Here is a 72,089-nt window from a genome sequence, read left to right as displayed (position 1 = left end):
ATCCAGTTAATGCTAGTAAGATGACTCAGAGTCAAAAGGCTCAGCCTAAGAAAACTGTGAGTCCCAAACAGAATAAGAAGAAGAACACCCAGGGAGTGTCACCTAAGTTTATCAGTAAGGGCCGAATAGATGAATCATGTCCTAAGGTAGAACAATCACCAACAGAGTTCCAAATCTGAGAATGTGTCCAAGTATGTTCCGCCTGGTCGTCGACAGACTGTTAAGCAACAAGTCTCGTCATCCCCTACGACTAGACAACATACTGAACCACCTAGAAGACAGTTTTCACCAATTAGACGCAAAGTGTTTAATTCTCATGATTTTGATAATGTTAACTGCTTTAATTGTGGGAGGTTGGGACACAGGGCTATGAATTGCAGACCCATTCGACAGACACCAAGAAGGAAGGTTGATCTTAGTCCAAATAGGTTCTCTAATAGGAGATCACCGTCACCGGTGTTTAATTCTTTTTCAGTGCAAACAAATGATAAAAAGGTTTTTCAAACTAATGATTATTATAGAAAACCATTACCGAATAACACAGTTTGGAAACCTAAATCAGAAGTTAAAAGTGTTCAGCATCCTGAAGGTCCTTCTGGATCTAAAGGACAATGGGTGGAGTTTCCAGTTGTTGGTGTTGATGGGAAACCCACTGCCATTAGGGCATGGGTGGCCCTTTCTAACTAATTTTAACACCCCGCCAAATTACCATCTGACGGCGCGTTAATCAAGGTCCCACAGTTAACAGTTACGCCCTCTATATGAGACGTTTAAAGCAATCGCATTTAATTTTATTAAAAATTGACTTCAAAACATAAGTCGATAAACTCCAAAATAGAAACACTGTTGTGATCGTAACCACAAGCCAACAATATTTAAACAGTTACAAAAGTTTTAAATGTGAAAGTAATTAATGTTATTTAAATAATATGCTGACTCCACGGCCAGACCATGCAGCAAACACAGCGGAAGTCTACCTTTTAAGGACCTGAGAATAAAACACGCAAAAATAGGTCAACAAATAATGTTGGTGAATCTACAGGTTTAAAGTAATGTAACAGTATCTGAAAAACAGTTATCAGAAAAATAGTTTAAGATCCTTGACCACGAGATTCTACAAGTACAACTCCAAGTTGCGAAACGTTTGCATAATCTATGAGCACCTGAATACTAGCAATGACCCGAGTATAGAATCCACTATACCCGCCTTTACCTCATAAAATGTTATACACTTGTTCGAGTGTCTTAATGTTCAAAGTAAATGCACCACAGTTTTTATAGCGGGTGAGGTTGTCAACCTAACGGATCCGTCCATCTAAATTGTGCCTACACCGATGGTATTTAAAGTATTCAAGCTAGAGGCTTTGTGTACAAACTCAATATGCAGATATAGTACTCGTGTCAATACAAAAAGCATTTGTAAAAATGTAAGTATAACAGCGTGTATTCTCATCCCTGACAATATGTAAAAAGCGGGACTGTAGACTCACCTTGAATAAAGCTCGGATTGAAAAGTGGACAAATAACTTGTATGGTTTAGTGCCGAGTAATGCAACCTAAGTATACGTATTCAGGTTGGTCAACATATATGTCTTAAGCAAATGTGGTTTCATAGTGTAAGTTGTCTTATTGCTCGACTCGACGCTTTTCAAAGTAAAAGTCAACATATAGTCAACTAGATCATGCAAGTCAAACAAAGTCAACCAAAGTCAATCCAAAAGTCAAACTTGGTCAAAGTAGTCAACTAAGGTCAACATCAGTAGGTTCATGTCAAATGTTGGTCAACATGTCAAACCTAAGTCAAACAACACATTTTAGGTCATACATGGTCAATTTCACAATTTCAGTTTATCGTTGTGCACAAAGTTCATGTACATGTAGCAAACTTAGCATATTATCTCATAGTACAAAATTCATGCAAACATGGAAAACTCCAGATCATAAGTATACTCAAAATCGATTCCAAAAAGTCTAGCCAGGGTCTCATACGATAATTAAAAGTCAGGAATCAGAAGGGATATATTTATGGTTTGCCAAGTCAGTTTCTGACAGCGCACTGATTTCGTTTTGGCTATAACTGGAGCTAGGGACATGCAATTGATACAAGACCAGTGGCCATGGTTCAAGAACAAGTTAAACTAACACATATCAAAAATCGAGCAATTTTTGTTTAGCCAATTTGTACCGACTAACCGATCTTTACTGATCTATCAGTTTTGGACAGAACTATACATGTCAACTTATCAAACTTATAACTCATGGAAATTAACGTTTTCAGATGTTAACATGCAAATGAAATATGTCAAGGAACATATTAAATAACATAATCCAGAAGATCAAAGCCTCAATCAATTTCTAGTCCACTCTAGGTAATTATTTCTAGCATTAAAACAGTTTCGGTACACTTTAACGTATGAATCTTCGTTTAAACATATCGGGAGCATTACAAAAGCTTTTGATGCAATTCTTAAGTCTAACATGCATGATTTTTCACAAGGATTACACTAGTACACTTTTCATTAGCTAATTCAATAAACACATATCTCAGAGAATTCGGATTTCAATTATAAACTAGTCAAAACTTCGATTTAGCATATCTTAAGCATACGGTAATGAAATCAAGTGAAATCAAAGCCTAAAGTTAATAGTTTTTCGAAAGCTAAACATCTAAACATTGTAAATGATCAGATCAAAAGTCAACTCTCATCAGATCCTTGAAATACAATTCGTTTTTCATGTAAACAATATCAATTGATCAAATTAACGACTAACAACGAGTAATAACACAATCAATTGAGCACTAGACTTGACTACACTATGTAATTGAATAAAATTAGATTTAATTGAATTGGGATCAGTGTAATTATACCTCAAAACACAATTTGTGTATACTAGCGCGTAGAGAACGACGATCGGAGCAAGATTGATCAACGAGTAAGAGCAAACAAGCAAGTTTGATGGTTGATTTGTGTGTGTGTGTTTGAAGTGAAGAAGAAGAGAGGGAGGAGGAATGAGCTGCACTCTTATGGATGTATGATAGAATGAGAGTATAATAATTGTCTAGACAATTATCTAGTTAGTCATTTAGTGCTTAAAACTAAAAGTCAACAAACATGAGCTTAAAACTAATAGTCAACATGCATGGGCCTAAAACTAATAGTCAACATGCATGGGCTACTCATGAGATCAATGATGATGATGTATGAGGTCATGGCCATGTGGCCTCGGGCTCGGGTCTCGGCTCGTTTTGCGTAAAAGCTTGTACTCGTGGTCCGTTTCAAGTGCCGTTTAGTCGTACCGAAGGCCCGGAACGCTAAACCGATCGTTAAAACGTAACCAAACGTTTAATTTATTAAAAACCCAATAAATTAAATATAAAAAAAAAAGTTAATAATTAATAAATTAATTATTAAAATAAACCCGAGCGTTGCGTTGCTCGAAAAGCAGTTATCAAAACCGTATCGTTTTTATCGTATTTCTTTATCTGAAATGTTTATTCGCATTAATATCAACCCATATTAATTATTGTAACCCTCCAAGGATCAAGTATGTATTTATTACACATAAACGCATAAAATTCAAGTAATCGTCGTTAAATTAATTAACAGAAAGTTAACGGAAGTGACGGAAAAAGCAGGGTTGTTACATTACCCACCTGTTATTGAAAATTTCGTCCCGAAATTTTAGTGATCGTCCACTGAAGTAGTTTCCTCGGGAAACAGTTGCGGGTATTTTAGTCTCATCTGATCTTCACGCTCCCACGTGAACTCTGGTCCTCTTCTCGCGTTCCACCGAACTTTAACGATAGGAATTCTGCTTTGCTTCAACTGTTTGACCTCACGGCCCAAGATTTCGACAGGCTCTTCAATGAAATGAAGTTTGTCGTCGATACGCAGTTCCTCTAATGGAATAATCAAATTCTCGTCAGCTAAACACTTCTTCAAGTTGGATACGTGAAAAACGTCGTGTATACCACTTAGTGCTTGTGGCAGTTCCAACCTGTAAGCTACCGGTCCAACTCTTTCGGTTATCTCGAATGGTCCAACATATCTAGGACTTAATTTACCTCGTTTTCCAAACCGTACGACACCCTTCCAAGGTGATACTTTAAGCATAACTTTGTCACCAACTTGGAATTCTATGTCATTCCGTCTAACATCGACGTAACTCTTTTGACGACTCCGAGCCGTTCTCAATCTTTCCTGAATCTGTAGAACTTTCTCAGTTGTCTCCTGAATAATCTCAGGACCTGTCAACTGACTATCCCCCAATTCACTCCAACAAACGGGAGATCTACATTTCCTTCCGTACAACGCTTCAAAAGGTGCAGCTTTTATGCTCGCATGGTAGCTGTTATTGTATGAGAACTCAGCTAGTGGTAAGTACTTATCCCATCCATTTCCAAAATCGATGACACATGCTCGCAACATATCCTCAAAAGTTTGAATAGTTCGTTCGCTTTGGCCATCTGTCTGGGGGTGATATGCTGTACTCATATCTAAACGGGTCCCCATTGCTTTCTGTAATGACTGCCAAAACCTTGAAGTGAATCTGCTGTCGCGATCAGATATAATAGATATAGGAACTCCATGCCTAGAGACGACTTCCTTAATGTAAACCTGAGCCAACTTCTCCATTTTATCAGTTTCTCTTATTGGTAAGAAGTGTGCAGACTTAGTGAGACGATCCACGATAACCCAAATAGTATCGTATCCTCCCGCCGTTCTAGGCAATTTCGTGATGAAGTCCATGGTAATACCTTCCCACTTCCACTGGGGAATCTCTGGTTGAGTTAATAACCCTGATGGCTTCTGATGTTCAGCCTTGACTTTAGCGCAAGTCAAGCACTTTCCGACATAGGTAGCAATATCAGCTTTCAAATTTGGCCACCAATAAAACGTCTTCAAATCTTGGTACATTTTATCTGATCCCGGATGAATTGAGTACCTTGACTTGTGTGCTTCTTCCAACACTAGTTCTCTCAATCCACCAAACTTTGGTACCCAGATTCGATTAGCAAAGTACCGTGTTCCGTCCTCCTTGATGTCAAATTTCTTATCCATTCCTCTTAGAAATTCAACATCGACATTTTCTTGCTTCATGGCTTCTCGTTGTGCTTCCCGGATCTGTGATGTGAGATTTGTACGGACAACTATATTAAGAGCTTTAACCCTGAGGGGTTTCTCTCGCTCCTTTCTGCTTAAAGCATCCGCCACAACATTCGCTTTGCCCGGATGGTATTGAAGTTCACAGTTATAATCGTTAAGTAGTTCCATCCAACGTCGTTGTCTCATGTTAAGCTGTTTCTGATCGAATATGTGCTGTAAACTCTTATGGTCAGTGAAGATAGTAAATTTGGTTCCATACAGGTAGTGTCTCCACATTTTAAGTGCAAAGACAACGGCTCCTAATTCAAGGTCGTGCGTAGTGTAGTTCTGCTCATGAATCTTTAACTGTCGCGATCCATAAGCAATAACCTTATTTCGTTGCATGAGTACGCAACCCATTCCTTGACGTGAAGCATCACAATAAACAACAAAATCTTCACTTCCCTCGGGTAGAGACAATATCGGTGCAGTTGTTAACTTCTCCTTCAACAACTGAAATGCAGTTTCTTGGGGTTCTGACCACTCATACTTCTTGCCCTTATGAGTCAACGCGGTTAATGGTCGGGCAATCTTAGAGAATCCCTCGATGAATCTCCTATAGTAACCAGCTAAACCCAAAAATTGTCGGATCTGAGTTGGCGTCTTTGGAGTTTCCCAATTCTTAACCGACTCAATCTTTGCTGGATCGACCTGTATTCCATTGACCCCTACAACATGGCCAAGAAATTGTACCTCTGGTAACCAAAAGTCACACTTAGAGAACTTTGCATACAACTGCTCTTTTCTAAGCATGGTTAATATCGATCGTAGATGCTGTTCATGCTCTTCCTTGTTCTTGGAGTACACCAATATATCATCAATAAACACAATGACAAATTTATCTAGGTATGGCTTACACACACGGTTCATGAGGTCCATGAACACTGCTGGTGCGTTCGTCAAACCAAACGGCATCACTGTAAACTCATAATGTCCATAGCGTGTTCTAAACGCCGTCTTCGGGACATCAGCTTCTTTGACTCTCATTTGGTGATACCCGGATCTTAAATCAATCTTCGAATAACAACTCGATCCTTGTAGTTGATCAAATAAGTCATCAATCCTCGGTAGCGGATACCGATTCTTGATTGTCAACTTGTTCAATTCTCTGTAGTCGATACACAACCTCATCGATCCATCTTTCTTTTTAACAAACAAAACCGGAGCTCCCCAAGGTGAAGAACTCGGTCGGATGAATCCCTTGTCTAACAACTCTTGCAATTGACTAGATAACTCTTGAAGCTCTGGGGGTGCAAGTCTGTACGGTGCGCGAGCCACCGGTGCCGCTCCTGGCACTAAATCTATTTGAAACTCAACTTCTCGATGCGGTGGGAGACCAGGTAATTCCTCCGGAAAAACTTCAAGAAATTCCTTAACTATAGGAACGTCTTCGGGTCTCCTTTCATCAGGTACAATTTGGTTTACATTAGCCATAAACGCGATACATCCCTTTCTCACATATCTCTGAACTTTCAAGCAGTTAATGAGATGCAATTGTGAGCCATTCTTTTCTCCATAAATCATCATAGGTTCACCGTTAGCAATAGGAATACGAATAGCCTTTAGGTCACAGACCACCTCGGCTTTGTTATCAGCTAACCAGTCCATTCCAACCACAAGGTCAAAACTTCCCAGTTTAATAGGTATTACATCAATGCTAAAAGGCTTACCCTCTAATGTCAAAGTACAACCGCGATAAATCTTATCAGCTCTCATCAAGCTACCATTCCCTAGTTCTATGGAATACACGTTATCTAGGGGAGAAACGGGATTTTTAACATTGTGACAGACATCCTTAGATATAAAACTTCTATCAGCACCAGAGTCAAACAAAACATAAACAGGTTGATCATTGAGTGAAAACGTACCCGTGACTAGTTTCAGATCATCACGAGCTTCCGCAGAATTGATGTTGAATGCCCTGCCTCGAGCATTCCCATTGTTGTTGTTCTTAGGACAGTCTTTCTTGAAATGACCTGGTTGTCCGCAACCAAAACAGTTCTTACCATTACCAGCATTGTTCGCATTGTTTGTAGCGTTGTTGTTGTTAGTGTTGCCGTTGAGCTTAACCTTACAATCTTTCGCCAAATGGCCAAACTTCTTGCACCGGTCACAAATTAGAATAGCACAGTTTCCGGTGTGATGCTTGCCACACTTTTGACATTGTGGATTTTTGCCCTTATAACCGGAGTTAGTTCCGGCGACCCCAGTGTCGTTGCGGTAAGTATCTTGCTTCTTGAATGGCTGTTGGTTAAAATTCTTATCTTGACCACCATTCCACTTCCTCTTACCATCATTGGACTTATTCTCATTCACTGTAGTACCCTTCCCTCTTTGGGCAATCTGGTCCAATAACAAACTAGCCATGTCAATAGCTTCTTGCACATTTGCGGGTTTAGAAGTAGTGACCCCGCCTTGAATATTCTCACTTAGACCTTCTATGTATAGTTCAACCTTTCGCTTCTCAGGAGTAACCATTTCAGGACACATCAGTGCCAGCTCAAAGAACCTCTTGTTATAGGCGGTGAGATTATTGCCTACTAACTTCAATTCTCAGAATTCGCGTTCCATTTTCTTAATCTCGTTCCGTGAACAATACTCCTCTATCATTCTTTGCTTCAAAGTTTCCCAAGCTAGGGCATAAGCTTGATCATGACCCAGGGATTGAGCATAGTTGTTCCACCAGGTGAGCGCACTATCCGACAGTGTGCCCGTAGCAAAACCTACCCGGTCATTATCATTACACCCGCTGATGCGGAAAACCGACTCAAGCTTTTCAAACCAACGAGTGAGACCAACTGGTCCCTCAGTTCCGTTAAAAGGATGCGGGTTACAACTAGTGAATGTCTTGTAAGAACATCCATTACGGCCTTGAGTGCCGTTCCCATTGGTGTTGCTCGAACCACCGCGATCATTGCTGTTGCGGCCATTGTTGAATTCTCTCAGTAGTTCAGCTCTCTCAGCCGCAATACCTTCAGCGACCAATCTCCTGATCTGAGCAGCGGTTGATTCCTTCGGAGGCATCTTCAACACAGAAAACATACTAGGTCAGTGTCAAAACAACGCTATATGAAAATATACTAGCAACGGGTGTTGAAGACTAGTAAATAATAATAGTACGAAAAGATTCGTAAGTAGTGTAAATAGTATTAGTAGTGGTAGTAGTGATAGTAGTGATAGTAGTTACACTAGTGGTAATAGTAGTGGCACAAGTGTTATGTAGTGATAGCAATGGTAGTAGCACTAAGTAGTAACAATGAAATCATGGCAGTATCACAAAACACAAGTATTATAATCATACAATGTTACTAAATACAGAATATTACCGTAAGCAATAAAAGATAATAATCGTTAATAGCATAATCCACCATTATTATTATTACAATCCAAAAAGTAATAAACCAAATCCCAAAAGTAATAAAACCAAACAATAATCATAATGTGCTAGTAGCCCGGTTTAAAGCACCCGGTAAGTCTTATATAATCAAATAAAGAAAGGATGGTGGATGAAAAAGAAAAGAAAGCTCATGGTCGAATGACCCTTCACTTCCTCTTCTGACGGGTACGGGAGGCAGGTCCATCATTCCTCGGCCTATCACGTTCTGCCTCCAACGCAGCAATCCTGGCAGTCAAGGCTGTTATCAATCGCTCCATGTCGAAGAACCTTGCTTCGGTCTCGTACATATAAGTGTGTATGGACGTAACCCTTGAGTCCAACCTGTCGAGATCATCAGGATGGGGGTATGTCCTCGCAACATCACTCAAAGCATTAACACGATCAATTACATTCCTGTTTCGATTAGTATGAATCAGATCCAACTCATAAAGATTAACGGGATAGTTAGGCATCTGGTGTGGAGCAGGTGCGGGTGCATGAGCAGGTGCATTGGCATCAGCCACACTTGAATTGCTGCTATTTCCAGAATTCTGTGACATCTATCTCACAAGACAAGAACACATATAACGCAGGTTAGCCAAACAAATAACGTTAGTCATAAAGTACTCATGTAATGACTAAGTCCCGGTCGTAGTCTAGACTCACTAAAGTGTCCTAATGACCAAATCAGACACACTAATGCAAGTCTTAGTTTCCCTACGAACCGTTAGCTCTGATACCATCTTTAACACCCCGCCAAATTACCATCTGACGGCGCGTTAATCAAGGTCCCACAGTTAACAGTTACGCCCTCTATATGAGACGTTTAAAGCAATCGCATTTAATTTTATTAAAAATTGACTTCAAAACATAAGTCGATAAACTCCAAAATAGAAACACTGTTGTGATCGTAACCACAAGCCAACAATATTTAAACAGTTACAAAAGTTTTAAATGTGAAAGTAATTAATGTTATTTAAATAATATGCTGACTCCACGGCCAGACCATGCAGCAAACACAGCGGAAGTCTACCTTTTAAGGACCTGAGAATAAAACACGCAAAAATAGGTCAACAAATAATGTTGGTGAATCTACAGGTTTAAAGTAATGTAACAGTATCTGAAAAACAGTTATCAGAAAAATAGTTTAAGATCCTTGACCACGAGATTCTACAAGTACAACTCCAAGTTGCGAAACGTTTGCATAATCTATGAGCACCTGAATACTAGCAATGACCCGAGTATAGAATCCACTATACCCGCCTTTACCTCATAAAATGTTATACACTTGTTCGAGTGTCTTAATGTTCAAAGTAAATGCACCACAGTTTTTATAGCGGGTGAGGTTGTCAACCTAACGGATCCGTCCATCTAAATTGTGCCTACACCGATGGTATTTAAAGTATTCAAGCTAGAGGCTTTGTGTACAAACTCAATATGCAGATATAGTACTCGTGTCAATACAAAAAGCATTTGTAAAAATGTAAGTATAACAGCGTGTATTCTCATCCCTGACAATATGTAAAAAGCGGGACTGTAGACTCACCTTGAATAAAGCTCGGATTGAAAAGTGGACAAATAACTTGTATGGTTTAGTGCCGAGTAATGCAACCTAAGTATACGTATTCAGGTTGGTCAACATATATGTCTTAAGCAAATGTGGTTTCATAGTGTAAGTTGTCTTATTGCTCGACTCGACGCTTTTCAAAGTAAAAGTCAACATATAGTCAACTAGATCATGCAAGTCAAACAAAGTCAACCAAAGTCAATCCAAAAGTCAAACTTGGTCAAAGTAGTCAACTAAGGTCAACATCAGTAGGTTCATGTCAAATGTTGGTCAACATGTCAAACCTAAGTCAAACAACACATTTTAGGTCATACATGGTCAATTTCACAATTTCAGTTTATCGTTGTGCACAAAGTTCATGTACATGTAGCAAACTTAGCATATTATCTCATAGTACAAAATTCATGCAAACATGGAAAACTCCAGATCATAAGTATACTCAAAATCGATTCCAAAAAGTCTAGCCAGGGTCTCATACGATAATTAAAAGTCAGGAATCAGAAGGGATATATTTATGGTTTGCCAAGTCAGTTTCTGACAGCGCACTGATTTCGTTTTGGCTATAACTGGAGCTAGGGACATGCAATTGATACAAGACCAGTGGCCATGGTTCAAGAACAAGTTAAACTAACACATATCAAAAATCGAGCAATTTTTGTTTAGCCAATTTGTACCGACTAACCGATCTTTACTGATCTATCAGTTTTGGACAGAACTATACATGTCAACTTATCAAACTTATAACTCATGGAAATTAACGTTTTCAGATGTTAACATGCAAATGAAATATGTCAAGGAACATATTAAATAACATAATCCAGAAGATCAAAGCCTCAATCAATTTCTAGTCCACTCTAGGTAATTATTTCTAGCATTAAAACAGTTTCGGTACACTTTAACGTATGAATCTTCGTTTAAACATATCGGGAGCATTACAAAAGCTTTTGATGCAATTCTTAAGTCTAACATGCATGATTTTTCACAAGGATTACACTAGTACACTTTTCATTAGCTAATTCAATAAACACATATCTCAGAGAATTCGGATTTCAATTATAAACTAGTCAAAACTTCGATTTAGCATATCTTAAGCATACGGTAATGAAATCAAGTGAAATCAAAGCCTAAAGTTAATAGTTTTTCGAAAGCTAAACATCTAAACATTGTAAATGATCAGATCAAAAGTCAACTCTCATCAGATCCTTGAAATACAATTCGTTTTTCATGTAAACAATATCAATTGATCAAATTAACGACTAACAACGAGTAATAACACAATCAATTGAGCACTAGACTTGACTACACTATGTAATTGAATAAAATTAGATTTAATTGAATTGGGATCAGTGTAATTATACCTCAAAACACAATTTGTGTATACTAGCGCGTAGAGAACGACGATCGGAGCAAGATTGATCAACGAGTAAGAGCAAACAAGCAAGTTTGATGGTTGATTTGTGTGTGTGTGTTTGAAGTGAAGAAGAAGAGAGGGAGGAGGAATGAGCTGCACTCTTATGGATGTATGATAGAATGAGAGTATAATAATTGTCTAGACAATTATCTAGTTAGTCATTTAGTGCTTAAAACTAAAAGTCAACAAACATGAGCTTAAAACTAATAGTCAACATGCATGGGCCTAAAACTAATAGTCAACATGCATGGGCTACTCATGAGATCAATGATGATGATGTATGAGGTCATGGCCATGTGGCCTCGGGCTCGGGTCTCGGCTCGTTTTGCGTAAAAGCTTGTACTCGTGGTCCGTTTCAAGTGCCGTTTAGTCGTACCGAAGGCCCGGAACGCTAAACCGATCGTTAAAACGCAACCAAACGTTTAATTTATTAAAAACCCAATAAATTAAATATAAAAAAAAAAGTTAATAATTAATAAATTAATTATTAAAATAAACCCGAGCGTTGCGTTGCTCGAAAAGCAGTTATCAAAACCGTATCGTTTTTATCGTATTTCTTTATCTGAAATGTTTATTCGCATTAATATCAACCCATATTAATTATTGTAACCCTCCAAGGATCAAGTATGTATTTATTACACATAAACGCATAAAATTCAAGTAATCGTCGTTAAATTAATTAACAGAAAGTTAACGGAAGTGACGGAAAAAGCAGGGTTGTTACACTAATCCTCTTACTTTAATGTGCAGGTCGCCTACAATCCACGCTGCAGTACTTGTATTGTTGATAGTGGGGCGTCCAGGCACATGACAGGGAACTTGTCGTTGCTGTCTAATGTGAAAACAGTAGATGGAGGACCAGTTTCTTTTGCAGGTAGTGAAGGAAGATTTATTACTGCTCAGGGTGTTATTGCTAATGAGAATGTCAGCTTTGATAAAGTTAACTATGTAGAGCAGATGTCGAACAATCTGCTTTCTATTTCACAAGTTGCTGATAAGAAATATACTGTTGCTTTTGATAATAAGTTTTGTTATATATTAAGAAAAGAGTTCGTAATTCCGGAGGACATGATTCTGATGACTGCTCCAAGGTGCAAGGATCTCTATATCCTTGATATGCGTAAGGCTCATGTTAAGGCAGCTACAGGCCATCAGGCTTTTGTCTCTAAAGCTACTGAACAGGAGTCGATTCTTTGGCACAAGCGTATGGGTCATCTGAGTCTGAGGAAGATGAATAATCTAGTCCACAATGGATTAGTTAATGGTGTGAATGTTAAAAGTTTTCATATTCCTGAGGTTTGTCTTCCGTGTAAACAGGAGAAGCAGACTAGAAAGTCACATACTACCAAAAAGCATCATTCTGTCAATATTCCTTTGGAGCTGTTACACATGGATCTCTTTGGTCCAGTTAATTGTAAAACTCTCACTGGAGAATCATATTGCTTGGTAGTTACAGATGAGTATTCCCGGTTTTCGTGGGTTGTGATGTTGAAACTCAAGTCAGACACATTTGAGCATATTAAAGTGTTGATTCTGAAGCTCGAAAGTCTGTATAACTTGAAGGTAAGGAAGATTCGTACTGATAATGGTACAGAATTTAAGAACATTCAGATGCAGCTGTTTTGTAATGAGGAAGGGATACAACAACAGTTCAGTCTGGCTTATACACCTCAATCAAACGGTGTTGCTGAATGAAAGAATATGACTCTAATCGAAACCGCAAGAACTATGCTAGCTGATTCATGTCTTCCAATTGTTTTCTGGGGAGAAGCCGTGAGTACTGCGTGTTATGTGATGAACCGAGTTCTGGTGGTAAAGAGACATGGTAAAACGTGTTATGAGCTGTTGCACAAGAGAAAGCCTAATATCAAACATTTCGAACCTTTTGGTGCTCCTTGTACTATTCTGGTACGAGACGCTGGAGGGAAATTCAATTCAAAGGTGATCTCTGGTATCTTCTTGGGATATGGGAATCCAAACAAACGAGTATATAACATTGAGTCTAGGCGTGTGGAGGAACGTTATGAGGTGGATATTCAGCGCAATGCTCCACCTCGTGTCAGTAAAGGGTTCGCTTGGCAATTTGAATATGGTAAATTATTTGATTCCTTCAATCTTCCACCCGATGCTACAGAGGAGGAGATTTTAACTCAGGTTTTGTTTGATTCTCAAAACTCAACTGAGAATGTTGTTACTATTCCATCGCAGATTCAGAATCCGGTTTCTAGCTTGCAACCTAGTCCACAGAGAGTGACAGATGCTTTTGATTCAAATGCGGACGGGGTAGTATATACAGATGACGATAGTGATCTTGAAGATGATGAGGAAGTTAACCGATCACGATTGACAAAGGAACATCTTAATCCTCTATATAATCAACCACCAACTGTGACAGTGCCTGAACGGCCAACTGAAGCAGGAGGGGTGAGAAGATCCAATCGTGTTATTTTACCGCCTAAACGTCTACAGGATTATTATGTAGACGCACGTGGAATTCCTCATATTAATATTCCCCAGAGTACGATAACAGAGGCATCAACTTCTGAGGTTTCAACCACATCAGAGGTCCCGGTGATTAACAATAGTTCAACAGCAGCAGATGATGTTCAGACTGAAAGTGCGAATGTGGTTACAGCATTTTATTCTTCGCTGAATAAGACAGGTAGGATATTTGTGCATGCTCACTCATGCTATGTATGTCAAATTGAACCGAAAGATGCGTATGAGGCACTGAAGTATGATGAGTGGGTTAGTGCAATGCAAGAGGAGCTGTTACAGTTTAAACATTTGAAGGTTTAGAAACTAGTCAATCCACCGCATGGTTGTGTGCCCTATAGTCTTCGATGGGTTTTAAAGAATAAGAAGGATGAACAGGGTATAGTTATCATAAACAATTCTAGATTGGTGGTAAAGGGATATCAACAAATCCCTGAAGTTGACTATGATGAGGTTTTTGCTCCGGTTGCACGACTGGAAGCAATCAGGATTTTCTTGGCATTTGCATCCTCCATGGGATTTAAAGTTTTTCAGATGGATGTGAAAAGCGCATTTTTGTACGGAGAGATCAATGAAAGGGTGTTTGTTGAATAACCACCCGGTTTCGAAGACCCTCATTTCCCAGAAAAGGTTTATAGACTTGAAAAGGCACTTTATGATCTTCACCAAGCTCCTCGAGCATGGTATGCAACGTTGTCCAATTACATGATTGAAAACGGTTTTTGGAGAGGTGTCATTGATCAGACACTTTTCATCAAAACGAAGGGATAACATCTTATGTTAGTGCAGGTTTATGTTGATGATATTATATTCGGGTCAACAGATCAGGGTATGGTTGATGAGTTTGAGAAGGTCATGCAGCAGAAGTTCAAGATGAGTTCAATGGGAACGATTAAGTTTTTCTTGGGTCTACAAGTAGCTCAGACAGATAAAGGCATCTTCTTGCATCAAACCAAGTATGTTGCTGATATTCTGAAGAGGTTTCAAATGGAAGCAGAAAGACCGGCTAAAACTCCGTTGTCTGTGAACCATGGTATTTCACCTGAGTGTGAGGGTGCCGCAGTGGACCAAACGTTGTACAGGGCTATCATAGGTTCTCTAATGTATCTTACAGCTTCTCGACCAGATATCATGTTTGCGGTTTGTCTGTGTGCTCGTTATCAGGCAAATCCTAATGTTCATCATATGTTAGTGGTTAAGAAGATTATGAGGTATTTGAAAGATACACCGAGTTTAGGGTTATGGTATCCATGTGAGGATGGGTTTGATCTCACAGCTTACAGTGATTCTGACTATGGAGGATGCAAGAAGGATTTTAAGTCAACATCAGGAGGTTGTCAGTTCCTTGGCAGCAAACTAGTTACATGGCAGTGTAAGAAGCAGACTTCAGTAGCTCAGTCCACTTGCGAAGCAGAGTACATTGCCGCGGCCAGCTGTACATCACAGGTCATCTGGATTCAACAGCAACTACGTGACTACGGTTTGCAAATTTCTAACACTCCTATTTATGTTGATAATACTGCTGCCATAGCTGTCACTAAAAATCCTGTAAATCATTCTAAAACGAAACACATAGGGATTAAATACCATTTCATTAGAGACTGCTATGAGAAAAATTTGATAGATGTTGTGCAGATAGACACTATGTTCCAAAGGGCTGATCTTTTCACAAAAGCTTTTGATAAACAACGTTTTAATTACTTATTAAATGAAATAGGTATTAAATTGCTTTCAGATGTGGTTCCTGAAAATGAGGTTCCTGACACAGAGGAACCTACACCTGAGACTGAGTTGTGATTTGTTAAGAAACTGCTTGTAGAGTATGTATAGTTTTGCATGATAGTTTGTAGATTATTTGCATGTTTACTTTTCATTTGCATGATAGATTCGTTTTTCCTGATATTTCTGCATGTTTGCTTATGTTTTTAGATAAATCTATACTATTGTACAGAGAAAATAGAAAAGCCGTAAAAATCAGAAAAACCAGAAAAACCAATAAAAATTGAAAAATGAAAAATCTATAAAAATTGAAAAGCCTGAAAATGAGTTGCTTATTATATTTGTGGGGAAGTGACTGCAATACTGAACCGACATGTAAGTTGTATAAAACAAGTAATACAGGATGATTGATAATGTGTTAGTAGACTTTATTGACCTAACTCTAGATAGAGGTGATCACGCGAATAAAGCGTAAATATCATGATAAGGAAATCATGGAAAGGTTTACAGCGGTTGAGGGTAGTCACCTACTTATCACTGAATATGTACTGAGAAATGGTTGTTCAGAAACTCAACAGACGATTGAGGTCTCCCCTACTACGGTTTATACTCGGTAGCAAAAGGATAATTTTGTGAGTCCCCAAGGTGAGCATACTTTGTCTAGGACGCATACTTGTTTCTATTTACCTTTATTACTTGGACCGAAATCCAACAACGTACATATCGGATACCCAAAGGGAGGTGTTTTATCTTGAAGGGTTGAGAAGTGCAGTCTTGTATCACAGACATAGAATGATGTGTATATTGCAATGTCATCGGGTTCTAGATTTCAATATCAGAAGATTGGTTTTCCGTGAAGTTACTACTAACGTTAAAGACTGTAGTGCATCATCATCATGTATAGTTGTATTTACTTACTTATTTTGTTTGTTTTATTTATGGAGAAAAGGAAACATCAGAAAATCCAAAAAAAAAAATAAAAAAATTATGGTTTGTTTGTGGTTGTTCATTTATGTTGTAAATAATTTGATGCACCACCAAGCTGCACGAGAATCATGGATCAAGAATTGAACATAGCTTCAGAGATTCCTCGATTATCTAAGTCTGAGACAACATATATTCCAATCAGAGACTTTTTGAACGATTTAGTTATCTATATCCGAGGGGGAGAATTTATCAGATCATCAGATATAGAGAACTTAAATCATTCAGTTCACATCTCAATTAGTGAACTTTAAATCGTTTATCTGTGATATGGGATTGTGCATGTTGACCTGGATAGAGAGAATATCTTCTGGAAGATATCTTAGCGTTCCATCACTCAAATATATTTATCACTTCCATCCATCAAACATCATACATCATACGATTTCCGTTTAAGTATGGGGTTTATAGCGGCCGGTATGCGCCTTAACAAAGTATGCAATAAATTTGAGATTCACAAAGTTATCTGAAACGAAAAGTGTAAGTTTAAGGTAGAAGCTCATGGCTGACAGGGTTGCTAGAAACATCGTGAGATGGTTCTGTTCAATCAGATTGAAAGTACATTGATGTGATAAGAGGACAGCGTCAACATGTTGTGCTCAATTGTTCTACCTGAAACATCGTGCGATCTCAAGTGAGGACTGACTTCGTGATTAAAATCTAACATTGTAAAATGTTAAAGTAATTAATCAACGTGATCATCGAAGTCTAGTGTGAAAGTTGGTAAATGTTTATTGATATGTTTGAAAGTTGTTTTGTATATGCTTTATCAAGTACTTTATGAATGAAGCGTGAAATTACATGTCAAATTTAGATCAGTTCTGATCCCCAAATCATAAGATTAAATCAGTGTGATATGTTAACTCACAAATACATGTGTTATGCTTTTCGTACTGGGCTTCATGATAAGTTGTATTATTTATTCTTACGCTGATAACCTCATTTATCTGCTAATCATGATATGCTGGATCTTGTACAGTAGTTTGCTTTATGAATTTGCATATGCTTTCCTATCTGAAAAGTCCATATTTGATTACTTGAATTAGATTAGCTGTATTTGCATCTTTGTTTAGTGTATTATGTCAAGCAACTCAGTTCTCGGAAAGGTTTATTGTGAAAGGAATTCTTTATTTTTAGTTAATTAAACCAAGCTGTTTGGAACATAAAGGTACAAAGCGTGTTAAATATATACTGTGGAGATCAGTCACAGGGGGAGTGGAATAGGAAAGGGTTTGTGAAATTGAAATCGAAATTTCCTAAGTTGTAAACCCTAAAGACAGACGACCGATTGAGGCTACACACTCGACCGAGTAAGTGTACACACACTGTAGTGACCCGAACTTTTCCATGTTTATATATATTAATTGAGATTGATATTTACATGATTAAATGTTTCCAACATGTTAAGCAATCAAACTTGTTAAGACTTGATTAATTGAAATATGTTTCATATAGACAATTGACCACCCAAGTTGATCGGTGATTCACGAACGTTAAAACTTGTAAAAACTATATGATGACATATATATGGATATATATATAGTTAAAATGATACTATGATAAGAAAACATATCATAAAGTATATTAACAATGAACTACATATGTAAAAACAAGACTACTAACTTAATGATTTTTAAACGAGACATATATGTAACGATTATCGTTGTAAAGACATTTAATGTATATATATCATATTAAGAGATATTCATACATGATAATATCATGATAATATAATAATTTAAAATCTCATTTGATATTATAAACATTGGGTTAACAACATTTAACAAGATCGTTAACCTAAAGGTTTCAAAACAACACTTACATGTAACGACTAACGATGACTTAACGACTCAGTTAAAATGTATATACATGTAGTGTTTTAATATGTATTTATACACTTTTTAAAGACTTCAATACACTTATCAAAATACTTCTACTTAACAAAAATGCTTACAATTACATCCTCGTTCAGTTTCATCAACAATTCTACTCGTATGCACCCGTATTCGTACTCGTACAATACACAGCTTTTAGATGTATGTACTATTGGTATATACACTCCAATGATCAGCTCTTAGCAGCCCATGTGAGTCACCTAACACAAGTGGGAACCATCATTTGGCAACTAGCATGAAATATCTCATAAAATTACAAAAATATGAGTAATCATTCATGACTTATTTACATGAAAACAAAATTACATATCCTTTATATCTAATCCATACACCAACGACCAAAAACACCTACAAACACTTTCATTCTTCAATTTTCTTCATCTAATTGATCTCTCTCAAGTTCTATCTTCAAGTTCTAAGTGTTCTTCATATATTCTACAAGTTCTAGTTATATAAAATCAAGAATACTTTCAAGTTTGCTAGCTCACTTCCAATCTTGTAAGGTGATCATCCAACCTCAAGAAATCTTTGTTTCTTACAGTAGGTTATCATTCTAATACAAGGTAATAATCATATTCAAACTTTGGTTCAATTTCTATAACTATAACAATCTTATTTCAAGTGATGATCTTACTTGAACTTGTTTTCGTGTCATGATTCTGCTTCAAGAACTTCGAGCCATCCAAGGATCCGTTGAAGCTAGATCCATTTTTCTCTTTTCCAGTAGGTTTATCCAAGGAAATTAAGGTAGTAATGATATTCATAACATCATTCGATTCATACATATAAAGCTATCTTATTCGAAGGTTTAAACTTGTAATCACTAGAACATAGTTTAGTTAATTCTAAACTTGTTCGCAAACAAAAGTTAATCCTTCTAACTTGACTTTTAAAATCAACTAAACACATGTTCTATATCTATATGATATGCTAACTTAATGATTTAAAACTTGGAGACACGAAAAACACCGTAAAACCGGATTTACGCCGTCGTAGTAACACCGCGGGCTGTTTTGGGTTAGTTAATTAAAAACTATGATAAACTTTGATTTAAAAGTTGTTATTCTGAGAAAATGATTTTTATTATGAACATGAAACTATATCCAAAAATTATGGTTAAACTCAAAGTGGAAGTATGTTTTCTAAAATGGTCATCTAGACGTCGTTCTTTCGACTGAAATGACTACCTTTACAAAAACGACTTGTAACTTATTTTTCAGACTATAAACCTATACTTTTTATGTTTAGATTCATAAAATAGAGTTCAATATGAAACCATATCAATTTGATTCACTCAAAACGGATTTAAAATGAAGAAGTTATGGGTAAAACAAGATTGGATAATTTTTCTCATTTTAGCTACGTGAAAATTGGTAACAAATCTATTCCAACCATAACTTAATCAACATGTATTGTATATTATGTAATCTTGAGATACCATAGACACGTATACAATGTTTCGACCTATCATGTCGACACATCTATATATATTTCGGAACAACCATAGACACTCTATATGTGAATGTTGGAGTTAGCTATACAGGGTTGAGGTTGATTCCAAAATATATATAGTTTGAGTTGTGATCAATACTGAGATACGTATACACTGGGTCGTGGATTGATTCAAGATAATATTTATCGATTTATTTCTGTACATCTAACTGTGGACAACTAGTTGTAGGTTACTAACGAGGACAGCTGACTTAATAAACTTAAAACATCAAAATATATTAAAAGTGTTGTAAATATATTTTGAACATACTTTGATATATATGTATATATTGTTATAGGTTCGTGAATCAACCAGTGGCCAAGTCTTACTTCTCGACGAAGTAAAAATCTGTGAAAGTGAGTTATAGTCCCACTTTTAAAATCTAATATTTTTGGGATGAGAATACATGCAGGTTTTATAAATGATTTACAAAATAGACACAAGTACGTGAAACTACATTCTATGGTTGAATTATCGAAATCGAATATGCCCCTTTTTATTAAGTCTGGTAATCTAAGAATTAGGGAACAGACACCCTAATTGACACGAATCCTAAAGATAGATCTATTGGGCCTAACAAACCCCATCCAAAGTACCGGATGCTTTAGTACTTCGAAATTTATATCATATCCGAAGGGTGTCCCGGAATGATGGGGATATTCTTATATATGCATCTTGTTAATGTCGGTTACCAGGTGTTCACCATATGAATGATTTTTATCTCTATGTATGGGATGTGTATTGAAATATGAAATCTTGTGGTCTATTATTATGATTTGATATATATAGGTTAAACCTATAACTCACCAACATTTTTGTTGACGTTTTAAGCATGTTTATTCTCAGGTGATTATTAAGAGCTTTCGCTATCGCATACTTAAATAAGGACGAGATTTGGAGTCCATGCTTGTATGATATTGTGTAAAAACTGCATTCAAGAAACTTATTTTGTTGTAACATATTTGTATTGTAAACCATTATGTAATGGTCGTGTGTAAACAAGATATTTTAGATTATCATTATTTGATAATCTACGTAAAGCTTTTTAAACCTTTATTGATGAAATAAAGGTTATGGTTTGTTTTAAAATGAATGCAGTCTTTGAAAAATGTCTCATATAGAGGTCAAAACCTCGCAACGAAATCAATTAATATGGAACGTTTTTAATCAATAAGAATGGGACATTTCAGTTGGTATCCGAGCGTTGGTCTTAGAGAACCAGAATTTTGCATTAGTGTGTCTTATCGAGTTTGTTAGGATGCATTAGTGAGTCTGGACTTCGACCGTGTTTACTTGAAAAATGATTGCTTAACAAATTTTGTTGGAAACTATATATTTTTAACATGTGAATATTATGTGATATATTAATCTCTTAACGCGTTTGATATTATGTGATAGATGTCTACCTCTAAAACAAGTCCCATTGACTCACCTAATAATAATGAAGAGTCAAATGTAAATTGGAATGATTCGTGGACTGATTCACAAGTTCCTGAAGAGGAACCGGAAGAAGAGTCGGAACCGGAAGAAGAATCGGAACCGGAAGAAGAATCGGAACCGGATGAAGAAGTAGAACCGGTGGGGGAAATAATAAAACGGTTAAGTAAAAGAAAATACTCAACCAACCGACCAAGGTTAATTATGGTCAATGGTGTTTCCGCCAAGGAAGCAAAATATTGGGAGGATTACCAATTCTCCGATGAATCGGATTTCGACGAGAATTCCGATGATGTTATAGAAATTACCCCAACTGAATTTAAAAAGGCAAAAGAAAATAATAAGGGAAAGGGCATAAAAATAGAGAAATCTAATTCCAACCCCGATGAACTTTATATGTATCGTCAACCCCCGAAGTCCTTAAGTTGTAACAATGACCCGGGAACCTCTAAACCACCAGGTTTTTCTAAACCGTTGTGGAAAACGACAGTTAGTATTAGGAGAACATCATATATCCCTAGAAACTTGGCAAAACGAACCAAAACCAAAGAAGAAGAAACGAGCGAGTCGGAATAAGATAGTTGTATTCGTGTGGTGTAATATATGTAATATAGTGTTCTTATGCTTTATGATATATGTAAAAATTGCTTGTATTAATAAGTATTTTTTTTATGAATCTAACTCTTGTCTATTTTACAGTTTAAAAAAAACACAAAATGGATAGACAACCCAATATTTTAAGAGACCTACCCGGAGACATGATTGATGAAATCGTGTCTAGAGTCGGCCAGAATTCCTCGGCACAACTATTTAAGGCGAGATCAGTTTGTAAGACATTCGAAGAACGTTCCAAGAATGTCTTGGTTTATAAGAGACTTTCGTTTGAAAGATGGGGGATATCACATTGGGAAACCCATAAGTTACGATGTGTTTACTTTGACACATATATTGCGGGGAACCCAAATGCTATTTTACGCAACGGGTTAAGAAATTATTTTGACTCAATATATCCGAATATTGGACTTCGTGATTTAGAAAAAGCGGCTAACATGCAACATAAAGAAGCATGTTATGCTTACGGATTAGTAATGTTCGCTTCTCACCAAAGTGAGAACAAGAACATCGGGCTACAACTATTAAACAAAACGTTTCCACAAGTGACGGAGTCGGTAATTGGGGTAAGAAATGAGGTTTTTAGATTATTACGGGACTGTTGGACATTACGTAACCCTCGTCCCTTTGATGACGTTACAACACGCTGTCTTATCAACGGCCATAACGGTTATGTTCCACAAGACCAAGGATGGGAAGTAGTCCTAGTAAAACCAGAATGCATGACTTGTTTCTGGACGTATGAATTACGTGTCTTTATTGCCTTTGCTGAACGACTTGTGTACTAGCTAGAATTATCTTCACAACTATCTTGTATCAAAGTTATTGTGTGCTATATTTCATGCTTTATGTAAAATAAGCGGTATTGTAAGTTTGTAAAATATTGTATAAAAGTTTGAACGCGAAATATTATTATAATCAGTTTTTCATATAGAATTGTAGTAGTTGAATTGTATATTAGCTACTAAGTATGAACTTAACGGGTAGGTACTACCCGAATTTAAACTTATAAAACGCTAATATGAAGAAAAAGCTTTTATAAATGAGTTCATATTATGCTACGAAATACTATTAACTACTCTTAATATTCTGTATGATTAACTTGTTCCATTTGACTATTTTGAAGGAAATGGCACCGACTACTCGACACACCGTGAATATGAATGAAGAGGAATTCCGTACTTTTCTAGCTTCAAACATAGCCGAAGTACAGGCTGCGCTACATACCAATAATAACCTTGGATCTAGCAGTACAGGAAATCGTGTAGGATGCACCTACAAAGAATTCACTGCCTGCAAACCTTTGGAATTTGATGGAACCGAAGGACCGATCGGATTGAAATGGTGGACCGAGAAGGTCGAATCGGTGTTTTCCATAAGTAAGTGTACTGAAGAGGACAAAGTGAAGTATGCTACGCATACCTTCACAGGTTCTGCGTTAACATGGTGGAATACCTATCTAGAGCAAGTGGGACAAGATGATGCGTACGCACTACCGTGGTCAGCATTCAAGCACTTGATGAACGAGAAGTACCGTCCCAGAACCGAGGTCAATAAGCTCAAGACAGAACTTAGATGGTTACGAACCCAAGGATTTGATTTTACCACGTACGAAATACGATTCACAGAATTGTGCCTATTGTGTCCGGGAGCATTCGAAGATGAGGAAGAGAAGATCGACGCGTTTGTGAAAGGATTACCGGAAAGAATCCAAGAAGATATAAGTTCACACGAGCCCGCCTCCATACAACAGGCATGTAGAATGGCTCACAAACTAGTGAACCAGATTGAAGAAAGAATTAAAGAACAGACTGCTGAAAAGACCAATGTGAAGCAAGTCAAAAGAAAGTGGGAGGAAAACGGTGATAAGAATCACCAATACAACAACAACAGCAATTACAACAATAATCGCAACATCAATCGCAACTACAACAAACGGCCCAACAACAACAACAACAACAGCAACTACAACAATCATCTCAACAACAATAATAACCGCAACAACAACAACAATCAGAAGCAGCTATGCCAAAGGTGTGAAAAGTATCACTCGGGGTTCTGCACCAAATTTTGCAACAAGTGTAAAAGAAATGATCATAGCGCGGTGAAGTGTGAGGTCTACGGACCAGGGGTTAATAGAACGAAAGGAACAAATGGTGTCGGAACGAGTAATGGCGGAGCAAGTAGTGTCGGAGCAAGTTATGCCAATGTAGTTTGTTATAAATGTGGAAAACCGGGCCACATTATTAGAAATTGCCCGAACCAGGAGAACACGAATGGACAAGGCCGCGGAAGAGTTTTCAATATTAATGCGGCAGAGGCACAAGAAGACCCGGAGCTTGTTACGGGTACGTTTCTTATTGACAATAAATCTGCTTACGTTTTATTTGATTCGGGTGCGGATAGAAGCTATATGAGTAGAGATTTTTGTGCTAAATTAAGTTGTCCATTGACGCCTTTGGATAGTAAATTTTTACTCGAATTAGCAAATGGTAAATTAATTTCAGCAGATAATATATGTCGGAATCGAGAAATTAAACTGGTTAGCGAAACATTTAAGATTGATTTGATACCAGTAGAGTTAGGGAGTTTTGATGTGATAATCGGTATGGACTGGTTGAAAGAAGTGAAAGCAGAGATCGTTTGTTACAAAAATGCAATTCGCATTATACGAAAAAAAGGAAAACCCTTAATGGTGTATGGAGAAAAGGGCAACACGAAGCTACATCTTATTAGTAATTTGAAGGCAAAAAAACTAATAAGAAAAGGTTGCTATGCTGTTCTAGCACACGTCGAGAAAGTACAAACTGAAGAAAAGAGCATCAATGATGTTCCCATTGCAAAAGAATTTCCCGATGTATTTCTGAAAGAATTACCGGGATTACCCCCACATCGATCCGTTGAATTTCAAATAGATCTTGTACCAGGAGCTGCACCAATAGCTCGTGCTCCTTACAGACTCGCACCCAGCGAGATGAAAGAACTGCAAAGCCAATTACAAGAACTTTTAGAGCGTGGTTTCATTCGACCAAGCACATCACCGTGGGGAGCTCCTGTTTTGTTTGTCAAGAAGAAAGATGGTACATTCAGGTTGTGTATCGACTATCGAGAGTTGAACAAACTTACCATCAAGAACCGCTACCCACTACCGAGAATCGATGACTTATTTGATCAACTACAAGGCTCGTCTGTTTATTCAAAGATTGACTTACGTTCCGGGTATCATCAAATGCGGGTGAAAGAAGATGATATTCCAAAGACTGCTTTCAGAACACGTTATGGTCATTACGAGTTTATGGTCATGCCGTTTGGTTTAACTAATGCACCAGCTGTGTTCATGGACCTTATGAACCGAGTGTGTGGACCATACCTTGACAAGTTTGTCATTGTTTTCATTGATGACATACTTATTTACTCAAAGAATGACCAAGAACACGGTGAACATTTGAGAAAGGTGTTAGAAATATTGAGGAAGGAAGAATTGTACGCTAAGTTTTCAAAGTGTGCATTTTGGTTGGAAGAAGTTCAATTCCTCGGTCACATAGTGAACAAAGAAGGTATTAAGGTGGATCCGGCAAAGATAGAAACTGTTGAAAAGTGGGAAACCCCGAAAACTCCGAAACACATACGCCAGTTTTTAGGACTAGCTGATTACTACAGAAGGTTCATCCAAGACTTTTCCAGAATAGCAAAACCCTTGACTGCATTAACGCATAAAGGAAAGAAATTTGAATGGAATGATGAACAAGAGAAAACGTTTCAGTTATTGAAGAAAAAGCTAACTACGGCACCTATATTGTCATTGCCTGAAGGGAATGATGATTTTGTGATTTATTGTGATGCATCAAAGCAAGGTCTCGGTTGTGTATTAATGCAACGAACGAAGGTGATTGCTTATGCGTCTAGACAATTGAAGATTCACGAACAAAATTATACGACGCATGATTTGGAATTAGGCGCGGTTGTTTTTGCATTAAAGACTTGGAGGCACTACTTATATGGGGTCAAAAGTATTATATATACCGACCACAAAAGTCTTCAACACATATTTAATCAGAAACAACTGAATATGAGGCAGCGTAGGTGGATAGAATTGTTGAATGATTACGACTTTGAGATTCGTTACCACCCGGGGAAGGCAAATGTGGTAGCCGATGCCTTGAGCAGGAAGGACAGAGAACCCATTCGAGTAAAATCTATGAATATAATGATTCATAATAACCTTACTACTCAAATAAAGGAGGCGCAACAAGGAGTTTTAAAAGAGGGAAATTTAAAGGATGAAATACCCAAAGGATCGGAGAAGCATCTTAATATTCGGGAAGACGGAACCCGGTATAGGGCTGAAAGGATTTGGGTACCAAAATTTGGAGATATGAGAGAAATGGTACTTAGAGAAGCTCATAAAACCAGATACTCAATACATCCTGGAACGGGGAAGATGTACAAGGATCTCAAGAAACATTTTTGGTGGCCGGGTATGAAAGCCGATGTTGCTAAATACGTAGGAGAATGTTTGACGTGTTCTAAGGTTAAAGCTGAGCATCAGAAACCATCAGGTCTACTTCAACAACCCGAAATCCCGGAATGGAAATGGGAAAACATTACCATGGATTTCATCACTAAATTGCCAAGGACTGCAAGTGGTTTTGATACTATTTGGGTAATAGTTGATCGTCTCACCAAATCAGCACACTTCCTACCAATAAAAGAAGATGACAAGATGGAGAAGTTAGCACGACTGTATTTGAAGGAAGTCATCTCCAGACATGGAATACCAATCTCTATTATCTCTGATAGGGATGGCAGATTTATTTCAAGATTCTGGCAGACATTACAGCAAGCATTAGGAACTCGTCTAGACATGAATACTGCCTATCATCCACAAACTGATGGGCAGAGCAAAAGGACGATACAAATGCTTGAAGACATACTACGAGCATGTGTTATTGATTTCGGAAACAGTTGGGATCGACATCTACCGTTAGCAGAATTTTCCTACAACAACAGCTACCATTCAAGCATTGAGATGGCGCCATTTGAAGCACTTTATGGTAGAAAGTGCAGGTCTCCGATTTGTTGGAGTGAAGTGGGGGATAGACAGATTACGGGTCCGGAGATTATACAAGAAACTACCGAGAAGATCATCCAAATTCAACAACGGTTGAAAACCGCCCAAAGTCGACAAAAGAGCTACGCTGACATTAAAAGAAAAGATATAGAATTTGAAATTGGAGAGATGGTCATGCTTAAAGTTGCACCTTGGAAAGGCGTTGTTCGATTTGGTAAACGAGGGAAATTAAATCCAAGGTATATTGGACCATTCAAGATTATTGATCGTGTCGGACCAGTAGCTTACCGACTTGAGTTACCTCAACAACTCGCGGCTGTACATAACACTTTCCACGTCTCGAATTTGAAGAAATGTTTTACTAAAGAAGATCTCACTATTCCATTAGATGAAATCCAAATCAAAGAAAAACTTCAATTCATCGAAGAACCCGTCGAAATAATGGATCGTGAGGTTAAAAGACTTAAGCAAAACAAGATACCAATTGTTAAGGTTCGATGGAATGCTCGTAGAGGACCCGAGTTCACCTGGGAGCGTGAAGATCAGATGAAGAAGAAATACCCGCATCTATTTCTAGAAGATTCGTCAACACCTTCAACAGCTTAAAATTTCGGGACGAAATTTATTTAACGGGTAGGTACTGTAGTGACCCGAACTTTTCCATGTTTATATATATTAATTGAGATTGATATTTACATGATTAAATGTTTCCAACATGTTAAGCAATCAAACTTGTTAAGACTTGATTAATTGAAATATGTTTCATATAGACAATTGACCACCCAAGTTGATCGGTGATTCACGAACGTTAAAACTTGTAAAAACTATATGATGACATATATATGGATATATATATAGTTAACATGATACTATGATAAGAAAACATATTATAAAGTATATTAACAATGAACTACATATGTTAAAACAAGACTACTAACTTAATGATTTTTAAACGAGACATATATGTAACGATTATCGTTGTAAAGACATTTAATGTATATATATCATATTAAGAGATATTCATACATGATAATATCATGATAATATAATAATTTAAAATCTCATTTGATATTATAAACATTGGGTTAACAACATTTAACAAGATCGTTAACCTAAAGGTTTCAAAACAACACTTACATGTAACGACTAACGATGACTTAACGACTCAGTTAAAATGTATATACATGTAGTGTTTTAATATGTATTTATACACTTTTGAAAGACTTCAATACACTTATCAAAATACTTCTACTTAACAAAAATGCTTACAATTACATCCTCGTTCAGTTTCATCAACAATTCTACTCGTATGCACCCGTATTCGTACTCGTACAATACACAGCTTTTAGATGTATGTACTATTGGTATATACACTCCAATGATCAGATCTTAGCAGCCCATGTGAGTCACCTAACACATGTGGGAACCATCATTTGGCAACTAGCATGAAATATCTCATAAAATTACAAAAATATGAGTAATCATTCATGACTTATTTACATGAAAACAAAATTACATATCCTTTATATCTAATCCATACACCAACGACCAAAAACACCTACAAACACTTTCATTCTTCAATTTTCTTCATCTAATTGATCTCTCTCAAGTTCTATCTTCAAGTTCTAAGTGTTCTTCATATATTCTACAAGTTCTAGTTATATAAAATCAAGAATACTTTCAAGTTTGCTAGCTCACTTCCAATCTTGTAAGGTGATCATCCAACCTCAAGAAATCTTTGTTTCTTACAGTAAGTTATCATTCTAATACAAGGTAATAATCATATTCAAACTTTGGTTCAATTTCTATAACTATAACAATCTTATTTCAAGTGATGATCTTACTTGAACTTGTTTTCGTGTCATGATTCTGCTTCAAGAACTTCGAGCCATCCAAGGATCCGTTGAAGCTAGATCCATTTTTCTATTTTCCAGTAGGTTTATCCAAGGAAATTAAGGTAGTAATGATGTTCATAACATCATTCGATTCATACATATAAAGCTATCTTATTCGAAGGTTTAAACTTGTAATCACTAGAACATAGTTTAGTTAATTCTAAACTTGTTCGCAAACAAAAGTTAATCCTTCTAACTTGACTTTTAAAATCAACTAAACACATGTTCTATATCTATATGATATGCTAACTTAATGATTTAAAACCTGGAGACACGAAAAACACCGTAAAACCGGATTTACGCCGTCGTAGTAACACCGCGGGCTGTTTTGGGTTAGTTAATTAAAAACTATGATAAACTTTGATTTAAAAGTTGTTATTCTGAGAAAATGATTTTTATTATGAACATGAAACTATATCCAAAAATTATGGTTAAACTCAAAGTGGAAGTATGTTTTCTAAAATGGTCATCTAGACGTCGTTCTTTCGACTGAAATGACTACCTTTACAAAAACGACTTGTAACTTATTTTTTCGACTATAAACCTATACTTTTTCTGTTTAGATTCATAAAATAGAGTTCAATATGAAACCATATCAATTTGATTCACTCAAAACGGATTTAAAATGAAGAAGTTATGGGTAAAACAAGATTGGATAATTTTTCTCATTTTAGCTACGTGAAAATTGGTAACAAATCTATTCCAACCATAACTTAATCAACTTGTATTTTATATTATGTAATCTTGAGATACCATAGACACGTATACAATGTTTCGACCTATCATGTCGACACATCTATATATATTTCGGAACAACCATAGACACTCTATATGTGAATGTTGGAGTTAGCTATACAGGGTTGAGGTTGATTCCAAAATATATATAGTTTGAGTTGTGATCAATACTGAGATACGTATACACTGGGTCGTGGATTGATTCAAGATAATATTTATCGATTTATTTCTGTACATCTAACTGTGGACAACTAGTTGTAGGTTACTAACGAGGACAGCTGACTTAATAAACTTAAAACATCAAAATATATTAAAAGTGTTGTAAATATATTTTGAACATACTTTGATATATATGTATATATTGTTATAGGTTCGTGAATCAACCAGTGGCCAAGTCTTACTTCCTGACGAAGTAAAAATCTGTGAAAGTGAGTTATAGTCCCACTTTTAAAATCTAATATTTTTGGGATGAGAATACATGCAGGTTTTATAAATGATTTACAAAATAGACACAAGTACGTGAAACTACATTCTATGGTTGAATTATCGAAATCGAATATGCCCCTTTTTATTAAGTCTGGTAATCTAAGAATTAGGGAACAGACACCCTAATTGACGCGAATCCTAAAGATAGATCTATTGGGCCTAACAAACCCCATCCAAAGTACCGGATGCTTTAGTACTTCGAAATTTATATCATATCCGAAGGGTGTCCCGGAATGATGGGGATATTCTTATATATGCATCTTGTTAATGTCGGTTACCAGGTGTTCACCATATGAATGATTTTTATCTCTATGTATGGGATGTGTATTGAAATATGAAATCTTGTGGTCTATTATTATGATTTGATATATATAGGTTAAACCTATAACTCACCAACATTTTTGTTGACGTTTTAAGCATGTTTATTCTCAGGTGATTATTAAGAGCTTCCGCTATCGCATACTTAAATAAGGACGAGATTTGGAGTCCATGCTTGTATGATATTGTGTAAAAACTGCATTCAAGAAACTTATTTTGTTGTAACATATTTGTATTGTAAACCATTATGTAATGGTCGTGTGTAAACAAGATATTTTAGATTATCATTATTTGATAATCTACGTAAAGCTTTTTAAACCTTTATTGATGAAATAAAGGTTATGGTTTGTTTTAAAATGAATGCAGTCTTTGAAAAACGTCTCATATAGAGGTCAAAACCTAGCAACGAACTCAATTAATATGGAACGTTTTTAATCAATAAGAACGGGACATTTCACACACGACCGTGTGTGTCAATCATTCGACCGATCAAGTTTTAAATAATGTGTTGTGTTCATAACACACTCGACCGAGTATATATACTCGAACGGCCGAGTGAGAGACACACTCGACCGAGTGTGTCTGTGAGTATAAATAGGCTGAGGTCTCGAACGGCTTAGAACACTTTGTTATTTTTGAGCGGATTTTACCTAGATTTTTTGAAGCTAAGGAAGGAGTTTTTGATCGTGCTTTTTACCTACATCTTTTTCTTGTGATCACAGCGCCACTAACTAGGTATTCTAACTCGTTTTAATTTGTTCGTAATCTTTGATTTTATATTCGAAGTGCTAAACTCAAATCGAACGATGTTAAGACTTAATCTGTTATAATTGATGCTATGAACTTGTTAGTCGGCCTGTTTAGATGTTATTGTGACCAGATCTTGAAGTAAAATCAACGGATTTGATTGATTTGAAAAGTTAGAGGTCTCAGATCTGATGAACATGATCGACCGAGTGTGCAACACACTCGACCGAGTGAGTTCACACATTCGACCGTTCCAAAACACACACGACCGTGTGTGTATTCACACTCGACCGAGTGTATAGAAACCCTAATTTTTAAGATTTTGCTATTTTTGATTGTTTTGTTATGATATCATGTTTAAACTGAATATGTTGCATAGTTTTGCTTTTAGAATGTCAGGTCCAAGTAGTAGGTTAAGTGGAACATGGAAGTATGACCTGGAATGTAGGAAAGCATTGGCCGAACATAGGCCTATCCTTGTAGAGACCAAAGTTGTTGCATCCCAGTTCACGAAGGATCGGTGGAAAGGTTTAGATTGCTTGACGTTTCTTCAGATTGGGAATCATTACTGTCCTAAGCTAATCCAAGAGTTCTATTCTAGTGTGACCATAGAGAAGAATTATGTTCAGGCTAATTTCTTTGGTGTTGACTATAAGTGGACCATAGATGACTTTGCAGATAACCTTCTATTGAATTACTGGGGAGCCAAGATTTACTATTCTAGTAAAGATCTTAGGAAGATTTCTAGCAAGTTTGATGCCGGTGGGGTAGCTTCTCACATCACTAAGCCAGGATATGTAATTGGTTCTAACAGTATTGAGGTCAGAGAGAGCGATGTTAGGGATGACTTGATGCTTAACATGAGAATTATCAAAAGAAATGTGGTGTTTAGAGATCCTCATGATGATATACTATCTGGTACTGAGGCTGTTCTATTGTACTGTCTTATGGAACGTATCAAGGTGAATCTTGGGCAGATAGTCGTTAATGTCATGAAAGATGCTTTGGATGATGAGGAAAAACCATTTCCTTATGCAGTTCTTTTAAATCATTTGTTTGATGATATTGATCTGGATGAGGACACGAATTATGAATGGAATCAGGTTCCAGAGGAAGTTATTGAAGGATAGTTCTCATGCTTATGATTTCATGTGCTTATGTTTATTTATGGTTGTTTTGTAATTTGATCAGGCTAGCTTGTTAGCCCTTATACTATGGTGTGTAATAAACAATAACTTGTGGATGACGTAACTGTGTGATTTATTTAATGTGTTTGTTATGTTTGTTAATTCATTGATTCATATAATTCATTAGATACCCCATGATACATGGAGGTAACTGCTTATTCGTTATGTTGTTTTGAGTGTTTTTCAGCTATTCACTATGTCTCAAGAACAACAGCAGATGTCTGATGAAGAACGTGAACCACGAATCCCATTATCTTCTGAGTTACCTGGTCTGATTGGTCGAGAAGATACAAACGTACTTGCGTGTGTTGATGAAAAGGGTTCAGAGGCCCAAAGAGGAGGTTTTGGTCCGATCATTGCTTTCTTGAAATGTTCCAGGATCTTTAAAGCTATTACTGCTGAATGCACTCCGTATTATTCTCATCAGAGAAAATTCTGGGAGGTTGACCAAGTTGTTACTGAAGATAACAAGAAGGTGATATTGAGTTCTGTCAACAACACGATTGTTCGTATTTCTGCACAGACTATCAGGGAAGATTTAGGGTTTCTGGACGATGATAATATGCCAACTGATTTGCTGATTCTGAAAGTTAGAAGGTGTTTAAAGAGATGTGGTTATACTGGTGACATAACCAAAGCTGTTAAATGTACGAAACTTCCAAGGCAGTATCGATACTTTACATACGTTCTTCTTAGATGTTTGAGCCCGATGCAAGGAGGTTTTGATGAGATGACTGCGAAATACAGCTCTATGTTTGTTGTGTTGGTTTTGAACGCTGAGTTTAACTTTTCACAGGTGATATTTGATGCAATGGTTCTAAACGTGAAGAGGAAAGTTCATCTGGTGTTCCCAAGGTTTCTTCAGATTATGTTAGAGAAGCAGGTTCAAGGGTTGGTAAAGATACCTGAGGATGAACTAAAGCAGAATCATTTAAATGATCAATCTTTCAACAGGTTTTTGCAGAGCCGAGTGGAAGTACCAGAGAAAGGGCTGATTGGTCATCTGATTAATGAGAACTATGTGTGTCCAGAAGTCTTGAGTTGCCGACATGAAAACAGTAATTCAGGGGATGAGACTGATATTACTATTGCAGGTGAAGAAGAGGTGAATCAACCTCCACCAAAATCAACTGGTCCTCGATTGGTTGATGAAGATGATGTAACAGCGCTTGATGATAGTCAAATGGATTTAGTGAAGCGAAAGTTAGCTGAAGCTCCCAAGGTGTCAACAAGAGGGAGACAGAAACGTTTGAAGATTTTGGTTAAAGATGGAAGTTCGTCTTCCACAACAAAGTCCCAGCCGAAGGTTGCTCAGAATGGTCCAGCTACTGGTGGATCTACTCAAGCTGCACCCACTCAACTACAACAAACTACATCTTCTCAGCAAGTTCAAATTTCTCAACTTTCTGAGACTACTGCAGGTGATATGACAGGAATTGTTAACCGAAAATTGATTCAGTTGTCTGCGGATTTTGCTAAGTTTCAAAAGGCAGTTGATGAAGATAAGAAAAAGACAACATCTGAAATGTCTGCATTGAGGTTGAAGATTGGTGAGCTGGAGAAAAATATGGAAAGTCAGGCTGGAGAAATTTTATCTCTTCAGACACAAAACCGAGATCTGACGGATAGATTGAACGAATGGGAGAAGAGGATTGTGGTTGAAGAAGAGGATGATGAACCAGATCCATTTGGTACTTTTGGTGAGGAAGAAGAGGACAGAGCTGTTGAAGTTGCTAAAGGGTACACGGAGGATAACCCGCTGTATGTAACTCCTCTTCAAGTTTTAACAGTTTCTGAATTTTTAGCTATGCAGGATCGTCTTAATCATACAACTGTTTACACTGATTTAGAAGAAGGGGAGATCCCTCCGGATCTGACCGAAACTGAGCAGGAATTGATGGAGCGTCTAGAGCGAGAAGCTAAGGAATCTGCTGACGCTACATCAAAAGCTGCAACTGAGGATTCGACATCAGGAGCTCAGAATTTTGAAGATGAAATGAGTGATACTGATGTTTTTGATGAAAGTGATAACAGTTTTGATGAGATTGTTATTGAGGATGAGCCAACTGAGCCTTATCCTCGTTATGAAGGCGTTGGTGATGATCTTCTAACTTTTGCTGATTATTTTGAGATGAATGATGAGCTTTTGAACAGAAAATGTAAGGAAAAGGAACAGAAGGAACAAGAAAGTGTGTTACCAGAAGGTTTCTTGCCGGTGAAGATCAACAAAGAAAAGATTGAAGTGTTGGAAGAAGAATGGAAGATTCAGATGCGGATTAGGAAGTATGTGATGAAACCTGAAGTAGCGCCGCAGTTTTTGAAGTTTATCGAGCACTGTGAGAGTTTACGTGTTAAGGGAAAGATCATAGCCTGGGCCTATATTAAAGAATTCGATATGTATGCGATCAAGAAAGAATATGGAGTGGATTATATCAAATCTCCATTTGAATTCAAAACGTTACCTTATTTTGAGTTTATGCAGGTGGCCAGGCTTAAGATGTTATATCAGGATTACAGTGGAATTCCTGATGTTTTGGTTCGTAAGATAAGGAGATCGTATCAGTCACCTAATTTCATAGGTTTTCGTCCTCAGTTTCCGAAGATTTCTTATCGAAGGAACAAGAAAACAGGGGTTAGAAGGAAGATAGTAAAATATCGACCTGTGAAGTATATGCGGAAGGTTCCTTTGAGAAAGATGTCGCAGCACTTCAGTCCTCGTTTTCGTTGGTGGTATTATGATGAACGCTCAGAGGAAGCAGTTATTGTGTTAGACAAGGATGGTGGAGATGAAAATGATTCTATAAGGGTTCTAGATCCAGTTTGGTTGCGAAACTGCTGTGAGGAAGATATGTTTACCCTTTACTACAATCGGATGCTGTATCGCCCAGAAAATCGTGTGCAGGCTGAACAGTACTGCAGGGTTGTGAAACTTTGCTATTTGAAGAACTGGGTGACAGATCCGTTTACTGATTGATAATCGAATTTTTATTTCTGTTCTAGGTCTTAGGGGGAGTTTGTTGGTGCATGAATCCCCAGTCGTAGTTTATTCTTACGTTTAGTACATTCGGTTATGTAATAATGTTATTTACTAGTGACTATTGATTACTATGGTGATTGTGCGTTCTTAGTTTATTAAATAATCAATATGTTAAACTGCACACAGTCGACCGAGTGTGTGTACACACTCGACCGACTGTGTAAGTCAGTCGACCGACTGACAGACAGACTCGACCGAGTGTGTCTGACTTGCAGTATATATACGGTTTAGACTTCTTTGATGAGGTTACTCGTCCCATTTGTTCCAAATCGTTGTTTCTCGTCTCCAGAAAACCCTAACACTGAATACCACCGAAATACATCATCTAGGTGTCGATCTAATCTAGGTTTTGCACTAGGTTCGACCAATTCAATCCCGAAACGACCCGTATCTCGATTTACCTCTATTCTATTGTGTTCCGCCTTTAGTTTAGAGTTCAACCGACCTAAGATCCATAGATTTATCGTCTACACTTTCAAATATCATACAGCACAAATTTCCTTGCTCTGCTTTGTTGTCTATGATTAAATTGTTTAGACTGTTTATGAGAAGTTATAATGAGCACTTACACATCACATATTATATATTGTTATAGGTTATTTACTTACTTATGGAGAATACAAAATATGATATTGTTGCATTATTTTGAACAATTTAGGGATGGAGCAGCAACATATTTCTTTTAGTTCAGTATCTGATCAGTTACCTTCTCAACACTCAAAATATCCATGGTTAGTTGCTCAAAACCTCGAAGCTAAAAACGAAGATCAGGAGCAGATATTCTACAACATAAACAACACATTGTCTCAATACCGATGTTGAATCCCTGAGTTAATTGGGAAACGTATCCGAGCATGTTTTCATGGTTGGGTGATTCTGTCCGAACATCCAAAACATGTCATATGGTCTCTTTGGAACCCATTGACTTCTATGATCATACGACTCCCCCCTTTGATTCATGAAGGGGATACTCTCAAATACGAATGTTGTTTATCGTCCCCTCCTGAAGACCCCAATTCGATCCTCCTGTTAACCATCAACAAAAAAGCTACATTTATTATTTGTAGGTTAGACCAAAGACAGAAGTTAAAATGGACAAAAATGTCGTGCGATTACCAACTAAGGAGAATTACAGGAAGGGACCATGGTTTCATACATTCTCTAACTTACTCTAACGGTAAAATATACTATTTGAGTCCTGTATTTGAAGGTTGTGATCCGTTTGTCATTCATGTTGACATTGCATTTTCTGAAAAAGCATTTGTGATAAAGCTAATACCTATCGTGAAATTCTCTCCTCAACCCAAACCTAAATACTCTTATAAAAGTCGTTATCTGAAAGGTTCGTGTGAAGAGTTATTCTTCATTTATGTATGTGTGGAATGGGGGAAAATTGTTTCCGTGTGTTTGTTTAGGTTGGATATGACGATAATGTTGTGGGAGAAAGTGGAAGACCTCAAAGACGCTATGTTTTTTGTGGGTTTCACTCGTGATAACTCTGTGATTCACAGTCCCGTAATTCATTCTGAATTGGGAGGTTTTGTACACATTCTTGACCAAATGGACAAAGTGATACATTCGTACGATGTCGAAATGAAGACTCTACCTCTGGGTCCTATGACACCTCTAGATTTATCACTAATGCTAGGGGACTTGCCAACAAGCTATGCATTTTGGTCGATGCGTGAATGCAGGTAAACAAGCTATGCAGTTTGGTCGATGCGTGAATGCAGGTATATATTTCTTTTCATACATGTTGTATATCTAGCAAAGTTGTAAAAGTCGCTAGTAGGGGACTAGTGGGTCGGGAATTTATAAGTCGGGGACTAGTCTGGTGCTGACCAACTTTGACTGGCTTTAAACTAAATTCTACACTTAGTGTTGTGGTTTTTTAAGATGTTTATGTCTGAAGATTTACAGACCATGCATGTAGAGAAGATAGAGAAGATGTGGTCGGTCTGTATGCTTAATAGTGAAAGACTGTTTGTTTTTATGTGTGCAAAATAACTTAATCATGTATGTAACATTTAGAAGCTTATTTCTGAGACTGCGAGTTGCAAACAAAATAAGACATTTTTTTATCTATGTCTTTAGAAATACAAATTGTCTGCAGTAAAAACGTCGCCATAAGACATAATATAATCTACAGACGAAAAAACAAACACCACCTTAATGACTAAATTGGACTTTTGACAACTTTAACACAATAAATATGCCAAGTCATCCGGCTAGTCAAGATTTAGTCGGCCTAGTCAGGGACTTTTACAACCATAATACTTAGCAATAGGTAATAATATTTTTTACGTAATATTTTGTTTAGGTTACAAGGTGATTATGGAGAAACAAAGTGCACTGTTGAATCTAAACAAGAGGGCAAGGAATATGGTATATAAGTTACAGATGAGCTTGAAATGAAATTTCCGTTTCATATTTTGGAGATGATTATGGATTTTTGTGTTGATGTAGACTACCTTAACTTCCGTTTGACCTGCAAACAATTCGCATCACTACCTGTGATTCGATGGAAAAACATAACATCAATACCAAGACTGAAGATGTATCCTTAATTTAGATTCACCATGGTCGATGGTCTTAGACAAATATCGAGGTTTTATAACGATAACCGATCCTATGTTGGGTGACAAGTATTTTATAAGAACACATCAACAATATACTGGATATCTCCAAATACATTGTTCTAGGTATGGCTGGTTGTTAATGTCAAAAAATACTACAGACGTATTCTTTTTTAACCCCTTTACAAGTGATATTCACAAGCTTCCACATCTAGACGTTGATTATATAGAAAGCTTTTCTTTTTCTGCATCACCTACTTCGCCTGATTGTATGGTTGTTGGACTCATGGCGGACTGGCGTGTTTCCATCCACTTTGTAAGTCGTGATCAATCCTGGCGTAGGCTTCAATTAGGTTTGGCATTCGTCGTCCATTCTACTTTAATTTTCTGACATTTCTTGGGAGAGATATTTACGCCTTGGATTATGGACGACTTTATGTTTTCAAACATATGGAAAACGGAGATGTGAATGAATCGGAAATTGCTGTGTCTGAAGTTCCCAACAAGAATGATAGACCTTCCACAAAATATTACCTGACGACGAAATCTGATCAACATCTTTTACTAGTTTTAGTGGATGTGTTTAAAAAATATGTTGATGTGTATAAGTTGAATCCATCTACATACGAATGGGAGAAAATAGACAGCTTAGGACGATATACGATTTATGTTTGTGATACAACATGTCTATGCTTTGAGGCCAAAACATCGAAAATGGAGGACATAATCTACTTTCATCGGTCATATTCTGGGAAGAGTAAGATAGTGTTATATTCTCTTAATGTTGTGATCGTATAGCCCAAACACAATGTCCTGCAATATAAGCCCAAGAGTCCATCCTTATTCTAAAACCAATTGGTGATAGAATGACTTTCCCTTAGACTTATATACATACATTTGTTTTGTCCCATGACCGATGTGGGACTTTGGTTTGCACCCAAACAAACCTCCCCTCAAACCCAAGTCCATCTGGGCCTCCCCTCCAACGATAGTTCGGATCCAACCTTTACCGCCGCCAACTCGGAACTCTCAACCTGGTGGGAGGGCAAGGAGATTTCGATACAAGGCTTCCAGGATCAACTCATCGTGCTAGGGTCCCCTCGAACGAGAGCTGGGTCCACTCATCGTTGGCTCAGGGGTGCGCCCTACTGCGCCGTCCACCACATCGGGGCTATGGCCCAGCTCTGATACCATTTGTTGTGATCGTATAGCCCAAACACAATGTCCTGCAATATAAGCCCAAGAGTCCATCCTTATTCTAAAACCAATTGGTGATAGAATGACTTTCCCTTAGACTTATATACATACATTTGTTTTGTCCCATGACCAATGTGGGACTTTGGTTTGCACCCAAACACTTAAAACACGTGAGTTTCACACATTCAACGACGACATGAAAAGAAGTTTTGGGGGTTTAGTCAAGCCTAAACAGCTTCTAAGGCCTCATGCGTGGGTCGAACCAAGTTGTACGTAGATAAATAAATACATTATATCATCATTTTTAGTTATGTTCTTTTAACACTCCAAGGCAATTTAAAACTCATAATCTTTTTAGTTAACCAAGTTGTTCGTAGATAAATTCGATATATCATCATTTTTATGTTTTTTATTACTCTTGCGCAAATCAAAACTCTTTTTTTCTCTTTGTTATTAAATCTTGCATTATAAATCAGTTACTCTTATGATTTATTTTTCTTCTAAATATAACTTGCCCATTATAATGGTTTTAGTCAATGTATACTTAAAACAGGTGCATTATAGCTAACATATACATCCAATCTACCAATCTTACCTTACAATGAGAACAGCTCTTCAAAAAAAAAAAAAAAAAAAAAAAAAAAAAAAAAAAACAATGAGAACAGCTCAGGTGTGGGTAAGAGTGTTTTATTCCACCGAAAGAAGATTATATTATTGATTAAACTATATTTATACTCCGACTCTACTACAAACTAGAAGTAAACGAATGTTCTGACCAACTGCATAAAAATTGACCGACTTCTATTGACCGAGCTTTGACCAGTAACTGTGTGATACAGTAAATCGTAGTGAGGGTATCTTGATATAACCGTAAAAAATAGTGATTTGTACAATGCATTTTTTGTAGATTTGCATTTTGTATGAACTACTCCTAGTTCTAATGGCTTTTTATGCAATAAAACTGAATACAGTAGATGGTATGAACGCTACACACAATAGAATCACAAGGTGTTAGTTGATATATAAGCGAATTTGTCAATGTAACTCGCTTTAATACTCTCTTCCGTAGTTTTTGTTTCAGAAGAAAACAAAAGAAAAGAATTGAAAGGAAATTAAAAAGTTTTGATGTTCTTGAATCTTTTATTGAAGAAAAGTAGAAAGAAATGGAAGGTTATTATGCTTAAATTTCTCTGCAACAGTTTGTTCCAAATCGAAAAGGTTAAAAATCTCTTGTTTTCTTTCTCTTCTATCCACTTCTTTTTCCTTCAAAATAAACCCGGGAACAGAGCGTAAACGACTTTATTTTTTGTATAAAACTTATTTATGTGGAGATGTCGTAGTGGGGTGATCTTTAATAAAAACCGTATGAAGAAATGTGACATTTTTTATTCTATTAGATATGTCTCATTTTCTTAGTTATGTAATAGAATGAAGGTTGTATCTGATTGGAACTTGTGACTTATTAAGACATTGTAACTACGTGTTTGTTGTTGTTGTCCTTCTAGTGCCTTGCTAGAAGAATTTAATATAATGTTACTATTCTAAAATAAATTATGTGATTGTAGGGTCTCATGATTATGGAACAATCGGCCTTCGAATCAAGAAATCTCTTTGGTCATCATCGGGAAATGAAGCTTGACATATTTTTTGAACTATTGTATTAAGGTCGCTGATGGAGGTCATTAGCCACCCAACTGATCATATCCAGAAAGGTCACATGTCATACTCACTTCTTACACGCATTAGGAGAACCTCAGGATATTACACCCAAGAAAAGCAATAGAACCCACCATTTGCAAAAAGCCCCTTAAAAACTCCATAACTAACTACAAAGCAAATTGCATTATGAACCCCAATTGAGGCTCGAACTCGACCCAACAAAACACGATAACCACTCAGCTAAATGAAGGTTGACATAGATGACATATTAACGATATAAGTTGTAAATATTAGAATATAGAAGCATATTTGCATAGAAGATTTCTTAGTTGCCCGTGTTTTGAACTTGCAGGAACTAGGAAGAGTATGTAAACATGGATGATGTTGGGATGTTAAAGGTATTATGACTAAAACAAACCTCGATACGGTAACAATGAAATGGCACCAAAGTGGCTTTTAGAAAACACAGCTCCGTATGGTTAAACTATTATCTAAAACCTCAATCCATCTTGTCATTGACTAAAAAGCAAAAGCATAATGTGCATATGTTTTACAACTTACGTAGCTATCTTCAATCTTCAAAAACTATTAAAAGAAATTCAGCAATCATGCCCACTTGATTTTTCACCAGTTGCATATACAAGCAACAAAAATGGAGACACCTATAGTGAACATTTTGGTCTTGTAAGATGTTCCTAGAATTGAGATCCAGTCTTCGTCTCTATTTGCATCTTCAATTTTCTTGTAAAGCAAACGTCACAAGCAACTCTAGGTTTTAGGCTTCTTTGGTGGGCCCATATCTCCAGACTCAGACTTTCGCTTTATACCCAAAAAGTGTTCAACCTGAAAGTAAAACATACAAGCGACATTTATCACAACTACACAAAGCTTAAAGAACAAGTTTAGATATGAAAAAAACGAAATACACAATTATATTTATGCACGAACCGACCTTTCTATCACCAAGCATGGGTGTTAAGCTCCCTGGAAAATCCTCCATTGTAGCAAACCCACTTCTGGGATCACTTGTTTGCCTAAATAAATTAACGCCATTAGACAAAAATCAAGTTATGCCAGTCAAATGCACACAGTTTTCACCATTGTTGTAAAAGTCGGCTGACGTGTCAGTTTGGGGACTATCCCGTCCCGACTTGCCCAAAATCACCTTAAAGTCGGTCAATGCTAGAAAGTCAAATCGGGCTGAGTCGGGTCAAAGTCAAAGTTAGGTAAAAAAAAAAAAATAGATTTTTAAAAAACTAGATTTTATGCCATATATCTATGTTTAAAATATTTATGTTTTGTGTTTGATATATTTATGTGTAATATGTTTGATATATTTACATGTAATATATACATGTTCAATTTATTTATTACTAAAAGTCAACATTGGTCAACGCCCGACTCGTCCCCGACTCGCGACTTTTACACTCTTGTTTTTCACCGAATAATAATACAAATAAAAAGCTAAAAGGTCTGCCAACAGTTAGTATCAGCAAAAAGTATGTCAAGCAAATTAATCATTTTCTATTTAAAAATAAATAAAAAATAATAGGCAATTAAGGAAGGTAAGTAATACATACCCTGGTTTGACGTTACCGCTAAGAACAAGATAAGGTTTCTTCATCTTAGATTGAGCTTCCCTCATTCTTTCAACAGACATCGATGGTGTGTCTGCGTTATTCATTTGTTTCACCTTCAGCTCCTCGTTATATTGTCTCATCCGTTTTTCTTGTTTCATTTTCCCGGGCCCCTTTCCGTGAAATTTATGCGAAATCAACCTAAAGGCTTCCTTGGGAGTCAACTGTTCAAACAAAAAAAAAATCAGTCATTGATAACATAATTCATGCTTTACTGTACTTATTAAAGTTGTTACAGCTACTAAGAGCCTATGAAACTTATTACATACTTTCTAAATCACATATTATTTTCAGTTTTTAGCAATATGGAAGAGGGTGGGACAGGTCGAAATGGTTGTTTATTTTTGTTTACACCACGAAAATTGATCTGCACACGACAATGTTAGTTAATCAATGCACATGGTACAACACCATTAATGCAGGATTGTGTTGAGCATAGCAATTTGGGTGTGGTATTCCCAAATATATTATATTATTATTATCACCACAATAATAATCTAAATCTAAAAAAGGACATCCTATAAGAATGCATGTACAAGTAATTAAATTTAGGTGACTCCAATCTTAGTTTAACCCATTTGACCCGTTCACCATGTTACTAAAGAGTATATTTTTGACTCGTTAAACATAGCCTAAATTATCCCATTCAGAGTAAAATGGCAGTGTTGTAAAAGTCGGACGCGGCGTTTTGAGGACTTATCGGGCACGTCTCACTAAACAACGCTTAAAAAGTCTGTCAAGTCTGGTCAAAGTCGGTCAAACTACAAAAAAAGCCAAATTTGGTCAAAGTTTCTATTAACGGGTATGCAGTCAATTTTATTTATGTTAACAAGTTTATGCTATTACCATCCTTTTATATTGTAGATATTTTCTTGTTGTAATTCATCAATTTTATATATATTTAAATATATATTATGTTAAAAAATCAATGTTGGTCAACGCCCGTATCGTCCCCGTCGCGTCCCAACCGACGCGTCCCCTACTCACGACATATACAACCTAGGTAAATGGGTCAAAAGTGACACCTAAGACAAACCTTAATAAATGGCAATACAAATGAAGATTAGTGGTTGTAGTGAGTACTTACAATTCGTCCATATTCATCGGTCCTCTCAATACGTATCTCCTTTTTATCATCATTCTCATTAACAATACCAACAAGTTTACTCTTTTTCTTATCCATATTTCGACCGCCCCATTCAACAGTGTCTTTAAGTGTTCCACGATCCTTAAGTAACTGAAGTGCACCCGATAACCCTTTTCCTAACGAACTCTCATGAATTGTTTCATCGGGTTTAACATCTTCCTTTTCATCTGTCATTTTTTCATCCTGAATTACATCTTTTACTTCTTCCCAGCCGCCAATTTTACCGTTTTGCCCTTGATTAGGTTCTGGTAGTGGTGCTACATCTTCCTCCATAAACACATCTTCAGCATCAGGATTATGAGATTCTGTAACCATAAATTAACAAAATTGTAAATAGAGATTGATTTAACACAGTTATCATATACGGTTTGGGTCGAGTCATTTGAGCATCTTGTTTGGTATGTTAATAAGATAATTGAAATGAATAAAGTTGGTTAAATACACATTCTTTTACATATATAACTTCAAGGTTGCAAAACTCGCTTCTCAATCGAGTACTCGGTCGGGACTTTAAAGGGAGTAATCGACAACTCGGGATTAATCGGATTTCGACTTCTTATCCATTTAAATGATAAATTTCAAAAATTATGTGTAGCAGAAGAAAACCATAAGCATAAACATAAACTATAACATAATTGTCTAAAAGCATAAACATAATCATCCATTTGTTCAAAAACTCTAGTTTAATTTCATATTAAAATGTTGACTAATGTTGACTTTGACCGACTTTGACCGACAAAACTGAATTTGACCTGTTAACCGATGTAGACCGATGAATTAAACGGATTTTGGAAAATCAGATTGGTATGTTCTTAAAAAGGAGTAATTGGAGGTTAATCAAGAGTACACGGATTTATTCGAGAGTAATCGGGGCTTTTTACAACGGTAGATAACTTGTGGCTCAAATTTGAGAAAAATAAAAGCTAAACGAACATCGTATGTTGCATTTGTCAGCAAATACTAAAAAGAAAGTTGCTTTTTTGACCCACATTAATACAGTCGCCTGTTTCGACCCATCCCACTTGTGACCCGTTTGGGCCGTTACCCAACCTGCCTGACCTCGACCATTTATTGTATTCAAAGCTAAAATTCTTACAGCCTAAATAAGAATAAGAAGAATACAACTAACATACCTTCATCAAGTTGAAGACCCCATACAAACTCCTCCATCTCAGTAAACACAACCTTATCCTCTTTCGACTCTCCATTATCTTCATCTGCATTCTTATTGGTCGAAGAATCAAGTTCAGATTCATTCTTAGCAGTCGAAGAAGCAAGTAAAGCAATCGCGTGGGGCCCAGATGGTGTTTCATCCTCTTGCTTCTTAAGAGCAAGTTTTCTCGCCCGTATTAACGATTTATGAAGATCACCATCATCATCATCACCAAAAACTATATTATCTTCATCTGCATTTTGAACGGGTTGAGTTTGCTCCATTCGCAAAGCTTTAGATGCTTCGTCTGCCTTAATATAAGCAGATTGAAACGCGTTGTTTCTTTTTTCAGCTTCTGATTTCTCTTTTTCGTCTTTTTGCGCCTGTCGTTTTCCATCGGCCCGTGAACCGCGGTCCCCGGCACCTAACCCTGCTGAACGAGCTTCTGCCTCGAGGGCCTCGATATCTAATTTATCTTTTTTCCTTAATGATTTCTTTTTCTTTGGTTTTTTAAACTTTAGCATCTCTTCACTTGTGTAGTAATCTGTTGAGACCTTCCCAGTTGAAGTAAGATCTTCAAAATGAGGGGTCACCGAAGCACCATCGATCCTTCTTCGTAACTGAAAATAAAAACAAACACTATTTACCAATTTACCCTTTTAAGAAGATCAAGGTTGCAAAAATTGCTACTCGGGGAGTACTCGATCGAGACATTTTAGGGAGTACTCGCCTACTAGGAAACTCGGGGAGTTCTAGAGGAGTATTCAATTGTTGACCAAATTTGACTATGACCAAGTTTTACTCTGACCATGTTTGACTTTGACCAAGTTTGACATTGACAGAATTGAACACAACCTATATAAGAACACGACTATAACATTTTAAAGAGTACTCGGCAACTCAGGATGTACTCAAATGTTGACCAAGTTTGACTTTGATCACGTTTGACCATGTTTGGAGCAATTTTCTGAGTAATCCCGAGTTTTGACATACTTAGTTGGAGAATAATAGAACACAGTAGTAAATCAAAATCAAAATCCATATTAATAAAAACAGCAAAACGAAGATTAAATTCCTGGAAGTTTTTTTGGATTGAGAAAAAAAAAAAAGAAGCACGCACAGATGTTAATAATTAAACAACAAAATAAGCAAAATGTTACCTCCTCCAGTTTCTTCTCTGCTTCACCACCAAAACGACCTCTTTCGTCAAGAATTACACCCTAGAAGAATGCATATAGAAAATATAAAGATTAAAGATTATTAAAAAAAAATGAGTGGTGATATGAATCAAAATTATAATCATTACCTCGTTCAAAACAGGATCATCATATTGTGGAAGCATTTTCTTTTCAAATCCAGGATCTTCATTAAATCTACAATACAAAATGACCAGAAAATAAGATTAGCTCAGGAAAAAGCAATGCTAGAATATATACGTGGCCAGGTCCAACACTTTTTGACCTGAACAGTAAAACCTCATATATATACAAATACCAAGTATGTCAAATATGATTATAAAGCTATATAATTTTAGTAATAACTTATTATATTCTTAGGAAGTCTTAATGTCTTATGCACTAAGAATACACTTGTTAAAACTTTTGACCCATATCATAGGAAATATCAATTTCAGATTATTATTTTTTTATTATTCTGACTGTTGAATCCGTTAGATATGATATAACGATAATCAACGCATTCATAAGTAAACAGGTAAAAAATGTAACCTCTATTAGAAAACCAAATCAATTCAACTATTGAAGCAATACAACTATTGAACTTACTTATCATCGTATACTCCATATTTCTTTTTAGCTGCCTTATAAGCCTCGTTTCTCCGTTTTTGCTCACCGATTTCCACATTTTCAAGCATATCAATCTCTGGTGTATACAATGTAAAGTCACCCTTAGGTCATCTGGGTCGAGCAAAAAACCACTAAAGATGACAAATGAAGAAACATAACTTTTTAAAAAACAGAGAAACAAAATTACCTTGGTTAATGTCCCCATCAGCAAGTATGTTCTGATCTTTTAGTGTTAAAACGACTGCACCACCTTCAATCACTTTGTCAAGGCCATCAAGAACTTTAAACCCCGCAAGGTCACCTAAAATCATAATTTAAATATAACTTTAAAACAAGCTCAAAAATAGGCAATGTTGAAAAAATCGCTACTTGGGGAGTACTGGGTCGGGACTTTTTTTAGAGTACTCGATGTTGACCAAGTTTGACTTTGACCGAATTTGACCAATTTTGACTAATTTTCAGAGTAATTCCTATTATTGGCCGAGTTTTAACCAATTTTCTGAGTAAACTCGAGCTTTGGCCGAGTTTGACAAAGTTTTGACGGAGTTTGACCGAATACTCCCCGAGCTGCAAAAACAAAGTACTCGCTGAGTACATCGAAAGACCCATTATTATACGTTGATGGTATAAATAGTACATACAAGTGGCAAAGGGTCAGATTAATTAGGTTGTGTAACTGGTTAAAAGAGGTAAGTTTTTATACAGATTGAAATGTGTCAAACTGAATTGAGACCTTGGGTCCTTGGGTCTACCCAAAAATAAAACTTGTATCTTATTTTTTGTATATTATTGTGCCAAATATGGCTACAAACAATATAATAATTATTAATTAATTACATATTTTATAACAAAGTGATCTAGAATGGTATATGCATTTCGGCATTTGAATACGTTTTAGGTGACTTTTTCCTTTCTCAAAACAACACCACCAACAATTTGCCTTTTTCCATTGGCAATATGTTTTTCAAAATTACTCATTTGACTCGATAGAGAAAACAAAGCCTCTGCACAAATTGGCAGTATGTAACATGATTAGTTAACAAATAACCATTGTGCATCAAGCAATTAGGTACAAGTGAACTCTAGTTATTTATATGTGTAGAGAAGAAAACGTACGAGATGTATGATGTTGAGTTGGCAGTTGATCTTCATCATCTCCTTGAATCACATTGTCCTGAAATTTCACAGTTAATATTCATCAGAAACACAATAAAAAAATCAATCTAATTACCACAAAAAAAAAAAACATGTCAGAAGAAAATAAGCAACCTGTTCCTCGAACATCTTTGAGAATTGCAGTGCTTTCTCCTTTTCAGCCATTTTCTTCTCCTCTAGCTTTCGGCTTTTACTAACCCACGATAATATATCTGAACCTCCTTCAGACTTCTTTTTCAACCGTTCTTCCTTCATCCTAACAGAAGAAAGGTATACGTAAATAAGTTGGAAACAAATACTGTGATTTTGTAATTTGTGACCAAACTACTCAGGACACAAAATCAAAAAGAATTTGTATGCAAGACATTTAATTTATTAATGTATGATTATATGTATATGGATACCATAACTAATTACTCCCTTCCAACTCATGTAGCCCCCTTCAAGATCTTAAGTGGTCCAAATTAGGTGTCTCCTAAGACCTAAATTAAGAATAGTCTAGATTCATCTAAATGACACATTTGAACCTTCTTTTTTTTTTTACTAATAGACTGTTTTATCTTCTGTTTAAAGTTATAAGTGATAAAAAAAACATTCGTAGATTCTCCTAGTAACAGATTAGTATATGGTGTCTCGGTATATTCAGTGTACAAAACATGATGTGAATAGAAGATTAAGAATTAATGATGAATGTTCTCACCTCATAATGCGATCTTGAATTTCAGATGCAGACTGTTGTAACCCTCCCTGTTCACCTTCATCTTTTAGGGTTTTACTGTTATCCCTCTCACGATTAGACCCTGCACCATTATCCTTATATTGCCCATCCTCTGAATCCGATTTCAAAACATCCTTTCCAAAATCTTTACTCCCATCACGAAACTCATCATGTTGTTTTCGACCCACTTTATCTTTGTTTTTCTCTCTATCCTTTTCCCTTATCTTATCTTTCCCTTTATCTAATCCCTTTTCTCTCTCCTTTAACCGGTCTTTCTCTCGGTACTTTTCACGATCGTTTTCTTTCTCTCTAATCTTATCTCTACTCCTATCTTTATCCCGATCATCACCATCTTCCTTTCTTCTGTCTCTGTTACCATCTTTAACAGAACTTTTAGCCTCTTTTGAACCATCGTTGACCTTTGACTTTTCTCGATCTCTACTTCGGTTATCCTTATCATCCCTTCGACTACTTCTACTTTTTTCCTTACTACGGTGTTTCGATTCTCGTGATTTATCTTCTTCCACATCATCATATTCTCCCTTCCATCTTTCACCCATTGGAGAATCGTCTTGATCCCTCATCTCAACACTTCTCCCACGTCTTGAACCAGAACGATCCTTATCCATAACAGCTTACAACAATATCAAATGCTAGAAAAATGCAAGATGGCCAACCTATCAGCAACCAATAAAAGAAAACAATTTTTAGACGAGATTAATATAAATCAAAGCATTGATACACGCACTTCAATTCAAAACATGACATACTTATATTTTCAGCATATATAAACAGTAACAATTACCAACTACAAGAAACAAAACTGAAGCATATTCACAAGCCACTAGATATAAATTCATATACTAGTGAGGAGGCGGCGGCGGCGGCGGCGGCGACGACGACGACGACGACAGCAGCAGCAGCAACAACAACAACAAGATAAACGTGGAATCTAAGAAGACTAAAAACAACAGAGAAAATCAGTTTATCCACCTTATTCTTAGGTTTCCTTAAGAGCTTTACTCAGCTCAACTAAAATGATCATGTAGTGCGTCGATTTATTTACTGAAAAACAAAAAGCGTAATTATTAATGACCTTAATTACTCAATATAGGAGTAGTATGTTGAGGTGTAGGCTTCGGTAGTTTAAGCCCAAGAAAAACGGGCCAGGGGTTTACTTGGTGACCAAGTTAGGGTTTGGCCAACCCTAATTGTTTGGGCCGTTTTTATTGAGGGTCCTAAGTCTATATATAGTCTCTCAATTGTACTTGTAAATTATCACCTCCAAATTAATAATACTCTCTAGTTCCAAAGTGGATGTAGGTTTCACATCGAAACTGAACCACTATAATTCTCGTGTCTTTATTATTTTCTGTGTTTTATTTTTCCGGCTATTGTGTGTGTGAGATTATTTTCGCAGGTTATCTCCTAACAACTGGTATCTAGAGCCAAGGTTCTAAACACTAGCCGATTGCATCCGATTGCATCAGGTCTGTTGCTGCTATTACAGACCGAGTCTGCTGCTGCTGCTGTTACAGATCAGTTCGATCTGCTGCTGCTATTTTTTTTAATCTAGGTTAAACCCTAGCCGTTAATTATAGCAGCCCTAACAGCTGATCCAGACCTGCTGTTTTTTTTTTTTGGTTCTAACAGCCGCTGCTCAAGAACCATAGCTGATTACAGCCGTTTACAAGTCAAACCCTAGCCGTCACCAACAGCTGCTGCTGTTACGATTAAGCCCCCTGCAGCAGATCACAGCTGCCGCCATTTTTTTCTGGTCATCACAGCTGCTACTGTTTCACAGGAGTGTTTTCTTTGCTGCTGTCCACTAGATCTAATAAAGCTTTTACAATGGCAGAAGAAGGAAGGATTAAAATCGATAAGTTTGATGGGCAAGATTTTGGGTGGTGGAAGATGCAGGTTGAAGACTTGTTATGTCAGATAGATGCTTTGAATGAGAATAAACCAGAAAAATTGAAAGACGATGAATGGAAGACGCTTGACAGGAAAGCCCTAGCTGTTGTTAGGCTCACGCTGACAAAAAGTGTTGCCTTTAACATTGTGAACGAAACCACTACACATGGTTTAATGAAGACCTTAGCAAATATGTATGAGAAGCCGTCTGCTTCTAACAAGGTGTTTTTGATCAGACAGTTGGTAAACACCCGGTTGAAAGAAGGTGCTTCAGTAACAAATCATGTTAATAACTTCAACAATATTATCTCTCGGTTACTGTCAGTTGATATCAAGTTCGATGACGAAGTCAAAGCTCTTCTATTATTATCTTCGTTACCTGAAAGCTGGTCAGGATCAGTCACAGCTATCAGTGGATCTACAGAGTCATCAAAGCTCAAGTTTGAGAGCATTCGTGATTTTATTCTTGGAGAAGATATAAGAAGAAAGAGTTCAGGAGAACCATCAGGAAACTTGTTGAGCACAGAAGAGAGGGGTAGGAGAAAAGGCAGAAGTAACACTACCAGGGGCAAGTCAAAGTCAAGAAGGAGGAGTGTGTCGAGAACGAGGAATGATATTAAATGTTGGAATTGTCACTGGACACTTCAGAAACCAGTGCACTAAGCCAGTAACATCATCAAAGCCAAAGGAAGTTAATGCTGCAGTTGCAACAGATGATTATGATAACGTCCTTGTTTGCTGCATTGAGAATACAATTGATGCATGGGTTATGGATTCAGGAGCATCGTTTCATGCTACCCCAAGTCCACATTTGATGAAGAATCTACGAACAGGTAACCTTGGTAAAGTTCGTTTGGCTAATGATCATTGTCTTGACATTACAGGGATTGGAGACTTAGAGTTAAAGACCTCTTTAGGCACTAATTGGACCTTGGAAAATGTCCGAGTTATTCCTGGCCTAAAGAAGAAACTAATCTCTGTTGGACAGCTTGATGATCAAGGATATAGTGTGCTATTTGGTGAAGGTCAGTGGAAAGTAATAAAGGGGAACTTAGTAATAGCCAAGGGTAAGAAGAGAGGCACTCTTTATATGGCAGAAGTTCCAGGTAATGAAGTAAATGCAGTTTCCAATGATCGTAGCTTAACTAGTCAGTGGCACCAACGTTTAGGTCACATGAGTGACAAAGGAATAAAAATGCTAGTGTCTAATGGTAAAATTCCTGGTCTAAAGAGAGTTGAATCGGACTTTTGCGAGTTATGTGTTCTAGGAAAGAAGAAGAAGGTCACCTTTGCAAAAGCAGGCAGAACCTTAAAGGCTCAGAAGTTGGAGCTAGTACACACGGATGTGTTCGGGCCTACTCCTGTTTCTTCATTGGGAGGAGCACGCTATTATGTTACTTTCATTGACGATTCAACACGCAAGGTATGGGTTTACTTTCTTAAAAATAAATCTGATGTATTTGAAGCTTTTAAGAAATGGAAATCTGCTGTTGAATTATCTTGTGATTTGAAGGTAAAATGCTTGAAGTCGGATAATGGAGGAGAATACATCAGCACCGAATTCGTTAACTATTGTGCTGATCATGGCATTCGGATGATCAAGACGGTTCCAGGTACTCCACAACAAAACAGAGTTGCAGAAAGAATGAATCTACTTTAAATGTGAGAGCACGTAGCATGAGACTTAATTGTGGGCTACCAAAGACTCTATGGGCTGATGCAGTAAGCACTGCCACTTATTTGATCAACCGTTCTCCATCAACTCCGCTTGATTTCAAAATACCCGAAGAAGAATGGAGAGGTAAAGCAATTAGTTATGAGCATCTAAAAATCTTTGGGTGCAGTGCATATGATATTAATAAAGATGGTGACAAACTTGATGCAAAAGCAAAGAAGTACGTGTTCATTGGTTATGGGGGAGACGACATGGGTTACAGGTTATGAGATAACAAGGGAAAACATGTTATCAGAAGTAAACATGCCACCTTCAATGAAGCAGAATTGTACAAGGATTTCAACTCAACACCAAAAGAAAAAGAATCAGTTGAATTTGAGGTTGATACAGAGATAACTAGAGAAGATGAAAGGGAAACTCCAGAGGATGAAACTGAAGTTCCAGTGGGAGTTCCTAACAGTGAAAGCTCGGAGTCTGATCACGAGCAGACTTCAGATAGTGGGAGCTCAGAGTCTGATGATGAGCAGACCCCACAGTCCCCACCACAATCTGACCAGTCCAATTGGGTCAGGAGATCTACACGAGTCACAAGACAACCAGTTAGGTTTAGTCCAACAGTAAACTATCTTCTTTTGACAGAAAATGAGGAACCAGAAAGTTATTCTGAGGCACTGAAGGTGAAAGATTCGTTCCAGTGAGAGCAGGCTATGAAAAGCGAGATGGAATCTTTATTGAAAAATCAAACTTGGAAGTTGACCAAGTTACCACCGGGAAAAAGGGTTTTACAGAATAAATGGGTTTTCAGAGTCAAGGATGAAGGGGATGGTTCTAAACGATACAAAGCAAGATTAGTTGTCAAAGGATTTCAACAAAAGAAAGGAGTCGACTATGCTGAAATCTTTTCTCCAGTAGTGAAGATGACGACTATCAGATTGGTTCTAAGTATGGTTGCAACCGAGAAGTTACACTTAGAACAGTTGGATGTTAAAACAGCCTTCCTGCATGGCGACATCAAAGAAGACATTTACATGTCTCAACCAGAGGGGTTTCGTGTCAAAGGAAAGGAGAGTCTTGTGTGTAATCTAAAGAGAAGCTTGTATGGTTTGAAACAAGCTCCCAGACAGTGGTACTTGAAATTTGATAATTTCATGGAGAAGACAGGATTCGTGAGAAGTTCTACAGATCATTGCTGTTATTTGAAGAAGTTCAAGAGCTCCTATATTATATTGCTTCTTTATGTCGATGATATGTTAATTGCAGGTTCTGATATGGTTGAAATACGCAATTTGAAGAAGCAATTATCTAGAGAATTTGAAATGAAGGATCTCGGGCCAGCTAAGCAGATTCTCGGTATGAGTATATGCAGGAATAAAGATGGGTCAGTTTCTTTATCTCAAGAAAAGTATATTCGGAAGGTTCTTGAAAAGTTCAGAATGAATGGTGAGTCTACAAAGCAAAGAAATACACCGTTGGGAAGTCATCTAAAGCTTTCTAAACATCAGTCTCCTAAAACTGAAGTAGAAAAAGCAGAAATGGCTAAGGTTCCTTATGCATCCGCAGTGGGTAGTCTAATGTACGCTATGGTGTGTACAAGACCTGATATAGCACATGCAGTTGGGATGGTTAGTCGCTTTATGTCGGCTCCGGGGAAAGAACATTGGGAAGCAGTGAAGTGGATACTGCGGTATTTAAAGGGTACTCCCAAAGTTGGGTTATGTTTCAAGGGCAGGGATACTACTCTCAGGGGTTATTCTGATGCAGATCTGGGTAGATGCAATAATACCTTCAAGAGCACCACCGGGTATGTATTCACTATAGGAGGAACAGCAGTGAGTTGGATGTCTAGGCTTCAAAAGAGCGTGGCTCTATCTACGACTGAAGCAGAATACATGGCCTTGACTGAAGCCAGTAAAGAACTAGTGTGGTTGAAGACATTCGTGAAAGAACTGGGTAGCAAACAGACAGAATTTGTCTTATATTGTGATAATGAGAGCGCAATCAAGTTAGCGAAGAATCCAGTCTATCATGCTAAGACGAAGCACATTGGCATGAAGTATCACTTTATCAGAGAACGGATAAGCAAAGGAACATTTAATCTGGAGAGCATTCCAGGTTCAAAGAATCCAGCAGATATGTTCACCAAACCAGTAACGCTGGATAAGTTGAAGCTGTGCATAGCTTCAACTGGCCTTCGGGAACATTGAAGAGAAGGCAGGAACTAGAGAGAGAAGAGATGAGCTGAGTCTTGCATTGCAGAAGTACAAGAGTGCAGATCGATGGTATTCGAAGCCTCCAAGTGGGAGATTGTTGAGGTGTAGGCTTCGGTAGTTTAAGCCCAAGAAAAACGGGCCAGGGGTTTACTTGGTGACCAAGTTAGGGTTTGGCCAACCCTAATTGTTTGGGCCGTTTTTATTGAGGGTCCTAAGTCTATATATAGTCTCTCAATTGTACTTGTAAATTATCACCTCCAAATTAATAATACTCTCTAGTTCCAAAGTGGATGTAGGTTTCACATCGAAACTGAACCACTATAATTCTCGTGTCTTTATTATTTTCTGTGTTTTATTTTTCGGCTATTGTGTGTGTGAGATTATTTTCGCAGGTTATCTCCTAACATAGTAGTATCTTATAAGTTCTTCCATCATAAATTGAAGTATCTGTGAGCAATAAAAAGAGGTAGAGATATATTTATATATATACTACATGTACGTATACATCAAACGTCAGGTTAATGGAGATATTGTTGCTAATCAAAAATATAAGTATCAACAAACTCGGTACGTTTCATCATTATATGTTCAAATTAATTGCACAAATAAGCAAGTACAAACTGAAATTGATCACATACATGCAAAAAATTTGGATTGAATTCGAACAAACAATTAAATTTATCATGAATACTGTAATTAGATAGTAATAGTAAAGTCGAACATAAACCCTAGTTTTGATTTGAGAAGAATAGAAAAGAAAAAACGAACCGTAATTTGCGATACTTTTAAGAATGAAGGGTGAATCGATGTAAATTGCAATGGCGATGTTGATTTAAGGCTGCAAAATTGAATCGTGTTGTTCTAGGGTTCTTCAGGACGATAGGTTTTTTTTTCCCCTGAAGTGTTGGGGAACGACTAGAATGGTTGAAGTATTTTAACAAAAGTTTTTTACTTTGGTACCACCTCCTTTTTCTATACACCTCCACAAAAAATAAATAATAATAAATAAATAATAATAAATAATAATAATAATAATAATAATAATAATAATAATAATAATAATAATAATAATAATAATAATAATAATAATAATAATAAAAAATTATAGGACAATTTAACCCTAAAGTTTAAAACTAGTTTCTAAATCTATCATCTATCATATCATATTCATATTTTTCATATCACATATTATATACTTTGTACCGTATTAAAAGTTCACAGACAAAAACATACAATTTAAGAAAAAATGACTGTAACAAGTATTTTTTTTTACTTTACAGTTTTACCTCTTACGTTTTACCTATTTTTTTGTCTTATATGCAAAAGTTGATGACATGAATGAAATCTACTTATTATTCTTATCCATTTATGAAGATGACTATTGATTTGAAACAATCCAAAAAGAAATACTTACTATCAAGATGGGACGAATTGAGTAATAAAATTCCTTAAATTATTATTGTGTTTTATATTTTTTGCTTTTTTCATCTCAGTCAATTTATAACTGCACAGATTGTCTTTGAAAAACACATATAGGGATATTTTATCGAACCCATGAGAACCACAATGTATGCGTATACGATTTTAGGAAAGTGATACTTGCATCGATTTATTTATGATGTCAATAATGGCATATACAGGGGCGGAACTCAAAGTTTTTAATTGAGAGGGCCGAAAACAATATGAACATTTAACAATTTTAAGTGTATTATATTACAAAAATAAGCATCATAGGTCATAAGAAGTCGCAATAGGAGGTTTAATCGTTCCACATTCAGGAATTCCGTCTGGTCCACTTGCCCGTATAAACCCTATATGTTGTTTTCTCTAAGTTTTTTGTTTCCGGTCATCTTAAAATGAATAACAACGCTAGGAGAGTAGGAGTCGTTTTAATCCATTTTGAGTAAGTTTGATTCATCCAATTCCAAAGTCAAGTTTTGTTTGATTATAACTCGTTTTAGTGAATTCCGTGCATGAGATCGAGTATAGCCTTTGTTTCTAAGATCATATTGAAATAACAATTATGAATATAGGAGAATGTACCTCCAATGATTATTACCCATTTGGGGTAAAGGTAAAAGTTCCACATGTGTGATAGAGGTCAAACTCATCCAATTTATTTATAAATGGCTCAACGTTTTTACGACGAATAAATTTAAAAGGTTCATTATGATTTTTGTTGTATCTCAAACTTAAGTCAGAAAATTTTAGTAGGGGGTTGGTTCAAATGAGTCGAACATTTTGAGTTGTATGTGGGTCTACCAAAACCTATTTTGATTTGTTACCGATCGTAGCCGATTTGTGTTGTAGTTCATCCTTTAAATTACAATTTTGCAGGACACACAAGTGTTGTTATGGGATGTTGAAATGGATGAGTTAGTAGTGCCAATGCACCTGGCTCACGTGGGTCCCCTACTGGAAGCCAAACACCTCGCTGGGACACAGCATGTCCAGCTGTTACTTTGGAACCTACACTTGAGCTTTCTCCATTAGTGGCTCATTTTTAGGTTTATAAATAATGCATCTGTTATAAGTACACAGTTGACTAAACCATGATAATGGGTTAGATATATTTAAAAGAAAATAAATCATAAGAGTAAGTTCATAATGCAAGATTGAATAACTAAAATTAAGAGTTTAGACTTTCCCAGGGGCATCAAAAAACATAAAAACTGATGATGTAATGAATTTATCTACGAACAACTTGGTTCGATCCATACATGAGGTTGTAGAAGCTTTTTAGGCTTGAATAAATCACCGAAACTTCTTTCCATGTCTTCGTTGCATGTGTGAAACTCGTGTGTTTCAAGAGAATAGAACACTATGTTGGAATATGACTGATGAAAGTAGATCATGTTCTCCATTTTTGATGTTTTGGCCTCAAAGCATAGACATGTTGAATCGCATGCATAAATCGTATATCGTCCTAAGCTATCTATGTTCTCCCATTGGTTTGTTGATCGATTCAACTTATACACTTCAACAGATTTTTTAAACAAATCCACAAAAACTAGTAAAAGATATTCATCAGATTTCGTTAGGTAATATTTTCGGGAAGGTTTATCGAAATTATTTTCATTTGGATTTTGAACCACAACAATATCCCATTTGTAATTTTCGTTCTCGTCTCCATTCTTTGTATGTGTGTACACATCAAGCCCTCCATCATTCAAGACGTAAATATCTCGACCAAAGAATGTAGGAAAACAAAATGAACTCGGACTATAATCGTCAAAATTAATTTGAAGTCTATGCCATAATTGATCTCGATTTACAGTGGATGTAAATAGTCCATTCGCCTATCGTTGTGAGACCAACAACCATACAATCAGGAGAAGTGGGTGGTGCAGAGAAAGAAAAGCTTTTTATATAAAAAAGGTATAGATGTGGAAGCGTGCGGATATCACCTGTAAATGGGTTATAAAACATTACGCCTGTCGTATTTTTAGACATTAACAACCAACCATACCTCGAACAATGTATTTGGAGTTCACCAGTAAAATGTTGAGGTGTTTTTATAAAGTACTTGTCACCCAACATAGGATCAGTAATCTTTATCAAGCCTCGATCTTTGTCTAAGACCATCAACCATGGTGAAACTAATGGATACGTCTTCAATCTTGGTATTGTCGTTATGTTTTTCCATCGAATGACAGGTAGTGATGCGAATTGTTTGCAAGTCGAAAGAAAGTTAAGGTAGTCTACATCAACACAAAACTTCATAATCATCTCCAAGATATGAAACGGAAATTTCATTTCAACCTCATCTTTAACCTCTATACCATATTCCTTGTCGTCTTCTTTTCCCTTATCTCTATCTTTGTTTTTCTCTCTTTCCTTTTCCCTTATCTTATCTTTTCCTTTATCTAATCCCTTTTCTCTCTCCTTTGACCGGTCTTTTTCTCGGTATTTTTCACGATCGTTTTCTTTCTCTCGCGTCTTGTCTCTAGTCCTATCTTTATCCCGATCATCACCATCTTCCTTTCTTCTGTCTCTGCTACTATCTTTAACAGAACTTTTAGCCTCTTTTGAACCATCGTTGACCTTTGACTTTTCTCGATCTCTACTTCGGTTATCCTTATCATCCCTTCGACTACTACTACTTTTTTCCTTACTACGATGTTTCGATTCTCATGATTTATCTTCTTCCACATCATCATATTCTCCCTTCCATCTCTCACCCATCGGAGAATCGTCTTGATCCCTCATCTCAACACTTCTCCCACGTCTTGAACCAGAACGATCCTTATCCATAACAGCTTACAACAATATCAAATGTTAAGAAAAATGCAAGATGGCCAACCTATCAGCAACCAATAAAAGAAAACAATTTTTAGACGAGATTAATATAAATCAAAGCATTGATACACGCACTTCAATTCAAAACATGACATACTTATATTTTCAGCATAAATAAACAGTAACAATTACTAACTACAAGAAACAAAACTGAAGCATATTCACAAGCCACTAGATATAAATTCATATACTAGTGACACAACAACAACAACAACAACAACGACGACGATAAGATAAACGTGGAATCTAAGAAGACTAGAAACAACAGAGAAAATCAGTTTATCCACCTTATTCTTAGGATTCCTTAAGAGCTTTACTCAGCTCAACTAAAATGATCATGTGGTGCGTCGATTTATTTACTGAAAAACAAAAAGCGTAATTATTAATGACCTTAATTACTCAATATAGGAGTAGTAGTATCTTATAAGTTCTTCCATCATAAATTGAAGTATCTGTGAGCAATAAAAAGAGGTAGAGATATATTTATATATATACTACATGTACGTATACATCAAAAGTCAGGTTAATGGAGATATTGTTGCTAATCAAAAATATAAGTATCAACAAACTCGGTACGTTTCATCATTATATGTTCAAATTAATTGCACAAATAAGCAAGTACAAACTGAAATCGATCACATACATGCAAAAAATTTGGATTGAATTCGAACAAACAATTAAATTTATCATGAATACGCCAATGGGGCTTTGCCTCATTGGTCACCATGTTAACATGGTGTTCGAGGAGACCAGGGTTCGAGTCTCGGGGGGGGGGGATTTTCGTGAATTAACTTCTAACCACTAACATTGCCTTTCAAAAAAAAAAAAAAAAAAAAAAAAAAAAAAAATTTATCATGAATACTGTAATTAGATAGAAATAGTAAAATCGAACATAAACCCTAGTTTTAATTTGAGAAGTATAGAAAAGAAAAAACGAACCGTAATTTGCGATACTTTTAAAGAATGAAGGGTGAATCAATGTAAATTGCAATGGCGATATTGATTTGAGGCTGCAAAATTGAATCGTGTTCCCCTAGTTTTAATAGTTCTTCTAGGGGAAATACTAGAATGGTTGAAGTATTTTAACAAAAGTTTTTACTTTGGTACCACCTCCTCTATACACCTCCACACAACAAATTTATAGGACAATTTACCCTAAAGTTTAAAATTAGTATCTAAAGTGTGGTTTATTTTTCAGTCGGTAGATACTATTATGTCTCATGTGCGTGAGTTGCAATAATATTTTTTTACGGTAGACTGTTTGTTTTTTTAAAGACATAAGAAATGTGTTTCTAAGTGCTACAGATACGATTAAGTTATTTTGTAGACATAAAAGCAAACAATCTCCAATATTCAGCATACATATCTTTAAACCGCATCTTCTTTACATAAATGGTCCGCAGATCTTTAAACAAAAACATATTAAAAACAAACAGCACCTAAATATATCATATCATTATATTTATTTATATCATACATCATAAACTCCCTTTAATTATTATTGTATTATTCATTTTTTTCTCTTTTCGTCTCTATCAATTATAACGGCACAGATAGTCATTAAAGAAATTATTTATTCTCAATTACACCTTTAACCCTGAAAAGAGGTAAATGTCTCGCTAAGTTTAACTCATGTGCAAGTCACGTACTTATAAATCTATAAGACCACCTTTAACCCAGCGTGCTCGAGCATGTGTTGCACCAACACGCCGGCGAACACGCCGTAGCGCGGCGTGTAGGGAGTAGATGACCGACGCATGCTTCAAGTTAACACATGATTTTTGGGAGCACGTTGAGTAAAATGTGTACGTATTCGATGAAGCTGGTAGTAAATAAATTGACGGAATTGAAATAAAATTGAATTAATTTTGTTTGAAGACCTGGTAGTAGACGATCGATGAAGCTGCTGAAGGAAGAAATGGAAGTGTGAAATTTAGGGTTAATGGAGAGAGGCGGAAAGAGAGTGTGAAAGGGAGAGATTTAAGTTACTATAGTAGTATTTAATTTTTTATGATTAAATAAATAAAATAAATAATATTTATTTTGTTTATGGTCACGATTGAAGTGGAGTTTTTTGTTTAATTACTGTATATTTTATTTTATTATTTACTTATATTAAATTTTTGTTTAATTATATATTTATTTTATTTTATTAATTACTAATATTATATTAAATTTAACTAATTAAACAAAATAAAAACAAAAATCATTTTATATAATAAGGAAAATGAAAAAGAAATAAAAAATACATCTAACACGCCACTCAGCACGCCACCCATTACCCAGCAGCCTGGCAGCACGCTCATCAAGCACCCCACCTCACCCAGCAACACGCCCATCATCCCCTTCACGGATAAAGATGGTCTAATGACATATAGGTAGATTTTACTTTTGAAACACATAGAGAGATATTTTACTGAACTCATCAGAACCATAATTTGTGTGTATACGATTTTAGGAAAGTGATACTTACATCGACTTATTTATGATGTCAATATTGGCATATACACGGGCGAAACTTGAAGTTTTTAATTGGTAGAGCCGAAAACAGTATGAACATTATAAAATTTCAGGCGTAGTACATTACAAAAGCAAGCATCATAAGTCATAAGAAGTCCAATAGGAGGTTTAATCGTTTTCAGGAATTCGACCTGGTCCACAATGCTCGTATCAACCGTATCAACCCTAGCTATCATTTTCTTTAAGTTTTTCATTTCCAGTCCTCTTAATATGAATAACAATGCTAGGAGTCGTTCTAATCCATTCATCTTTGAGTAGGTTTGATTCATTTGATTCCAAAGTCAAGTTTTGTTCAATTGTAACTCGTTTTAATGGATTTCACACATTAGATCAAGTATAGCCTTTGTTTCTAAGATCATATTGAAATAACAGTTATGAATATACGAGGATGGTACCTCTAAAGATTATTGTCCATTGGGGCTAAGTAGTTCCACATTTGTGATAGAGGTCAAACTCAACCAATTTATTAATAATTGGCTCAACATTTTTAGGACAAATTAATATAAAAGGTTCATCATGATTTTTGTTGTATCTCAAACTTCTCAAGTCAGAAAAATTTAGTAAGGGGTTGGTTCAAATGAGTCAAACATTTTGAGTTGTATGTGGGTCTACCAAAACCCATTTTGAGTTGTTACCCATGGTAACCGATTTGTGTTGTAGTTCATCCTATAAATTACATACTGCATGACACACAATAAGTAGCTGTTACTTTTCTCCATTAGTGGCTCATTTTTAGGTTTATAATGCAGCTGTTATAAGTAAACAGTTGACTAAAACCATGACAATGGATAAGATATATATAGAAGAAAATATATCATAAGAGTAACTGGTTCATAATGCAAGATTGAATAACTAAAAAGATTAATTGTTTTAACTTGCCCAGGAGTATCAAAAAACAAAAACAAAAATGATCATATAACGAATCTATCTACGAACAACTTGGTTCGATCCACACATGAGGTAGTAGAAGTTGTTTAGGCTTGAATAAATCCCCGAAACTTCTTTCCATGTCTTCATTGAATGTGTGAAACTCGCGTGTTTCAAGAGAATAGAACACACTCTTATTGTTCTCTGAATATGAGTGATGAAAGTAGATTATGTTCTCCATTTTTGATGTTTTGGCTTCAAAGCATAGACATGTTGTATCGCATACATAAATTGTATATTTTTCTATATTATCTAGTTTCTCCAGCTCCTCTGTAGATTGATTCAACTTATACACTTCAACGGATTTTTCAAACTCATCCACAAACACTAGTAAAAGATGTTGATCAGATTTCGTGAGGTAATATTTTGTGGAAGGTCTACCGTACACTTTTGGAGCTTCGCACACAACAAATTCCCATATGTAATTTTCGTTCCCGTCTCCATTTTTTGTATATGTGAAAACATCGAGCCCTCCATAATTCAAGATGTATATATCTCGGCCAAAGAACGTAGGAAACCAAAAGGAACCTGGACTATAATCACCAAAATCTAAGTGAAGTTTACGCCAGGATTGATCTCGACTTACAGAGTGGATGTAAACAGTCCATTCGCCTATCGTTGTGAGTCCGACAACCGTACAATCAGGAGAAGTGGGTGGTGCAGAGAAAGAAAAGCTTTCTATATAAGGAAAGTCTAGATGTGGAAGTGTGCGGATATCACCTGTAAATGGGTTATAAAACATTACGCCTGTCGTATTTTTAGACATTAACAACCAACCATACCTCGAACAATGTATTTGGAGTTCACCAATAAAATGTTGAGGTGTCTTTATAAAGTACTTGTCACCCAACATAGGATCAGTCATCTTTATCAAGCCTCGATCTTTGTCTAACACCATCGACCATGGTGAACTAAAGGATACGTCTTCAATCTTGGTATTGTTGTTATGTTTTTCCATCGAATGACAGGTAGTGATGCGAATTGTTTGCAGGTCGAACGAAACTTAAAGTAGTCTACATCAACACAAAAAATCATAATCATCTCCAAAATATGAAACGGAAATTTCATTTCAACCTCATCTTTAACCTCTATACCATATTCCTTGTCGTCTTCTTGCTTAGATTCAACACTGCACTTAGTTTCTCCATAACTGCCTTGTAACCTAAACAAATTATAACTTGAAAAATATTATTACTTATTGTTAAGTATTATGGTCGTAAAAGTCCCCGACTAGTAGGATGATTTGACCTATATATTATGTTAAAGTTGTCAAAAGTTCAATTTACTGAGTAAGGTGTTGTTTGTTTTTCAGTCTGCATATCATAACTGTTTGTTTTTCTGAAGACATGCGATAAAATAATGCATTGTCCGTTTGCAAACTCGCAGATATATAAATATGCCTTTAAGTACTGAAGAGAGGATTAAGTTATTTTGCAGACATAAAAATAGACGGTCGTCACTATTCAACATACAGACCTTATACATGGTCCGTAAATCTCCAGACAAAAACATATTAAAACACGTACTTTAGTTAAGTGTAGGATTTAGTTTAAAGTAGTCAAATACAGTAAAAGTTAGTCAACACCCGACCTAAAAACTCCGGGCCACTAGTCCCCAACTAGCAACTTTTACAACTTTGTCATAGATACATACAACATGTACGAAACAAAATCACAAATGTATGAAAAGCAATATATATACCTGAATTCAGGCATGGACCAAACTGCATAGCTTGTGCGCGAATCCCCTGGCTTTAGTGATAAATCCAGATGCGAGATAGGACCCATAGTAACAGTTTTCTTTTTGACGTCGTATGAATGTATCACTTTGTCCATTTTGTCAAGAATGTGTACAAAACCTCCTAATTCAGAATGAACTGCAAGACTCTGAATAATAGAGCTATCACAAGTGAAACTGACAAAAAACATAGCGTCGTTGAGGTCTTCCACTTTCTCCCACAACATACTCGCCGCATCCAATTTAAACAAACACACGGAAACAATTTTCCCCCATTTCACTCATACATAAATGAAGAATAGCTCTGCACACGAACCTTTTAGATAACGACCTTTACAAGAGTATTTGGGTTCGGGTTGGGGAGGGCATTTCACGAAAGGTATTAGCTTTATAACAACTGTTTTTTCGTGAACTGAAATGTCAACATGAATGACAAACTGATCATAACCTTCAACAATAGTAGTTAAAGCATATGTTTTACCGTTAGAGTAAGTTAGACGACGTAGTAAACCATTTTCTCTCCCTATAATACTGTTAGTTGTTTATCATACAACATTTTAGTCCATTTTAGCTTCTTTCTTTTGCGGTCTAACCTACAAAAAGTAAATGTAGCCATTTCGATTGTGATTAACAGGAGGATCGAATTGGGGTCTTCAGGAGGGGACGATAAACAACATTCGTTATAGTGAGTATCTTCTTCTTCATGAATCAAAGGGGGGAGTCGTATGATCATAGAAGTCATCGGGTTCCAAAGAGACCACATGACGTGTTTAGGATGTTGGGACAGAATCACCCAACCATGAAAACATCCCCGGATAAGTTTCCCAATCAACTCAGGGATTCGACATCGGTATTGAGACAATGGGTTGTGTATGGTGTAGAATATCTGCTCTTGAACGTCGTTTTCAGCTTCGAGGTTTTAAGCAACCAACCATGGATATTTTGAGTGTTGAGGAGGTAATTCATCAGATAATGAACTACATGAAATCTGTTGTTGCTGCTCCATCCCTATAAATTATATGTGGTGTGTCAATATAACTTTTCATAGACAATTTTATTATAGACAACAAAGCATAGCAAGGAAATTTGTTCTGTTGTATATACTTGGTGGTGTCAGTATGATATTTGGACGTTTAAACAATGTGCTATAATAATATAATAAGCATAATAAGTGGCCAGTTAAATAAAATAGGTGGTTTGCAGTTTTTTACTGTAAGTAAATATGTATACGAAACTGAAATAGCCAAGCATATAATCAACCAAAACGAGAAAGTTAAAACGATCTAACCGATTGAAGGGTTCAACCAGGCTTGTGTTTGACATAATTCCCTTAAACAGATTCTTTGTCTGTTCCCAGGGTACACCGGTCCAAAGCAGCGTACTGCCGGACTTGAACACTTGCCTGAAAGATAACCGAAACGGGAGACCGTTGATGTTGAAACCGAAAGAGAGCAAAATAGAGATCGTGAGTGTGTTTTTTCATGCTAGACAATCTTTGTGTGTCATACATTTGAGCAAGATGGTGTCTACTAATACACCAAAACAAACCAGCTCCATGATTTTCTTAATATTCATAAAGCTAACTAGTAGTGTAGTGGGTAAACCTAACTCACTTAACTTGATGCCCATAAAATATGGCAATGATAGAGAGAAAATTATGCAATAAAGGCAGCTTGTGGGCCAATCCTAACCCACAATTATCATAGGTAATGAGTCAAAACATCCCCATGGGTCAGGTGCAATGCCGAACCGAATACAAACCCATTTTCTCTTAATTTTCAGCATCGACCACCTCACTTTGAAGCACGATATCTCATTCACAACCACATAACTTTGGCCACATAATATATCGTTGTGAAGCCCTTATCAAGAGCTACTCAACCATATAAACTATCACTCATAAATATGATATATACATATAGATATTTACATCCAAAGTTTGGGAAAAATGCACCAAACATTGATATTTTTCCAACAATCCCCCACATGAATGGAGATTGCTCTCAGAAACAACATCATCCGATTAAATTTCAACAGTTGAATCTTGCATACGATAGGTAGGTGTTACCCTTTGAACCTTCGCTTATGAAATGCACTTAGTCTACTGGCTTTGAGTAGACGACGATGTCTTTGAACTCGTCTGCCGTTTGTGTAGGCGACAATACGTTTCACACAAGACTCTCCCTGACAAAGTCAAGTCCTCATAGTTATGTTCGTTATGGTCATGAACATTAGCCTGGTTCTGCGAGAGCTTATCAAGTATTGTGCCCCAACAATACCCTTCGAAGCGACCCCACTTCTCTCTCACATAGGTGATTCACCACAGCGTGGATACTAATTAATCACGCATGGTTATCTCAGTTGAATCATTAAAAGCCATGGGCTTATCCTCTTACATGTCACTTTTAGGAATGAACTAGGAAGTCTACTCATAATTAGTAAACTCCCTTTAAAAGTTGTAGGGGTTGCTAGTTTAGTAATTGACTCCACCACAGTGACTTCGCCAGTTCATACAAGTAGGTCGTCCTATTGAACTCAGATCTTGGGATCTCCAGTCAACTGAGTTAGGTTTTCCTTCATATAAACTTAGCCTTTCATGGACTTCAGTCCCATTCCCACGCACGACTCATATACCAACTCTCTGCTTAAGCCTTTTGTTAGCGGATCCGCAACATTATCCTTTGACTTCACATAGTCAATAGTGATAATTTCTCTAGAGATTAGTTGTCGTACTTTATTATGTCTATGTCTCATATGTTTATTCATACCATATGTTTATTCATACCATTACACATTGTAATATAAGCTCTACCAATCACCGATTGGCTATTACAATGTATACATATGGCCGACACCAGCTTAGGCCATCTTGGTATATTCTCAACGAATTGACGTAGCCATTCTCCCTTTTCACCAGCTTTATCTAAAGCAATGAATTCTGATTCCATCGTGGATCTAGCAATAATCGTTTGTTAAAAGACTTCTACGATATAACAACACCTTTAAGTGTGAATACACACCTACATATCTCTATGGAATCATTCGTATCAAATATATAGTTTGCATCACAATGTCCCTCGATCACTGCAGGATATCTGTTACCGAACTAACCTAATCATACAACTCTAATGAGATGTACATGGATTACTCTTGTATCTACTTAGCTTGCTTACAGCATATGCTAAGTCAGATAGAGTTCAACTCATTAGAGATACATTAGAACGCGTTATCATGAACCTTGTTCTTGATAGAAAACGCAAGACACCCCCACATTTACAAGCTATTGTATTCATTTTACACAACCAACTAGGGTTATTGCTTATCCTTTCAAAGCTTCCCCACATGTCTTGCAACTTGATATCATAATCATATATATCTAATATGACTTTAATCAATCAAGCGTTCAAATGCTCACACATAAGATTTGCATCTTTTGTGATCCATCTTTTAGCACATTTGAGCAATTCTTAGTCATATTCTAGGTTTAACCTAGAGGAGTCGAATTTAGAAAACTTAATAAAGTTCTCGCACTCAAATTATATTTTCACATCTGAATTCTGATTAGGTAATTCAAATCTTAAGATAATAATGATATAATAAGGATTGACATCTTTATATAATAATTATCTTCAATATCATAATTCACATAACATGCGAATAATTCACATCATCAATGATGTTCACAATATACCAAATCCTTCTATTACTGAATGAAATCGATTTTGTCTTTAAATATTTCAACACAATGAAATATTAGTTGTTAATTGATCTCTGCAGATGATCATCATTAACAAGTCTAAGTCTAGCATTCCATAGACTTTATGTTCAAAGCATTAGAATAATTGACGCATCATTCATATTCTCGATAGCTTTTCTCACAAGAAATGTCATACCATATCTCTTGTATCATGACAAAATGGACTTCACATACATAAGCACCGTCTTAAATATACAATTTAAGAGGGTTTAAAATTCCATGTATATCTTTTCATACATTCAGTATTAGTTTCTCTATAAGCATAAAGTGTATGCCATTTATCGAGGAAGTTCCTTTAATTCTAGTGGTTCCTTTTGAACTAGCTTTAGGTGTCTCATCTTGAACACCTTCATCGTCTATCCTAGACGAACTTCCACATTCATTTGTAATGTATGGAAATACATTTTCAAAGAATGAAACGTTTCTCGATTCTATATTGAACCTTATATATATTCGAAATCTTGGATCAATTCGCAAGGAAGCGACAAGCAATACTGTGTTCAACACATCCGATAAATATGCAGTCAACAGTCTTTGATCCTATCTTTTGTGCCTTAGGTAGGGAACAAATACCTTTGCTAGGCACTCCCACACTTTGAGGTACTGATAATGCTAAAAACGAACATATATTTCATAGCATTATTCCTCAAGAAAGACAAGCTTTTAGTTGCAATTGTTCTATTTACAAGTGATATTCGTTTAAATAATAAAAGGTGAAGACAAAAGACAGATTCGACGAATTGAAGACGCAAACGACCAAAAAGCTCAAAAGTACAAAATACAATCAAAGAGGTTCCAATTATTGATAAGAAACGTCTCGAAATTACAAGAGTACAAGATTCAAAACGCAAAGTACAAGATATTAAATTGTACGCAAGGACGTTCGAAAATCCGGAACCGGGACCAGAGTCAACTCTCAACGCTCGACGCAACGGACTAAAAATTACAAGTCAACTATGCACATAAATATAATATAATATTTAAATAATTCTTATAATTATTTATATATTATAATAAATAATAAAAACCGTCGGCAAGAAAGACTCCAAACTCCTCTGAGCTGTAATTTCAAACTCCGCGACTCGCAGAGTTTGAAGGCAAAATTGGCCGCGAGTCGCGGACCCCCAAAATGAGAAACTGCCTATAAAGCCAACCGAATTCTGAGCATTTTTCATAATCTTTTTCTTCTTCTCTCATAATACTACGTAAATATTTATATTTATATTTTAATTTTAATTTTAATTTTAATTATAATTCTAATAATAAGGGTATGTTAGCGAATGTTGTAAGGGTGTAAGTCGAAATTCTGTCCGTGTAACGCTACGCTATTTTTAATCATTGTAAGTTATGTTCAACCTTTTTAATTTAATGTCTCGTAGCTAAGTTATTATTATGCTTATTTAAAACGAAGTAATCATGATGTTGGGCTAATTACTAAAATTGGGTAATTGGGCTTTGTACCATAATTGGGGTTTGGACAAAAGAACGACACTTGTGGAAATTAGACTATGAGCTATTAATGGGCTTTATATTTGTTTAACTAAATGATAGTTTGTTAATGTTAATATAAAGATTTACAATTGGGCGTTCCTATAAATTACCATATACACTCAATCGGACACGATGGACGGGGTATTTATATGTACGAATAATCGTTCATTTAACCGGACATGGGAATGGATTAATAGCCACTAGAATAATTAAAACAGGGGTGAAATTATGTACAAGGAAACTTGGTATAATTGATAACAAAATATTAAAATCTTGGGTTACACTCAGTCGACATCCTGGTGTAATTATTAAACAAAGTATTAAAATCTTGTTACAGTTTAAGTCCCCAATTAGTTGGAATATTTAACTTCGGGTATAAGGATAATTTGACGAGGACACTCGCACTTTATATTTATGACTGATGGACTGTTATGGACAAAAACCAGATGGACATATTAAATAATCCAGGACAAAGGACAATTAACCCATGGGCATAAAACTAAAATTAACACGTCAAACATCATGATTACGGAAGTTTAAATAAGCATAATTCTTTTATTTCATATTTAATTTCCTTTATTTTATATTTAATTGCACTTCTAATTATCCCATTTTTATTGTTATTTTATTTAATTACACTTTTAATTATCGTACTTTTTAATTATCGCAAGTTTATTTTATCGCACTTTTATTATTCGCAATTTCATTATCGTTATTTACTTTATGCTTTAATTTAAGTCTTGTATTTATTTTTAATATTTTACATTTGGTTTTAACTGCGACTAAAGTTTTAAAATCGACAAACCGGTCATTAAACGGTAAAAACCCCCCTTTATAATAATAATATTACTTATATATATATATTTGTATTTTTATAAAAGTAAACTAATATAGCGTTAAGCTTTGTTTAAAAAGATTCCCTGTGGAACGAACCGGACTTACTAAAAACTACACTACTGTACGATTAGGTACACTGCCTATAAGTGTTGTAGCAAGGTTTAAGTATATCCATTCTATAAATAAATAAATATCTTGTGTAAAATTGTATCGTATTTAATAGTATTTTCTGTAAAAATATAAGCTATTTTATATACTACTCGGCTAAAACATCAAGTATTTTTGGCGCCGCTGCCGGGGAATCTCTTAAAAGCCGGAAGCGCAACGCTACATAAAAAAAAAGATTTTTATTTTACTTTTATTAAAATTCGTTTTTATAAAAGTACGTTTTAAATATTCAAAAATATAAAAAGAAAAACAAAAAAAAACAAAAAAATTATGTATTTTTAAGATTTTGTTAAATATTTAAGTTTTATAAGTTTCTTTATTTTTATTTTAGTTTATAAAGATATAAAGTTTTATTTAAATATCTTTTATTTATATAGAAACAGAAAAATTAAAAACAGAAAGAAAAAAAAATAAATAAAGAAAAACGCGTCGAATTTAAATAAGCTGTCATCTGAATTTCTGAACCCCGCGACTCGCGGGGTTTGATGCATTAAATACCGCAACTCGCGGAGTAATCCTGACACGCTGACAGAAACCCTAAACTGAATTAATTACGGGGTAATTAATTATTATTATTATTATTTAACCCTAATTATTATTATTATTATAAATTATAATTAGTTTTATTTTAACTTTTACTTTTTATTTAATTTATGTATTTAGTATTAATTAGTTTTATTAAATTGTAAAATTAATAGTTTTAATAAATAAATAATATAAAAATAATATTTTTATAAAAATTGTAATTTTTACAACTTTTTGTATATTTTTATATTTTGTCCCTTTTTAATCGTTTTAGCGTAATATTCGTATTTTTAGCTCATATTTAGTTTTAAACTTAGATTTTTCCATAGTTATTTTTATTTCTAGATTTTTAGGCTTTGCCGTAAAATCCCTTAAGTACTTTTTCTTTAGACTAAGATTTAGGTGCTTTAGAATTTTGCGACGCCTTTTTAAGTTTTAGTTTCTTTTTAAGTTATTTCCATTTGGGATATAGTTTTTCTTGTAAGCTTTAATATTTTTAGACACCTTTTACCTATGTATCAATTATCATTCCAATTAGTAATTTCAATTTGCGATTATAATTTTAAGTTAGTTGTAGTAATAAGGTTAGGTTAGTCAAGTACTTTTAAGTTTTATAAGTTTCTTTAATTTTTTCGTCACCTTTTATTTTTCAACCATTTTTCTTTTTCAACCTTTTTCCGACGAACTCTTTTTCTTTCTTATTTCTCGCTATTCTAGTTTTTAGGACATAGATTTTTATTCTACTTCTTATCTAATTTTCTTAAAATTACGAAAATTTATTTTAAGTGGTTAAATTGATAGACATCAAAATTTTCTGGTTAGTAGTAATAGTTGGATTTGTACGTGGACCGGGTTATTGGAGCCAAACAGTCCTCAATTATATTGAGACCAAACGAATCCTGCCCCTCTGCTGCATCTTTTGGCTATTCAAAACGTGGGCAAAATCAGAAAAGTCTATTAATTGGATAACTTATTATAATTTTTCTTTCCTTTTAAAAACTAATAGGATATTCAGTGAATGCACCGAGCAAGACGATCACCACCTTTTGTACGTTCACCACCTGTAACTAGATCAAGACATTTAGCAAATATAACCGCCGTTGATTTTTCTTTAGAATCGTCATCCAGTCGACCAAGTACTTCAGTTCAAATTTCTGATAATCCATTTTTTGAACCCGACCTCACAATTGAGAATCCGGAGAATATTCAGGAACGGTTCGTAGATCCTGAACCATTAAACTTTCCTCCGGAACCACCAATCATTCAAACAGAGATTGTTGAGGAACGAACCATTAAATCAGAATCCTCTAGTGATTCCGATTCAACAAATTCAATTATGGAGAATATGGAACCTTTAAGTATGGAAGACC

The 72,089-nt window shown here is 36.0% G+C and overlaps 2 protein-coding genes across 3 annotated transcripts; both read right to left on the bottom strand.

The window, feature by feature from the left end:
- Positions 1–41,464: 41,464 nt before the first annotated feature.
- On the bottom strand, positions 41,465–55,359 carry LOC139876562 (SART-1 family protein DOT2-like). Of its 2 annotated transcripts, none has more exons than XM_071863899.1 (13): positions 49,653–49,725; positions 48,642–49,336; positions 48,056–48,197; positions 47,903–47,960; positions 46,974–47,087; positions 46,766–46,862; positions 46,288–46,354; positions 46,142–46,201; positions 44,962–45,601; positions 43,769–44,133; positions 42,625–42,845; positions 41,997–42,078; positions 41,465–41,887 (listed from the first exon to the last, which is right to left on the bottom strand). In XM_071863899.1, exons 2-13 carry the CDS (start codon positions 49,286–49,288, stop codon positions 41,813–41,815), a joined length of 2,568 nt encoding a protein of 855 aa, XP_071720000.1. In that variant the 5' UTR covers positions 49,289–49,336; positions 49,653–49,725; the 3' UTR covers positions 41,465–41,812. The 2 variants fall into 2 exon arrangements, with proteins under 2 accessions (XP_071720000.1, XP_071719999.1); XM_071863898.1 differs by lacking the exon at positions 49,653–49,725 and adding an exon at positions 55,227–55,359 and having other exon boundaries at positions 41,466–41,887.
- A 6,846-nt stretch (positions 55,360–62,205) lies between these two features.
- On the bottom strand, positions 62,206–63,102 carry LOC139875961 (F-box/kelch-repeat protein At1g57790-like). The gene has a single exon (XM_071863258.1). The coding sequence runs from the start codon at positions 63,100–63,102 to the stop codon at positions 62,206–62,208; it is 897 nt and encodes a 298-aa protein (XP_071719359.1).
- Positions 63,103–72,089: the final 8,987 nt, after the last annotated feature.

This window comes from Rutidosis leptorrhynchoides, chromosome 11 (genome assembly GCF_046630445.1).
Source record: "Rutidosis leptorrhynchoides isolate AG116_Rl617_1_P2 chromosome 11, CSIRO_AGI_Rlap_v1, whole genome shotgun sequence".
NCBI classification, from domain to species: Eukaryota; Viridiplantae; Streptophyta; class Magnoliopsida; order Asterales; family Asteraceae; genus Rutidosis; species Rutidosis leptorrhynchoides.
This window is presented reverse-complemented; position numbering and strand designations above follow the sequence as displayed.

What these genes read in the sequence shown, in the direction of transcription:
- LOC139875961 (XM_071863258.1), bottom strand. Translation starts at nt 63,102, where the DNA reads ATGGTGTTAGACAAAGATCGAGGCTTGATAAAGATGACTGATCCTATG.
- LOC139876562 (XM_071863898.1), bottom strand. Translation starts at nt 49,288, where the DNA reads ATGGATAAGGATCGTTCTGGTTCAAGACGTGGGAGAAGTGTTGAGATG. An exon ending in AACTCAACATCATACATCTC is followed by an intron (nt 47,088 to 47,902) that starts GTACGTTTTCTT and finishes TTATGATTTTAG; the next exon opens with GTGACCTTGCGGGGTTTAAA. An exon ending in ATGATCCTGTTTTGAACGAG is followed by an intron (nt 46,202 to 46,287) that starts GTAATGATTATA and finishes GCATTCTTCTAG; the next exon opens with GGTGTAATTCTTGACGAAAG.